The sequence below is a fragment of the Urtica dioica genome, chromosome 3 (assembly GCF_054948205.1).
Source record: "Urtica dioica subsp. dioica isolate 48M chromosome 3, U.dioica_male_clone48M_v1_H2, whole genome shotgun sequence".
NCBI lineage: Eukaryota > Viridiplantae > Streptophyta > Magnoliopsida > Rosales > Urticaceae > Urtica > Urtica dioica.
The window spans coordinates 47,868,685-47,940,206 of record NC_142758.1 but is presented as its reverse complement, the minus strand read 5'-3'; the positions used below and the strand labels follow the sequence as shown (position 1 = coordinate 47,940,206).

The 71,522-nt window shown below is 34.2% G+C and overlaps 6 protein-coding genes across 7 annotated transcripts; 3 read left to right on the top strand and 3 right to left on the bottom strand.

Moving 5' to 3' along the window:
• Positions 1–22,309: 22,309 nt before the first annotated feature.
• On the top strand, positions 22,310–30,997 carry KNAT6 (homeobox protein knotted-1-like 6). 2 transcript variants are annotated; one of them, XM_089609084.1, is made up of 5 exons: positions 22,310–22,918; positions 22,998–23,144; positions 23,283–23,394; positions 30,259–30,503; positions 30,572–30,997. In XM_089609084.1, the coding sequence occupies exons 1-5, from the start codon at positions 22,565–22,567 to the stop codon at positions 30,728–30,730; spliced, it is 1,017 nt and encodes a 338-aa protein (XP_089465210.1). In that variant the 5' UTR covers positions 22,310–22,564; the 3' UTR covers positions 30,731–30,997. The 2 variants fall into 2 exon arrangements, with proteins under 2 accessions (XP_089465210.1, XP_089465209.1); XM_089609083.1 differs by having other exon boundaries at positions 23,283–23,418.
• A 6,791-nt stretch (positions 30,998–37,788) lies between these two features.
• On the top strand, positions 37,789–39,864 carry MENG (S-adenosyl-L-methionine-dependent methyltransferases superfamily protein). Its single transcript, XM_089609390.1, has 8 exons — positions 37,789–37,975; positions 38,087–38,151; positions 38,241–38,331; positions 38,430–38,518; positions 38,625–38,758; positions 38,846–38,910; positions 39,054–39,153; positions 39,454–39,864. Exons 1-8 carry the CDS (start codon positions 37,850–37,852, stop codon positions 39,552–39,554), a joined length of 771 nt encoding a protein of 256 aa, XP_089465516.1. The 5' UTR covers positions 37,789–37,849; the 3' UTR covers positions 39,555–39,864.
• Positions 39,865–41,538: 1,674 nt separating this feature from the next.
• Positions 41,539–49,031, bottom strand: CRK2 (cysteine-rich RLK (RECEPTOR-like protein kinase) 2). Its single transcript, XM_089609015.1, has 9 exons — positions 48,694–49,031; positions 47,330–47,656; positions 45,299–45,746; positions 44,337–44,450; positions 43,844–43,983; positions 43,548–43,758; positions 42,716–42,950; positions 42,473–42,623; positions 41,539–42,222 (listed from the first exon to the last, which is right to left on the bottom strand). Exons 2-9 carry the CDS (start codon positions 47,642–47,644, stop codon positions 41,872–41,874), a joined length of 1,965 nt encoding a protein of 654 aa, XP_089465141.1. The 5' UTR covers positions 47,645–47,656; positions 48,694–49,031; the 3' UTR covers positions 41,539–41,871.
• Positions 49,032–55,928: 6,897 nt separating this feature from the next.
• LOC149403302 (proline-rich receptor-like protein kinase PERK8) lies at positions 55,929–57,251 on the bottom strand. The gene is made up of 4 exons (XM_089608673.1): positions 57,230–57,251; positions 56,727–57,131; positions 56,615–56,633; positions 55,929–56,109 (listed from the first exon to the last, which is right to left on the bottom strand). Exons 1-4 carry the CDS (start codon positions 57,249–57,251, stop codon positions 55,929–55,931), a joined length of 627 nt encoding a protein of 208 aa, XP_089464799.1.
• Positions 57,252–59,432: 2,181 nt separating this feature from the next.
• Positions 59,433–64,571, top strand: LOC149403301 (glycerophosphodiester phosphodiesterase GDPDL7-like). The gene is made up of 9 exons (XM_089608672.1): positions 59,433–59,532; positions 59,627–59,923; positions 60,466–60,575; positions 60,999–61,500; positions 61,591–61,629; positions 62,286–62,567; positions 62,720–62,859; positions 63,081–63,555; positions 64,270–64,571. Exons 1-9 carry the CDS (start codon positions 59,433–59,435, stop codon positions 64,569–64,571), a joined length of 2,247 nt encoding a protein of 748 aa, XP_089464798.1.
• A 3,570-nt stretch (positions 64,572–68,141) lies between these two features.
• On the bottom strand, positions 68,142–71,304 carry LOC149403300 (cysteine-rich RLK (RECEPTOR-like protein kinase) 3). Its single transcript, XM_089609792.1, has 7 exons — positions 70,427–71,304; positions 70,209–70,322; positions 69,991–70,130; positions 69,690–69,903; positions 68,985–69,219; positions 68,745–68,889; positions 68,142–68,657 (listed from the first exon to the last, which is right to left on the bottom strand). Exons 1-7 carry the CDS (start codon positions 71,208–71,210, stop codon positions 68,337–68,339), a joined length of 1,953 nt encoding a protein of 650 aa, XP_089465918.1. The 5' UTR covers positions 71,211–71,304; the 3' UTR covers positions 68,142–68,336.
• Between the last annotated feature and the right edge of the window lie 218 nt (positions 71,305–71,522).

Genomic DNA, 71,522 nt, shown 5'->3' with positions numbered 1-71,522 from the left:
TGTGAAAATGGTGAATGAGGCCACTGCAAATATTCCTGACTGGGACGCAGAGAAATGAGGATTTCCATTAGTCATTTTAACTTATTATACTCTTACTCGAATTCAATAGCTCTCTTGGTAGCGATGGAGGACGTACATGCGGAGGATGAAATGATGGAGAAACCGAACCTCTTGTTTCTTCACAATCATAATACAACAGAGAAAGAAAAGGGAGAAAAAAATACAATTCTTTTATACACTAATTCTTTTTTTGGTATTTTTCTCGTTTTTTTTTCTTTTGGTAGTGGGCATCCAAATTGGACAGGCGCGGCAAGGAAGAAGAAGAGAAGATGCAAGGAGGGAGAGATAATTGATTTTGGAAATAAGATTTACTGTCGTATTTACTGTTAGATTTACTAATAAGTAAATCGTATTTACTGTCGTATTTACTGTATTTACTGTTAGATTAACTAATAAGTAAATCGTATTTACCGTTAGATTAACTAATTCTCAACTATGATACTTTTCCTGTTATGGTAAATAAGATTTACTGTCGTTCTTCTTATGGTAAATAAGATTTACTTTTGTTCTTGTTACGGTAAAAAAGATTTACTTTTGTTCTTGTTATGGTAAATAATATTTACTATTGTTCTTGTTACGGTTAATCGTATTTACTATTGTTCTTGTTATGGTAAATAAGATTTATTATTGTTCTTGTTACGGTAAATAAGATTTACTATTGTTCTTGTTACGGTAAATAAGATTTACAGTTATTCTTGTTACAACAAATAAGATTTACTGTAGTGTTTGTTATTGTTAATTAGATTTACTAGTTTTTTTTGCTATGGATGATATTATTTACTATGATAGTTAATAATATTAACCTAAGGGTATAATTGAAATATTGAAATGTTGTCATGATAAATTGGCTATTTTCTTAAATATGTTAATAGTTGGGCTATAATTTTAAAGTAGGGGTGTCATTTTGGCTAGGTCTTTAGCCGACCCAGGGGAATTACAAAAATAACGATTTTTTAGTATAATATATATAGTTATTTCATAACCTTAAAAAAAAAAAAATCGTTGAATAGTTATTTTTCTTAAAAATAATATTATAAACAGTAAATGAAGTTAAATAAAGCCCAAACCAATAAACAAATTTCTAAAAAAAAAGTTTGTAAACATAATAAGAAATCAAGAAAAATAATTGTTTACACCTTATAAAAAGCTATTCGTGTAGTAAAAATAATAAACATACTACTTTTGCGAAAAAGTGCAAAAAAAGGCTACTAGAAGAAATTTCACAATATTTTTGCACGACATCTTAGGCATTTTATCAACATAAAACAATATACATAAATTACCTGATATGCCAAAAATTTTAAATTTATTCCCCAAATATCAACCAATATTTTTATATATCTTACTTTCGTTGATGTTAATGTTTTTTTTTAATAATTACGATGTATATTGAATAGGAGTTGTTTATAGTTTCAATTTAAAATATAAGAAAATTTGAAAGTTGTGGATGTTGGATTTCGTCCTCCATTAATTCTTATTGATTGAGTCCAAATATATATAATTTGGTCCGGATCCATAAGAGCAATCTCAAAGCTCAGATTGTAGGCCCGCAAAAGGTACCGAACCAGACCTCTAATCGGGCCCAGTTCGGTAACACAAATCACTATCTGATCGAGCTCGCTATTGAATCAATACGTATCTCGCGAGCTCACCTTTGTGAAGGTTAGCTCGCTCATCAACAAGTTATCTCAAGCGTTTCCCCGAAGACACGGACAACCCTGACTGATCACAACACAAATTCCTCAACCGTGGCGCCCAGATGAACAGTGAGATCCGATGAGACGTGGCGCCAAAATGAACAGCGAGATAAGATTCCAACGCAAATGGCCCTGAAGAATCGGAGCTCGCCCAGCCTCGCCTACAACTATAAGTACAAGACTCGTGATCATATTTCCGCACGTTACATCCTGTTATCGATTATTATAATTACTTTGCTACCGACCTTGCCAATTTTAGTTCTCACTCTGCTAATTTTATTGTTCGATCGTCATTTCAACTCAATAAAAATCCTCGAGCCATCTTTCGATCATTTTAATTTGTGCTATTTAAATTATTGTCTTATCAATCATTATTTTGGATCAAATTTAATGTCGTTAAATTCTTAGGCCCATCTCTAAAAATTCAAATCGACCAGTTTTCATCGCAAATTTTCGAAATTATTTTAACAGTCGTATTCGTATTCTTAGAATGAGCATAAAAATCTTGATATATGAGGAAATTCCCCTAAAAATATACTCAACATAGTTTTCAATAAATTTTGGTCATTTAATAATTACACATCGAATGGTTGATTAATTTTAAGATCATAAAAAGAATTGTGTTCAAAAGTGTATCATTTTAAGTCCATATTATAGAAATTGAGTTCAAGTGTGTATAACTCTTAGTATGTGACCAAATTGGAACTGTTGTCAGTCGTTTTCATAAATATTAAATTATGTTCGACTTGCAAAGAATTTCATGTCAAAGTTCAAGTGAGACCCACAAGAAAGTCCGATCCTGACCCACAAAAGCAAGAAAGTCAAAAGAAAAGAGGAACGCGTGAGCACACGGCAGCAGCGCGCGGGTTGCAGGCACGCACCACGCAGGCTGGTGCGCGCAACGCGGAAGATCTTGCGCAATGCGCGGACCAGCGTGGCGTGCGCCTTGCTTTCGCCCATTCCAATTTTTTGGGCTCTTTTCAATTCTCTCTTCACTATGAATAGACCCCTCACCCATGGGAAAAAAGTAATCAATTATAAATCCTCTCTTCTCGATTCTAGAGTCTTGAAACGATGTCGAGTACCATTCGCATTTTATTTCACTCTGATCGAGCATGAATCTCAAATATTCTCAAAGAATAACGGCATCCACCTCACTCAGAGCAATCAAACTAATGCTGAGCTTCGAGCGCGTGCCAGAGGCATCGCCTCACTGGCCTTCTAGCTTATTTTTTTCTTCTTCTTATTCTCAGATCTCCGCGACGAACGAAAAATGTTTTAAAGCTAAATGAGCGACACTCGAAACTTTCGAGTTTCGCAAACCCGGCTCCGGCGCGACTACTTGGTCCGGCCTTGGATCGACCCGCTGTTCACATAGTTTGTAGGAATTTTTTAGATAAGTATCTAATTCATGAGCTTATTCCTCTTTTCAAATGAGCATGGAATAGGATTTATATACGACTTTGGCCTTCTTTTTTCTTAAAAAAATAAAGCTTATTAATTTATAAGAAATTACATCTACTACCGACTTTCATACTTTAATTGTCAAGATACTGTCTTAAGCAAATTAAATAAATAAAATCACTTTTACATTGTTCATTTACTTTTAGCCTATGGTATGAGTTATACATATTAATTTCATCTAAAATTAACTACTACAAGATTCAGCACTAAAAGCTTTTCTGGCGGTATACAAATTTTTTCAGAGCTCAATGTCAGCTGTTTCTAAATCGAAAAACTATCAAGAACAAATTAGTTAAAATTTTAATTAAAACCAATAGTTTTACGATTTCGAGAGTAAACCAATATATTTTGAATTTTTATCTTTAAAATTGGTCATTTGGTAATTTTCCCTTATTTATATGGCATGATAAATTACATGAGAGACACATTACGATTAGCTTTTTGATATTATTATATATAAACCTTTTGCTTACTCACGGAAAACTCTTGACGTATTTCAAATTCGCTTACCAGCTTAACTTACTATCATGACCAACAACAACAACAACAACAACAACAACAAAATTAATTTTTTTCTCAATTACTCAAGGAATAATTATTACATATAAATATCCAGATGAATTATGAAATATCGCTATGCATGCGCTTAAGCTTAGGCCTAATTGAATGTCGTAAGAAGTACATTTTTTTTTTCTAGGAATATTGCAACAATGGTGTTTCTAAAGTACAATATTTTCAAAAAGTGTAACAAATTTTTAATAACATCAAGATGAATGATGAAATATTGCTATGCACGGGCTTAAGCTTAGGCCTAATTGAATGTCGCAAAAGGTACATCTTTTTTCTAGGAATATTACAACAATGGTGTTTTTATAGTACAATATTTTCAAAAAGTGTAACAAACTTTTTATTTACAAAAATTCCTTAAACATAATTTTTTTATTAAATATAACTTAAAAATATTATTTTCGTGATAAAACTTTGAACATGCTATTTCTTGGATAAGTTTTAAAAACACAATACATATTTCTAAATACAAAGCATGGGCTGACTCTGGAAAGGATTATGACTATGGGCCTTCTTCATTTTATCTTTTTTAGCCCATATCCTTTAAAATTGTGGGCTCATCTTTCAATGTGGATAAATCCGTAAAAAGCCAACTCTAAAATATATTCCCCACAAAATACTAAAAGTATATCTTTGACAAGGAAGAGCGTGGTAGGTCAAAAAGATAGTCCGAAATTTTGTTCCTTCCATTTGTGATTAATATAACAATACATACAAATCTCCTAGTTGATTGCTACTCCATTTTTGTCCCCCAAAATGCTTTGTAGAAAATATTTTTTTAGCCCAAAATGTTCAATAGAATCTTGACTCCTTTTGACCACACAAACCACTTAGTTGTACTTGTGATGATAGTGATAAAAGGACGCTAGTTCTACTACATACACCTCAAAAGCAGTTTTAGTAATTTGATTTATGAAAGTGCGAGAAATTTAATTTTCTAGATTTTATAATTATTAAATATTTTTGGTATAGATATGATACTTACAAATTTACAAAAATAGACTTTTGTTACGTTTTTATATATAAAAAAATACCCCTGCAAACCTAATAAACCATTACAAATCTAATTCTCATCTCATACATCACTCCTCCCTCTTTAACTCTCTTAATCATCTCGGCAAAATTTGACCTTTGACATGTTTTTGGAAGAATATACAATTTTCTTAAAAAGAATCATTTTTTTTTTCTTCATTTTGAACTCTATTATGGAGGAACACATTGAATTTAATCGAAATTTATTGGATGGTATTTAATTGCAACAACAACTTCATTCAGAGCCACTCTTGACCCTTTAATTTTAATTATTAAAAGATTATATTCGATGAGTTATGATGAAATCCGATGAATTGTGATGAGTTTCGATGTACTCCGGTGAAATTCACCCTGTTAAGAATAAAGATAGGAGTTTTTTTTTTTATATCCAAAATCTATTGGCAATCCATGACTTTTTTATACATTGTCTGTACTCATTCCCTTTGAGACATATGCATGAGTTAAGTTATATCTTTATATTTGAATAATTAAGTTATAATTCTAAATGAGAGTAGTCATTCAACAATTTGATATAATTTCGTCTAAAGATTTCCTAAGCTAGTTGGGATGAGTCGTTCATATTTTATAAAATTAAAATTTATGTGAACAACTAGTATTTACAAAACAAAAAAATTAAACTCGGGATGAGGTTAGGCGGAAAAAAAAAATCATGATTCACAATCTTATTTCAACACTCTTTTTATCATTATTATTATTGATATTACATTCATTTTGAATTCTTATTTGACTTGTTGGTGACTTTAAATTAAAAGTTAAAGTAAGCACAAAAATAAAACATGCACACGCGAAGCTAGCTAGCATTTTAGTTCCATAAAAATACATGCCTTTATCTGGACGAATAATCTTAAAAGCACAGAAAAGCTATTTATTCAAAGATCAAAAGTTTGCACTCAACCGAAATCATGACCTCCGATTAATTCAAGCATATGGTCGTGTCTGGAATTTGAATAATATACCCAAATTCAATCCTACCTATATATTTTATACATATTATAAAATAGTATATAAGTTTTTTCTTTTTTCAAAGACCATTATAGACGTTGATTAAATTATGGAGCCATGCCTTTGAGATATTTAAGTGGCCACAACTATCCAATTATTAACTAACGTGTATATTAATATTTCATTTTGATTTATATAAAATGAAAAGTGCGAACTTTGGTCGGCTTATTCGGACTTGGATAAATAGCTTCGTTAATCTTGATAAGATATGTCCAAATTTGAATCCCCTTTTGGGATTAGAACTTTTTTTTTTTTTTTACGTGGCTATCATTCCCTTGTGTATCAATGTGAACATTATAGCAAGTCAATTATTATTAAACTCCCAAGATATTGAGAGAATTTATTTTATCTTTCTTCATATAGGGTTGATGACAAATGACTTGTGTGGTCTATCTTGGAAAATCCGATTTGTTCTTTTTCATTTTTGACTTTGACAACAAGTAAATATATGGAGCTATTTGAGTGTGGTTTTTAATAATTTATCTATAATAGCTATGCTTTTATTTGTCAACGAATAAACTATTAACAATATTATCACTCTGAAGTCTGAACTACTCTGGACATCACTTTTCGGCTATACGGACAAATGGTGATTAAGATCTTCTTTCACTAATTATGGTTATTCTTAATACACGTGTTAATGTTGTTAATTTACTATATTACCTAAGTTGACTCCCATATATAATTTTTAATTTTATCTCTATGTTCGTGACGCCCTAGAAGATGCACCATGAAGATCTTCTTTGTTATTATTCTCCTTTCTACTTAATATAAGATCTTGCTTTAATTTATGAAGCGGTTTTTGTCTTCTTGCTAAATTATTTTTATTGGCATGAAAAATGTTGTATATGAAATAGTTATGAACTTATTTTTCAGATTATAAGAAATAAATGTCGATGAAAATCGATATATATTTTTTATGCAAAACGACGACATTGGAGAAGCATGCATGGACCACAATTGCATTCCTAGTTTGTTTACTCTTTATTTATCCCTTTACGTACGTGCATGTAAACAAAAATGAAAGTGTCATTTATAATATCAGTACTTCCATTAGAGTATCCGAATATTATACGACAATTTATATATAAATATTTATATATATATAAGTATTTCTACAAAACTTTGGACCGTAGATTTAGTAATTTCAATAGGGCTAATAGTTTATGCATGTTTAACGTAAAAGGAGAAAGAAACTTCATGGACCACAATTGCACACCCATCTCAATTATGACAAATCTTTTTCTCAAATAGAAGCGAAGATGACATAATAAATAATTCATAGGATTTGCCTGAACTGTGTCACACGTGCACAATTGTTTGTTAGAGCCGAAATTGTAATATTTTCCTTTCCTTAGGTACGGCACATTCGTTTGTATTATTTTACTATGCTCATGTTTTTTGTTTAAACTTTAAACTATTTCAGTGGAATAGTTTAAACTTTAAACTGTTTTGTTAAATTCTTTGTTGAGTGGAATGTTTGGAAATAAACTTAGACTTTAGCGCTTTAAGTAAAGCGTTTCTTTGATAACTTGAGTGTTGTCTGTTAGTTTATAAACATATCAATTACATATATTTTATTTTTTTCAAAATTTTGACTATCCTATTGATTTATTAATTATTTTAAAATTATGTCATAACTAGTCATCATGATATTTGTGTCAAATTATAATTATCATAATAGCTAATAATTGTCTTTTGATAAACGGATCAAATATATAAATTACCATTTTTATATATTCTTATTAATGACTTACTGCGATTATAGTTTCTTAATAATACAAATATCAGTTAACCAAGACAAAGCCGACCTTACGTTACTGATATGAAAAATTACAAACAAAATGAATTTTCAAAATTAGACAATTTAAACTGGCCAAAACCTCCAAGAACCATTTTACCAATCTAACACCTATTTGCGACAATATTTTCATTAACGCGTATGAAACCCACTGAAAAGTTCCCTAAAAAAAACCCACTGAAAAGTAGCAAATAATAAGGTCTAAAACGTTCAAATACTCATGATAATATTTAATTGATTTAAAATTTCTTTCGGACAACTTGCTGATAATATACGGATTCTCTTTAGAGTAATACTGCTTAGAAAAAGAACAATAATAGTGAAAATGGATTCTCCTTCATGATAAGTTAATTAATATCAGCGCGTATTATCCACCGAGCTATTCTTATCTCGAATGGTTAAGCATTGACTTCAATGTATACATAAATAATTAATGTCCACTGCTTTATAAATTTCATCGAACATGTGTATGTGCAGTGAGCTTAACACTATAAATAAGTAATAAGAGTTTCGAGCAAAGAGAATAAAGAATAAATAATAAGTAATAGAGTTACTCCTAGATATAAACCTTCATTTTTTTACCTTCCGAAAAAAAATTCCTCTCCAAGTTTACTGATTATGAAAATACTGTTTATTTTAACAAGAACAATTAGCACCCAATACACCAAACCTACTACAAAATGGTAAGTGAGTCATCTTCTTCTTCTTCTTCTTTCTAACCACAAATCTCTCTCTCTCTCTCTCTCTCTATATATATATATATATATTTGAATTTGCAATATTTTATTAATTAATTACACTAAGTTGGTCATCAAACTTGGGTTTAATTACGTTTTTAGCTTCTTCTTTTTTCATCAAGGCTAACTTGGCTACGTAATAAATTTATTATTGTTTCCAGATTTTTTTTTTCTATAATTCGAGAATCGAATCGTGCACTAACTGGAGTTTCCGCATTCTTTTGAGCTGGCCTGAAATTCAATAGCAAGCCACAATTTCATGAAGGTACACAATGTTATTGTTTTATTGTACACAATGTTATTGATTTATTAATTATTGTACACAAATGTTATTGTTTTATTGTACTTTCACTATCCGAGTTGACTTTAAAACCTCAGCTCGTTATATTGGTGCTAATAAGAAAAGTCAAGCTAATGGCTCGATGACTGTTAAATTATACAAAACACATTAAACTCACAAGGTAAGTAAAAAAACTAGCGACAGAATTGAGAATGTTGATGTCATAAAAAAAAAAAAAAAAAAGAATTGAGAATGTTGAAGAAATCAATAGTTATATAAGGGAAGACTAGCAGTCAAACGCATACGGAAACGTGAATCCTGGTCACAAAATTCATAAAAAATTGTCTTGACTATAAAATCTACGATTATCATTTAAAAATAGCACGAAGTGACAAACTCGATTATTGTTAGCAAATAATCAATAAATCGTACGTCTAGTCTACTCTTAAATAAGAAAAATAAATTATCTAAAAGATAATATATATATATATATATATACATGCACGAAGCCAATATCAGTGTGAGCTATAGCCTCTCCTCAAATTATTATTTTTTTTGTATTTTTTACCTATTTTTTATTTTATTTTAATATTTTTTTATCCTCAAAATTTACAAATTAATCTATCTGATTTTTTTTTTTACAAATTAGCCCCTAACCTAAATTATTAGCTTCGTCCCTGTATATAACACACTCTCTCACGAGCACAATATTCCCTACATAATTTTATCGCACTCTCTCAACAGTACATGCACACTTGACAATTATTGTAACAATATTTTTATTTTCATAAACTATAGAAACAAAAAATTGCACTTATATATGTTTTCATCATTGGTGGGATCTGCCACGTCACCTGCTTATACCCGGTGAATTCATTTTTGCTTTATAATCAGAACTCAGAAAGAAGCCCCAACGGACGGTTCGATTGTTGTAAAAAAAAACAAAAAGCTTACGTTTTTTGTTTCGCGAATAATCCAACGGTGCGTGGTAAGATTGTATTCTATTTCACTTAAAACACGTAGATCGATAGTTTTTTTTAACTTTTAACTCATCAAATTGGAAGTACACCGGTCAGTGGACACAACTTTGTGTCAGTTATATTTTTTTCTCTTTGTGGAGGTCAATCAATCAATCAATCAAACTTACTCAATAGTTTACCCATTTTATAAAAAAAATCCAAGATCACGCCAGGAAGCTTTTTTTTTTTTTTTTTTTTTCCCTTGTTTTGTTGAAAAAAAATAAAAACAACTAGTCAACGCGTGTCTATCTAATTTTGATTGACGATCTAAAACATTTTAGTTTAGTCAAATTTGAAAATATTAATTTTTTTTTTTTTTAGTTAAATGTTGATGTTGAACTTCGGTATCCACTAATAATGCATTGAGCTCTGCTCAAATTAAGCATAGCATGGCCCAAGCCGTAAAATTGACCCAACTATATCAAATCAAGCGATTTGGCACGAAGACCCACATTCGCGAGCTGATCCTCATCGCGAGGTAACTCCGTTCACCCAACCAAAGATGATGAAGTGTCTCTCGAAGACTAGGACATCACATGTCTACCAGAGTACGCATCTCATAACCGCTTCAGGAAGATCATATCACACTAGTACAAAAAATAGCATTGGGTGCGACTTTTTTGGCACCTAAAAGTCAAAAGTCGCACCCAATGATACCTTTAGATGCGACTTTAGGTGCGACTTTTCCGCACCTAAAGGTCTTGGGTGCGACAAGTCGCACCCAATGATCATGACTTTTAGCTGCGACATTTCGCACCCACTATCGCACCCATAAGTCAGAAAAGTGATGTTGAAAAAGTCCCAAATTATGGCGGGAAGGTCATTGGGTGCGACTTTTCGCACCCAAAGGTTTGGCGGGAAGGGCTTTGGGTGCGACTTTTCGTACCCAACGGTTTGGCGGGTAGGCCTTTGGGTGCGAAAAGTCGCACCTGAATCCCTTCCCGCCAAACCATTGGGTGCCACTTTTCGCACCCAATGGTCTTCCCGCCATAATTTGAGGAGGGGGGGGGGGGGGGGGGGGGGGGGGGGGAATATCGACCTTTGGGTGCGAACAGTCGCACCCAATGGTCTACAAGCCTCATTTTAGGGTGCGGATAGTCGCACCCGATAGTATTTTTTATGCTTATATATTCTATGATTGTAATCAAATAATATGTACTTTAGTTTATTAATTAGAAAATTCATTAATTAATATTCATAATTATAATAAAAATTATACGTTTGTTCTTCGATTACAATAATAATTATAATGTACGACAAATAATTAAAAAAAATGTTCAATCTGTTTCTTTTTCTTTTTCTTTTCCCTTTCCATTTCCTCGGTTTGTAAACCACTCCTTGAATGTTTTACTTCCTCTTCCGTCAAATCTTCCTCCGGAACTGCTGTTATCTCCTCGTGCATTGTCGCTCGTACGCTCTCGCTGGAACTCTGCTGAAGCTGGCGGCGTCATCTGAGCATCTGCCATTGAAACTGATGGCGGCGTTGTCTGATGCATAGGGTGCATCTGAGGCGATGGGTGCATCTAAGGTGACGACGTCGTCTGAGACATCTGTGGCATCATGTCAGGCGACATCTGAGGCATCTGTGGCATCGTGCCGGGCGGCATCTGAGGCAAGGGCGAAAACTGCTGCGTGAACGCGAACATTTGTCGCTACATCTCCTCCATCTGGTGTTGCGAGGCTCGCCTCATCTCCTCCATAACGACTTGTTGTGCCGCCAACTGAGCCTGGAGCTCGCCAACCACTGGATCTCGAACGCGCTGCGATGACGAACCTAACGACGAGCTTTCGTCCTGAGCCTGAGCAACGGCCCAAGATGATCTCGGGACCGTTGAACCTATTCCAACATACCAATCCTGACGGTTCCCGAGAATGTCTATCATCGCATACTCCTCTGCGTCGTCCTGGTTAAACACTACGCCTTACTCTTCTGCCTGTCGCCGAAGATCTGCCACTAGAGTAACTCTCCGCGCCTTTACACGTAAAAAAATTTATCAAAAATTAATAATTACGTAAGTAACGTACTCGTAATTATGACATATGACTTACATGTGCTTGTCTCGCCCAATCTGTCGTCCATTCACCTTTTCTATTATGGTGCTTTTGCTCTCACGTCTCTAACGCGGAGCCCAAAGTCTCAGCGTCCTTACTCTGCAATTTTTATGAAAATATAAGTATTGAATTTATTGCAAATTAAGTATTTCAAAATTAGAATAACTTACGTTCAAATGACGATGAGCCAAGAAAGAAAGAGATCCTTGAGTCGACCTCGTCTTCTTCTTCTTCGAATTCTCCTTGTTGCGATTAAACTTTTTCTGCAAATAATTAATTGTGTCATTATTCAATCTGATAAAGATATTGTGATTTATTACAATCATACATTACGTACCTTCCAATCATCAGTTGCGAACTCGTCTACCACCGCCTCTCAATCCTCTTTCTTATATCCCGGAGGTGTTTCCGCCTTAGCATTTTCTTTGCTCCCGCAAAACTCCAACATGAACTTCTCTGATAGCTTGGACTTCTGGTTGCGTCGCCTGATCTTGGCATTCCGAATGATAGCCTGATCAATCGTACTCTTAAAGCAATCTGCAGACAGATCATCGCCGGTATCAGGATTCGTGTACTCGAATTTAAACTCAGAATGAAGTGCGCTTAAAATAACAGCCAACGTCTGGGGCGTCACTTCACTCCAATCACAAGTCGTAGGCGGTATATATGCTTTCACCAAAGCACCGAGGCGGTTGTTAAATAGTCCAATCTTTTTATTTTCTTTCCTTATCTCTTGATAGAAGGTTTGGTTTATTGGGTCGCACTTGACCACCTTCGCACCAAGTACACCATGTGTTGCTCGCGCCGACGTCGAGCCGGTTGTTGGTCCCCTTGATTTCTTAGGACCTTGGGAATCAGGTTCCTGTGGCGGACCTTGAGAACCCGGTCTCTGTGGCGAATCTCCACCAGAACTTGTAGCGGTCGACATCCTATAAAATGAAAACAACATTTGTTAAAAGACCACGGATTTTTTATACAAAAGGGAACAACATCATACAAAAACGTGGGTGACACCACATATTTTTTTATTAAAAGACCTCACATATGGCGGAGGAAAACCGTGGTTACATAGATAGTACTCAGTCATCGTCATCACAGCTTATATCAACATCAACATCAACATCTTCTCCCTCAAAAACGATGCGTTCCTCATGATCATCATCGTCTTCCTCACCATCGCCAACGATATTTACTAGCTCAGCATCTTCGATTTCGTGCCGATGATTCTGACGATCGATGTTTGACAATTCTATTGTCAACGGGATCGAGGCTGAGGTGGTGGAGTCAACTTCAGGAACGTCCCAAATCCCTCGATGATTGCATTCCTGAACGATTTCCCAGTTACCACTTAAAACAAGATCTTTGATGTAAAAGACTTGTTTCACCTGAATCGCGAGTATGTACGGCTCCTCTGTAAACCACTGTTTCGCGGTAAAAACACTCGTTTCTCCAGTAGTCTTATCGTTGTGCACTAGTCGCCGAGAATCGTGCTTGTCACCGTACCATATACATTTGAATAATACAACACGACAATTATACCTATAATTCAGCACGATGACGTCTTCTATCCGACCGTAGTAAGTGAAATCATCCACAGGCACACATACACCGCTATTTTGAGTGACTCGTTGATTATCGCGACGACGAGTAATGAACTTCACACTGTTAACAAAGCAGCTGAGATATTGATAAGCGACTTGAAGGGAACCGATAGAAAGGAAAAATTAACAGTTATTAAGAGTTATTGCTAAGGGATGAAGACGACTGAAATCGATTACTTATGTTGGCGCTGATGCCCAATAGTGCGGCTTAAGAGTTATTGCTAAGGGACGAAGAACTATGAAGGTGAAATTATGAATTTTATGTTATCTGAAGTCGAATTGAAAAAATTAGGGTTTTGAGAATAATTGGTTGGAAACTCTACCGAAATTTCGGCAGAATTTCCCCTATAATTCTAACAAACCAAAAACCAGCAAAATCATTTAAAAAACATATACAAATCATCCAAAAATATCATCATAATCAACTAAACCCTAAACCGAACATCTGTGGCTCGATTACAACAAAAATTCAATAATATCAACTCATTTATCAAAAATATGTAAACTAAAACTAAATTATACAATAACTTAACTAAATTAAATTTCATGATTAACAATTGAACAAATAACTTAAATTATATCATATTAACTTAAAAAATTACTAACTAAATTAATTTCAACTACATAAACAATTTTACCAAAAAGAGGGGGAAAGTTGGCTGCTAAAATGTTTTCAGACTATGGGTGCGACTAAGTCGCACCTAATAGTTTTGATAAAGTATTGGGTGCGACTAAGTCGCACCCAAAATTTTTGACGGACTTTTTGGTGCGAAAAGTCGCACCCAAAGTTAAAAAAATCAGCGAAAATTTTCTAACTCTTGTTTGAGTTTTGGGAGCGAAAAGTTGCACATGAAAGCTTCATTTGGTGCAAATTTTGGGTTCGAAAAGTCGCACCCGAATATCTTCCGCACCGGAAAACAGTATTTGTAGTAGTGTCAATGCCCACAAGTCTCACGCTGAAGGACGGCGAGATTCGGATTCGACGCACAACGTGGTCCCCGAAGACCTGAGCTCTCTATCTGCTCCCTCCAACTAGAAATATTCAGTCGATAGGCTTGATTACGCACGTGACATCATTCTATTATTCTCTTGCCTGATAATTGCTTTCATATGATCTTTCGATCAATATTATCAATACAAAATCTCTGAGTTGTTCTTAATTACTCTCTTCTAAATTTGCGTTTCCCAGTTCATTGCTTCGGAATTAGATTTTATCTCATTACGAAAATCAGAGGTCCATCACAAATTCAGATCGACCCAATTTCGTTACAGAATTATCGAGATAGTTTTGGTGTAATTCTTCACGTCAACAGTAAAATATATAGAAGTGTAGCTTGTAGATTTTATGAAACAAAAATATATATCTTTATAAATTTTTTAAACTCAAAAGAATAAAAAATTTATGTTTCTAAACAAATTATAAAGAACGAATCATTTAGAGAAGTTTATTCTATGGTGAGTTAAAAGGAGGATAACAAATAAACTTCTCTTAGTTAAATGATATGTTTTGATATTTTTTGAAGCCTTACAGTTATTTATCTAGAGTTTGTAGTAAATTTGGGCGTCAAAATAGGAAGAGGCTAGAATTTTCAATTCTGACATTCCATAAAACGCCCACACGCGCGTACTTCCATTTTGATGGGATTCAAAAACCGGTACTTTTGATTCGGTAAAATAATTAGAAGTACGCAGTACAATTCGAAAGCCATTGGCCCATCGTTTACTGCCGCACTCTTCGATAAATCTTCATCATATTTGATGCGGAAAACCTGTTAGGAATATTGCCCATAGAAGATAATAAAATAAACATGAATGATTATTGAATTTGATAAGAAGTTTACTTTATTAGCATTTATGATCAGTGGGTTGTTTTCTAAAGAGAATCAATAACAACTATCATCCATATCATCTGTATTAAACTGAATTTCATGTTGGGCATCTAGTTCGGACGGTGAGCTAAAACGTGGTCGATGATTGATACATGCTGTATCTAAAATCATAAATGTGGAACACAAGTGAATGTTGATCACTTGGTGGGCGCATTCTACGCTTTTGGTAAGTGTACGGCCTGCACAGACTTTGGTTATTGATGTGTCGTTTAAGCACTGTTATGATACATTGTAAAATTCAAAATTTCCAGTCCCAGTACCAGTTGTTGGGCGACTACTTTAGGGTTTAAATACCAAATATTTTATTTTTAATTAGTTTCTAGATATGTGGAAAGAAATCAGGTAACTAAATAAATAAGAGATAGAATAATAATGGTTGATATAATTCTCTCTCCATTAAATAAAGAAATAAGATATTCCCATTTATTCTATCTAATGAATATATTCGTAATATCTAGGAGAATAATAATGATAGAAACATTCTCTCTATTAAATAAGTAAATAAGATATTGTCCTCATTATTCTCAAATATCTAGATTCTTTAAATATATGAGAAAAATAACAAAATACAATATCATAGATTATGATCTAATGGATGAGAGAAAAAGTAGGATTAGTAGTCAAGATCCAATGGTTCATGCTTAACTACAAAATATGAAAGAATATAATAGAATAAATATCTCTAGAAGCTTCATAAGAATATCTTAATTCTACCACTATAAATAGGGGTCAATGAGAACACAAAAAATATAAGAAAAGAAGTCAAAAATATTCGTCCATCATCACTGGGGGTGGCCGAATTTTTCTTCTCTCTCCCTCTCCCTCGGAATTCATGATTCCAATCTCATAAACATGACACGACCTGAATCTCTAAATCAGAGTCGTTGTGATATAACGAGTATGCCTACACTTTTTTCTTATTTCATCCGGAGATTACATTTCAAAAGATTACAATATCATCTCTGAAGATCCAAATGACGAGAGTCCTATCGTCGTTCCCGAAGATAAAAAAACTTGAAGATCGAGTTATTGGAGCTCAGAACGGGATCTTGAAGAACTCGATTGAATGAGTCAGTAGCAGATTGCCAAACATGTAAGTAATCTGAAAAATCTGTCTTTTAATCGGTTGCTTGAATCGCTCTCTAGTTTATTCTATTCAAATATGCAAATCTAGATCTTGTTTTTTATAATTGTATAAATAATTAACCTGTTAGCGTAGTTATTTATTTTCCTTTGAATATAAAAAAAAAGTGGATCCGCAGGATCCCGAATGAATTGGCTTATTCGAGAAAAAAACTTTGTTCTTTAGAATATATATCTCGTGTCTAGTACTGCATGGTTCCACCCTGCAAGAACTCCAAATCATTCTCTTGAAGCCCATCTTCTCTTCATTATAAATAATCCGCTTGCTCCGAAATGACCTGGCCCAATAGAGAAATCCCAATTCATTGGGGTTTTCTATTTGATTGTATCGAAAGCCCCAAGGGCGCCATATTATAGGAGCCCAAACTATGTGATTGAATAAATCATCCTCTATCTGTTGCGGGCCGTGGACTCCTTCCTCAAGCTCCAATTTGTATTGTTCATAGAGAAATCTCTAATCAACGATATAGCAAGATCCATTTTGCACAATATGTAAGGGATTCCTAGCTTCGGGGCGAAGAAGCAATGTCACTCGATCATTATCAAATTGACTGCAATCTTATTATGTTTGTGAGGATCCCACCAGAGGACCTTCTACTTCTAATAGGCCTTGAGCTAGATCATAATCATTCTTAACGAGTCCATAAGAAGTGATCCCGATTTTTTTCATCGAGTTTCGGTAGAGACCAAAGGTAATGATCGACCGATCTGGCCTTATAACTCAAAATATAAAGAAGTATTGTTAATTTTTTTCATGCTCGTTCTAAGTTCGAGGTACCATTTGTACAAATAAGAATTCCCTTCGTTACATGATTTCTTCTTCATATAGATAGATATAAGGTATATGGAGTACATTTTGTGCAACAACCCTTCCTATCTGATATAATAGGATCACATGATCCTTAACCAATCTTACTTGAGATCAATTGAATATGGACAATTCTAACAAGATTTCATTCTTGAACAAAAATAAATTTTTTGATTTATTTAATCTATTTCGTGATCAGAACAAGAGGGATACACGCCATAATTCTGAATCAAAAGTCCCAAAGAGTTTAGCATAAGCTTTACATTCCTTTGTAATTAATTTAATTTTCCTCTTTGGGCAAACTATTATTGACGTCAATTCAACTTATTGCTTGACGTCAAATCTAAGACTTTTTAATTTTAAACTTAAACTTAAACAAATTGCATGGTAACATAAAATAATATGGTCATGAAACTTCTTTGTATATTGTGCTTTTTCTTCTTATTTATTTACTAGTTTCTTTAGGACATTTTTATTTGCTAGTTGTAAACAGGCATAGTGAGTATGATTTTGTGAAATAATTTTTCTTATTTAATTAGTAGTTTTAAATATTACTTTAAGTCTTTGGTGTTTTAGTCTCTAAAACATTTTTATTTTATTTTATGAGATTCAATCTATTGATTTTGAAGCATTTTTTTGTTTTATATTTTTTCAAATTTAGCCCATAGACAATTTGAAACATGTTTGAAAAAATAAAGTAAATTGTTTTATAATTCTATAAAATATTCTTGCATTAAAATATTTATCCAAAGCCGTTAATTTTATGAAGTTTTTTGTTGCGGAAGACGGGTCTCGTGGCTTTCGTAATATGCTTTACGTAGTTGGACTAGGTCCTGCATTAATTTTGTATGGTTTGGAACTAAAGACCGAGGCTCATCTTTTGTGGCCTTTCCTGAAGGCTCACTCGAGTGCGGATATGCTCATATTCTTCCTTGACATATCGCCGATCTTGTCACGGAGAAAGAAAAGAAGAAGATCTAATCATGTTTATTTGATTAGTTATTTGGATCGAGTCTAGTCTACTCGGAATAAGACGATGCTCACTCATTTCCGACTTGTCCAACATGGGATTGAGCCTTTGGCGATTGATGGTGTTTCTTTCTATGTCACATATGCATAAGGTAGTTAAAGATTGGTGATGAACTTGCCCTCAAGCAAACACAATCTAGCTCAACAAAAACATTGCTAACAACAAAGTCCGGTTCAAATAGATGTGATTCTATAACTCTTTAATGGTTCGAAATCGTTGCGTCTACTACTTTTTTTAGTCGATTCTTCACATATCGTCGACGTTTGCCATGTCACTTTTATTTCGGTCCAAAGACTTGAAAAAAAAAACGGTGGCGGGCTCTTAAGAAAGATGTCTCGGATTAGACTTGAACCGTTAATTAATCTTCCGTCCCCTGTAATTTATTTGATGCTTTTCTGAAGCTCTATGGTTTTGATTGAAAAGAAACCCCTTAAATTTCAAGCCATGCGAGAATATAATGTCCTAATCACGTGGGTTGTTTAGGTTTTTTTTTTTTTTTTTTTTGCCTATTTGCACTATAAATTTTGTGTGCCTCTATTTTATTTAGCTTTATTTTTAACCTTCCGACAAGAATTATATTCTTCTAACTGAAAAAGAAGAAGCGAAAGTAATTTATTAGATGAAATAAAAGAAGAACGAATATACGTCATTCTTTGCATTATTAGAAAAAAACATTTCTGTTTTAGAACTCAAAAATACGATATAATATATAAGGAAAGAGAACGTAATAGAGATCTCAATGATTCGTTATTCATCTTACAGAAATACTTACTAACTTGGTATTTTTAATTATACTAAATAAATATTCGAAAACCAGTGATTGTTTTCTGACAAATAATTCAGCTTCCGCATAATTCTCCGAATGAAAATACAAAATACTCCATGAATGTGATAGAAATTACACTTCCTTCATATCTGTACGCATAATTTGTGTCATTCAACGAATGTCTGGATCTAATAAACATTTTTCTAAGCAAATAGTTTTATTTTTCATTATTTATTTTTACATGGGAGTCAAAATATGGCGAGAATGGCACATTGACGAATCCATCCATATTAATGAGTCCGACATAGACGATAGACCCACAATAAGTCAGAATTAGATTCAAGTTTATATTAAATAGGCCAATGAGTTACTCTATCTCTCTCTACTACAATAGTGGAACTCTCTTAGTTCATGAACTAGAGAAAATATATATTTAATGCACCTTCTAAATTAAGGCTTTGCTTCATAAAGATTAACATTACTCCTTCCAATTTACTTATTTATTTTTATTTCTATATTTTGTATCTTTTTATTAAGCATTATACAAATACAGGGCTTTTTTCTTCTTCTTCTTTTTAATAATATGTTACCAGTAAATTCTTAAAAATTAAAAATTCCCCGTCTCAAATGGGTCCGATTGAATTCATTGAATTTATAAAGTGCCATTTAATCATTTGCAGCTAGCTATTGAAGCTAGCTAAGACAAACATAATTGCGAATGAATATATATATATATATATATATATATATATATATATATATATATATATACACACGTATAATTAATTAAAAAAGTAAATATTTATTGTTTTCGTGATATCTCTTATGATGTTATAACAAGTTAAGCAACACGAAGTACTTTATCAGATTAGTAAAACTGAATAAAATGTAAATAAAGAGACACGCAATGGTAACCAAGTTCGACCAATCGTGTTTACTTCTGAAGAGATGATACTTTCGATCGAAAAATAACTTCACTACATGGTAGAGTGAGTACAACAACGGACAACTAAAGATGATGGCCTTCCTGGTTTTATACACATCAAAACTACCTAAGTGAATTCTAACCTAGACTCCCCATCTATTTGAGCTCCTATCACTTTCCACTCAATATACTCACCAAGTGTGTGAATAACGCTTATAACAATGTGTATTTTATGAAATACACAAACCAGCTCTCTAAACATGCACAAAAAATGGCAGTCAAGAACAATAGAGTAACATCAAACAAATGACAACATTTTTTGGCGATGACAACTCTCTCAAAATCCTGGGTGTGTAACCTTACCAAAGAGGGAAAACATTCATTTTATATAACACATTATCAGTTGTGTGTCATTTACTAGAGTTTTCCAATGCACTTAGAAAAATCTCAGTAAGCGATATAAAAAAAAACGCGGAAGCATATCAAACAAAAATAAATTACAAAAATTTTACGTCACAAATCTTGACATAGAATAAGACACTAGATATAGCACAAATATTCCCAGCAACATATAAAGCAATAATTTTGCCAATAACAAAAACAGCCAATAACATTAATTAACAAGTGATTCTACTATAGGCAACTTGGCTTTATTTACCTTATATATAATGAATAATAAAAGAGAAATACAACAGAAAATATCTATATATGTATATATAGTTAGCCAAGTAATTCTTAAGGTTATTGGAATTTATTAGCCTTAAAATTATAATTAATGAAAAATAAATAACAACAGATGCGTCTTAAAATTTGGATAGAGAAAGTTTTAATAGTCTTTTTTCCGTTCTGTGATAAACTTACTAGAACTCTAAATGATTTTATTAGTTTAAGACATATTGAGTAATTGGTATTATTGGCACAATATTGAACTTTCCACATCAATAATGAGATTCAAATGTCATCATTTTGTGTAGTGTGCACGTAGATCATATTATTGTCACAATATTAAACTTAAGCAAATCAACCTACTAACTATATGTACTCTACAGTCTAAAACATATGTACCAAATGAATGAATAACGAACCATTAATTCATTTTTCTGTACAAACACTGTTATATATATATATATATATATATAATATATTCAGCCCCATCTCCATAAACCATGGTCACAGTCGAAGAGACTCTTCTTTTGTTCTTATACTGACCATATACTTTTTCAATTCCTCTGGGTTTTGTGTTGACGATGATACATTGTTTTATACATTTATTTATCTTACCACGAATGTTTATTATTTGTGACATGGCATGTGCTAGACCTAAATTACCAGCAACTATTCCTTTTTTCTCTGAAGTTTTAAGTTAATAGTACATTTCATCAGGGCCGCCCCAAACTCACCGGGGCTCTAGGCGATTCAATATTTTGGGGCCTTATAATATTAATAAAAATTAAAAAAATGTAAATTTTCTAAAAAATGGGCAAAAAGTGTAAATTTTTAGGGTAAAAATTTTAATTTTCTAAAAAATAAGCAAAAAATGTACAATATTTTGTTTTGGACCCAACCCAATTGGGGGCCCAAGACACAAGCTTTGTCCGCCTTAGGTCAGGGGCCGCTGCATTTCATTAACTATTGTTATTACTAATATATTATGTTTTCGATGAGATTTTTGGTGTTTCTTTATATAGTACTAATCTCTATATAAAAAAAAGTACAAGCTAAAGAGATTCGGTCGAGTCATAGAATATGTAATTGTTAATTATTAAAAGTTAAAACGAATCAGCAAAGGATTACACTAAGCTAATACAAACAAATCTAAGCTTAACAAAATCTTTCCATATAAAACGTTAATATTGGCAAATAAAAAAGGATTTCTATATAGTCTGTCAGTTGTTTGAGGTCAATACATGAAACATGATTTATCTCCACACAGACATGTGGGGTTTTGTATTTCCCTTGTAGGACTATGGAGTAGCTAGGTAGGGCTAAACCGCCTCAAATCAATAAAAAAAAGATTAAACTAATAATTTGAAGTTATATAGTGAAAAAAGCGGGGTTTCATTATCATATTTAAATAAAATGATAATTACAAAATACAAAGCAAAATGGAAAAAAAGACTTTTTTATTTTTTGAAAAGTAATTATATTGATCAAAATTATAAGATATATTAACAGTGTAAAGTATAAAAAATATAATTGATCGAAATTATATAATTTAAGATAAATCTTAAAAGAGTTCATGGGTTCAAATTCAAGACAATTTCATTCGATGTATGCGTAAGATTATCACTAAACAAAACTTGTTTTTTTTTTTTCACTTTCTTATTAAGCATCTCTTTTAAACATTATTTCGATTAATTAATTAATTATTTTATTTTATATATCATATTCCCATAAATCAATAATAACAAGGACACACAATCCAAGAACTACCACCACTACTACTAAATAATAACCCACTCCTAGTCCCTATTATTATTTCCTCTGCAGTCTCTCAAGTCTCAATAATTTCTGCAGAAATATGTAATCCAATCTAAGTCTCTCTCTTCAAGCTTTAAATTCCAAAACTCCGTCATAAATAACCTCTCTTTCTCTGCTTTTATTTTTATTGTAATATACATTTATTAAAAAAGAGATCGAGTAAGAAAAGCGAAATAGGAGAGCGATTCGATGGAGGAAATGTACGGACTCCAAGCAGCGACGACGACGACGACGGCATCAGCGGCGGCGGCGGCGGAGAATCTGTACTCCGACAAGGCGTTGATGTCGCCGGAGAATCTGATGCTTCCGACGGAGTATTACCAGGCGTTCCTCTCCTCCTTCAGATCAGACAACCACGGCCACGGCCAGGTTCAGCAGAGGTCTCTCCCGGCGTTCGGATCGGAGGAGTTTTTCTCCGCCGCGACGGCGATCTCGGAGTCCATGATCGCACAGGAAGAAGAGCTCTCTCGCCTAATCAAGGCCAAAATCGCCTCTCATCCTTCCTATCCTCGCCTCCTCCAAGCGTACATCGATTGCCAAAAGGTATATATATGTATACATATATACAATTATACATGTGTGTATATGAACTGTTTGATGTATTGCGTGTGTGTATATATAGGTTGGAGCGCCTCCGGAGATAGAGAGTTTGTTGGAGGAAATCAGAAGGAAAAACGACGTCGCTTGCAATAGAAGAGGCGGCGGAGGAGGCGATTCCATGATATCCACGTGCTGTTTTGGAGCCGATCCCGAGCTTGACGACTTCATGGTCCCCTCAAATATTTGTTTTTTTTTTTTTTTTAATGTCTGGAAGATTACTGCTGATTGATTAATTAATTAATGAGTAAGTTAATTAATAAATGATTTTAATTTTGGTAGTATTTTTTTTTTGGGGGTATGTATTTAGGAGACGTACTGTGAGATGTTGGTGAAGTATAAATCAGATCTGGAGAGGCCTTTTGACGAAGCCACCACTTTTCTCAACAAGATCGAGACTCAGCTCAGTAATCTCTGCACTGGTAATAATACCAGAGCCTTTTCTGGTTTGTCTCTCTCTCTCTCTCTCTATTATATATATATATATATCTATATTTATATCTATATCTATATACTACATGTATATATTCATCTCTTTGGTGGTGTTTGTTCATGAGCTTTCGGTACGAGTTTCATCTAGTGAGTATACATGATGTATATATCTGTATGTGTTTCCTTTTTAGTTTTTGTAGATATTATTAGTAACGAGTTTCTAATTTGAAAAGCAAAAAACCCTAGATATGAAACTCGACCTTTATATATATATGTGTGGAATATATTAGATTTCTTTTTTGTAATCGCATGGATCTTCCTCTCGGCTTTTAGCATAAATTCATCGAGGTGAAATGAAATTTGATAACAGTGTCCAAAATTTTCATTTTTCCTTTTGGGAATCGTTTGTTTTTGCAAACCCTTCTCTTCTTGTTTCTTGTGCTTTGTATCTTTTCTTTTCCCTCCTCAACTTTGTTTTTTTCTTCTTCTATCTTCTTTTTTTATATTTTTTTTTTCATCTTCTGAAACCTGTCGATCTCTTTTCCACATTGGAGATTCTGATTTTGACGTTTCAGAGATATCTGTGATGACAACTAAATAGTAATCCGAGTGTTTGTGAACACTGTGACGGTTTAATATTTTCGCTTTTCTTTTTGCTCCATCAAAATCCTAGTCATAGCAGCTTTAATACATGGGCACTCTTCTACAACAACTGACTTAGTTTTTTTTATTATTAGTTTATTTCTATTTTATGTTCCTAATCCTATATCTTCTAAAGCTATAGTTTATTATTATTTATTAATTGATTTTTTTTTTGCTTCTCCATCTGCGATTCATCATCTGTTTGATTTAAAATATATAAAGTAAAGTTCTTAATCAATTTGGAATGATATTCGGGGTTTTCAGTTTGCATGATAAAATGATATGCGTATTGTTAAGTTACAAATAATGGCTTAACATAGTTTCATTAAAGTTATAGTTGAATCAGTTAAAAGGTAATGGCTGGGATAATTTGCTCAGCTTGTGTATATAAATCATTTACAATGATTATTCATTAATGAAGTCAATACAACTCTAATACAAACAAGTCAATCTCTATCTCTTCTTTCTTTTCCTCTCTAGTTTGAACTTATTTTCAAGTTTTTTGAGAATCTTGTTATAGTATTAGAGTCCAACAGGCTAAAGCCGATCAAAACATTGTGGTGGATTCGAACCCGAGATGTATGAACGTAAAGAACTATCATCTTTAAAGTTTGAACATCTTGTTAAGGATTCCACAATCGAACTCGATAAAATGAACGACTTAACTAAGTTTAGAAGGTTTATAAGAATAGATATATGTATGTAGGGTATGTTAACAATCTATTGAAGAGTCTTATAAGGTTAGTGGTTTCTTTCCAAACAATAAAGCTAGCAAAGCAAAGTAAATTATTATTTAAAAAAATAAATAATTGAAGTCATTAATGAGAAAGTTTGTTAATTGTTATGTAAAAAATGTTTGAAATAGTCCAAATGACTTTTCTTTAATCAAATCAAAGTACTATTCAAGTATAAAAAATATAGCCCAAATTACATACTCTTATATTTGTTTGAGCTCTTTTCTTAATTATTAGATAATTATGATAGATTTTTAATGTAAGGGTTTAAATGGACTACATGCCTATCTCCCGGTGTTAATTAAGTGACCTTGAATCCCCGATTACCATATAGCTAGCTTATATGTATAATATATACTCTTTATTGAGGCTCTATTAATCTTTATTCATTATGAACTAATAGTTGCAGCAAAATTAATTTACTTACGTATTTATTTATCTTTATAATAATGAGATTTTTATTTAATACAAAAGCTACCTAATTTAAACATTTTAATTTTAAACTTGTGCTAAAATACATGAAAACACGTATTTTAACTAAAGACATGTACTTTAACTAAAGACATTTGTCAGCTATGATATAGGTGATCACCAATGTTAGATTGAGTGATATCACACACACACGTATTATTTGATAAGATGAGCTGGATTGGTCTTAAATGCATTTCACTTTTGCAATTGTTATTCTTGAACATCATCAATAAACCCAGCTAGAAAAAAACATGGCTATTGAGAGAATCTCGTAACTGATCACGTGAGGGTTTATCAAGGAATAAATTAGCTTTACAAATTTAATCACGCTGGCAGTTTCCTTAATAAGTATATATATCTAGTTATAGTTGGTTCGATTTACTTTTTCTTCTTCTTCATGGTCATCGATATTCAATATGCGATCTTGATTTCCAGAGTCTTTATTGTTACCTTTGTATCCAGTTCTTTGTAGAATGATTACTAATTGTATTTGTTTAACTACAAGTACAATTTGCTTTTTCTTAATTTAATAGTTTAAAAATACTTCTATGTTACCGTAAAAAGCTGTAGTCTTACTTAAACTTTGTTAGCAGCTTTGGAAGATCAAAGCATTAGTCTAACATATAAGATCGAGAGTATTTTGCAGAAGGGTTAAAAAAAGATATGCTTTAATCCATTTGGTTAATTACGGTTGGCACATAACTGCAGTTTTTTAATTCGTGGAAGTACAAAATACCTTTTCAAAGATATGTGATTTACATTTCTTTTCCAGCTTTGGCTTGTACGTGTTGAACTAGTAACATTCTTCTTTGGTTAAACTAAGATTCGGTCATTATAATATTGGAGTTAAAAGCTATACATTTAGCTGAGATCAATGGAAATATCCATATGGACGTTAGATTGGCATATCTTCACGTGGCTTTGTTGCTGTTCACGCTTGTCTACAATTTTCTGATCTGCTTGTTTTTTTTTTATGTCGAGATCTTGATGTGCTTGCCATAGATGTTTAAGAGAGTTAGCATATTCTATAATTCCATTTAGAAAATAATCAATCCAAAATTTTAAGTGTCAATCCATATCATACGGTTCCTTGTACTTTCTTTATTCTAATGCCTTAAATTAGCTCTCCATTTCCACATAATGTTTTTTTTTTTTTTTTAAATATTCTCATTACAAAAGCAAATATTATATTCCTACGTAATCTTGCACTCTTTGAATGCCGATTCGTCCGTATCTGGGTTTACGTTTTTCTTGTTTTATATAACAGCGCCTCCTATTATATATGGAGAGCTGAAGTGTATCTTCATGGTATATAGAATATAGTAAAGTCATGTAGTCAAGGGCTCAAGGCTTCTTCGTGATTCTTTGAAAGAATTATTTTATTTTTATTCTTGTTATTGTTGATGGTATTGCTCGATTCAAAACAAAAACAAATGAAGGTTTGTCTACTTTTGTTTTGGAATAATGAAAGCCGTATCTCAGTTCGTACTGTTTTTCACGATATTGAATAAAGCTAAATTACGAATTGTTATCTTGCTTATATACATATTTAATTGTCACTAGTAGACAACTTGTGCTATCATCCCCTCTAGTTATGTACAAGCTTCAACAATCTTGTTGTTTTTATTATTTGATTTGATTCTGTTTTATTATTTTTAATTTTTCGCATTGCTTCGTTTGATAGATTATCAATGTAGGATTTGGTATGAAGTAGAACAAGAAAACTTTACCTTTGACGTAAGTCACAGATTATAGAATAATTCTAACTAAATGTTAAACAAGTTGGCTAAAAATCCGAATGATCAGTACTATTGGGTTCTTTTCTATATTCATTGTATCAGTGTAGAATTTGTCTGCGTATTGGTATTTCCATATTCTTTTTCATTTATGTTATTTTTATATTATTATTTTTATTATTATTATGAATAAATCAATAAGTAAATCACGAATAGGGTATTGGATAAGGTAGAGAGAAAGAAGGTGCGACGTAGACGGACCAGAAGCTAAGAGAGGTCATTATAGGAAAAGCGATTTATTGGTTTTATTATTAATAATATTTTATCTATAGGAAAACATTAAAAGTTTTTTTTTTTTTTTTTGAGTAGTAGAAAGAAAAGAACTTCATATATATTAAATATATTAAAAAAAAAACCCGGATAGAACGGGTGATATAAGTGTTCATCAACATGCACAGCGCTTTCACATGGACTCCCGCAGATTTCGCTGTGAATCGCCAGCTTTTCAATGAATCAGATATCTTTTGTTTCTATCTTCTATATATAATCACACATAAAATATATTATATCTTCTTTCAGTTGCCCTATTTATTTATATGTAAATAAATATGGGTAATGGGGGTTTTAGTGGTTGTCATTTCCATGGACGCAATCACTTGCATCATTGTGCGCACGTGTCTGTCACCCAGCTCCCAGTTTCTCTTCGGTCCCACCCAAATACATTATATATTTTTACAGATATTTCATTAAATGATTTTTTTCCCCCTAATGATTTCGGTGTCGTATTATAGACATAGTGTAATGTTTTATTTGAAAAAAAATATAGGGGTAGGTGATCTATAAATCCTAGTCACCCGTGCTTCACCAGTGTCGTTTTTGTTTTCCCTTGTTTGATTTTTATTAATTGTAGTTTTCTTGGATTCCCTTTGGACATTAACCATGTATGTGATGAACATTCAAAAGTGGAAAAAACCAAGCGGATACAAAGAGGGACGTTCAATGGCTTATCCTAAAAACGTGAAAGAAAATAAGAGAGAATTAATTGTTTGAGAAAGGAAAAAAAAAAAAAAAAAACAAGACCCGGATATATCGGGGTAGAGGGACAAATAATGGAGGAGAAGTGGGATTCATAAAACATGTAGAGATGGGTAAATTCATATTATTGTTGCATGGATTGCTTGGACTTGGTGGGTCTTTATAATTATTATATGTATATATATATTTTATAGGGATATTCCTTTAATAGAAATTAAATCTTTCTGTGCATGCAGTGCCGGTCCATGCTTAAAATTATTAGGTGTATTTAATGCAGGAGTTGCTAGATATTACCTGGTCATACATAGCTTTTTAGTATTTTGTGGTCTTTTTCTTTTCCAAACATGACTTCACAATTCACATGGCTTTTTCCCGACTAATGGAGAAGTGGGATTCATAAAACATGTAGAGATGGGTAAATTCGTATTATTGTTGCATGGATTATTAAGAAGAGTCATTATATTATGCACAATTGCACACGCTTGCACAATCCTTTTAATTTTCAAGTATATTAACTGAGAGAACTGAATTACCATCGTAAAATAAATGTTTGTTTTTAGTTGATTAAATTGAATGCCCAGATTTAATTCTTTGCGTGTATAGGTGCGTTTAACTGCCCCTTTTTTTTTTACTATAAATATAAGTTGGATTTAAAAGTTTAAAATAATTTATGTATAAACAAGTACAACACAAAAAAAAGAAAAAAAAGAAGAAAAAAAAGACAAGACCTGTCTTATAATGTTTTAATATTAATTTAATATTTCAATTGGCCAGTTCATTGTACTTATTTCTTATTTTATTTTAGATCAAACACGAGGGCAGTCACTACTGTTTAACTTGTTTAGAATAGAAATATCAAATAATCATTAAGATATGGGATTAGGTTTACTATTTCATTTAAGAGTTCTGAAAATATGAATATTTATGAGCTGAAACTCATTAATTAAGTGTTTCAATGTGAATATGTGGTACTAGTATGTAATATTTTTTTCCCGAAAAACAAAAACCTTCCCTGCAAAGTGATATTGTACATTGGAGTCATTGGACTAAAGGAGAGATATATATATATATATATTTATAAGTATTTCAATTATGTATACTTATTTGTTTAAGGGAAAGAAAGTGAAGACTTATTATTTGATTTGATAGCCATGCCGTGCTGTCGAGTCGTTTCTGACTAAAGTGTGTCTCTTTCACAATTCTCACACTTACTGTGACTTGACAAACGATACGACCAATCACTGATCTCTCTCTCTCTCTCTCTCAAACCCAATGAGATCAACCCCTCCGAGTCTCTCTCTCTCTCTCTCTCTCTCTCTCTCTCTATTGACACAGACACAGTGGCCTAACCTAATTAGCTCATTGTTCTTGAATTTTGAATACACTTTATCTGAAACTTTCGATGACTCTAATTTTTGAATGTTGTAACTGTTACTCTTTTTATTTATTTAACTGTTTACCAGAAAATTTGATAGTGATAAACCTGATAGGTCTCATGTTTATATTTTAACCGGGAAATATTTATACTTTTGATTTTGTCACTATTTTTTTTAATAATACTTAATAGTTATTCTCATGTAAACCCTCCCAGTTTAGTGGCACATGTGTTATTACTTATTATATATATCACGTGGTAAACTGGTAATTATCGTGACCTTATTAGTGATACGATTAGTGGCCATCATAAACACCTGAGCTCCACATCAAAGTACCAACACCAACAGTTAGCATTATTTTATGTGCATGATATTATTATAATTGTCGTGTGTTTCGTTTGTGTATGTTATATATATATATATATATTAATATATATATATTTCTGTGTGTGTGTGTATTTATGCATTGCTTTATTGCTTTCTTTTCTTTACAGCTACTTCCACGGAATCTCCAAGTCTTTTTGTTTAATAAAATATCCACCATTATTTTTAAGTATTTGTATCTTCTGGAAAGTGAACATTGAAAATCTAATTAGACGTGCATTTGAAATTGAATCGGTCTCAGCTTTGCATTGGTGCGTGTAACGGTCAGATATTATTCTCTGAAAAATTGTCTCAAATTCAGTACTTTTTTTTTTTGTGTTGCTTTGCCCTTATACTGAATTCCTGATTATTCATCAATTTGCTGTGAAAATTGTAAATCAAACCCAGCGAGTGATGAGCTATTTTGGCTTTGAAATTAATAATAATTCTAAATTTTGTTATTATTATTTATACATGTTTAAATAATTTCGACACAGATGAAGGAGGCGGTTCTTCGGAAGAGGAGCTCAGCGGAGGAGAAGTGGAAGGGCAAGAATGTCAATTGAGATCAGGCACCGAAGATCGAGACCTCAAAGATCGGCTTCTTCGCCGATTTGGGGGTCACATTAGTACGTTGAAGTTTGAGTTTTCGAAAAAAAAGAAGAAAGGAAAGCTTCCTAGAGAGGCGAGGCAAACGCTTCTTGATTGGTGGACTGTTCACTATAAATGGCCTTATCCAACGGTACAACCCTAATATCTTAGCTATGTTAATATAATCAGGACATTGTGACATCTTAATTAATTAATTAGGAGGCGGATAAGTTTTCATTGGCCGAGACAACCGGCCTCGATCAGAAGCAGATCAACAATTGGTTTATAAACCAAAGGAAGCGCCATTGGAAGCCGTCAGAGAATATGCAATTCGCGGTAATGGAAAACATTTCGGGGCAGTTTTACCGGGACGATTAATGAAGAAATGTGATTCGCATTGTACATTCTCAAAAAAAGAAAGAAAAAAAATAATCTATGTTTATTTGACTTGGGATGATTAAGATATGCTTAATTAGCAATGTCTTGTATATGTTTAAAAAAATGCGCACTTAATTTTACTTCTAATATCTTAAATGGGTTAATTTCTTCCCGGAAGAGTTAGAGTGAAGGGGAAGGATATAATTGTAATGCTCTTAGATGTATATTTTTGGAATTTGGCCAATTAATTAATATTTATAATTGAAATGCTTACTTACATGATCGGCCATTAGAGATAGATGCGTTATGTAGTTGATTTGGCCAAATCAAGATCGGTTGATTGAAGAACAAAGTAAATCTATAGCTCATAAAATCCAAGCGATCTCATATTCTTAATCTCTATCAATTGGCATATAACAATGCTACAAGTATATTTAGGATTTAACACACAAATCCAACTTAAAATCATTTTATGAAGTTTGCAAACAACAAAATAAAATACACAGATTTATAGTGGTTCACTTACAATGCGTAAGGTACGTTCATTTTACCACTGCAGATTCTCACTATAACCCAAATCGAGAAAAAAAGTGTTTATAAATCTCTTGAGCTTGACAAACAACATCGGTACATTTGGTATTTATAGGAAAAACATTAGGCTAACAGACAGACCTGAAATTCCAAAAATACTTTCAACTAAGAATCGTAACATTGTAATTTTCGCCTAGGGAGATCTGCTCCCTACGACCATCGAGAAAGGGGTTTACCACCCCCTTTCCAAACTCCACGTCGACCTGAGCTCGATCCGCAAATCATCGTCGTTAGGTCTTTAGTCATCAACTCGTCACCTCGGCAACGATTATACTCCACACCTCTAACAATCTCTCACTTGGAGATTAATCTCATCACATGTCTTCATCTTCAGCAGCGATTCCGATCCTCAAGCAAGGAGTCCAACTGAAGTCAAACACAACTTCAGTTTGTCATATGGCACTGACTTCGTCATCATGTCAGCTGGATTCTGGCTTCCTGCGATTTTCTCAAGCACTAGCACTTCATTTTACAATACCGATATGATGAAGTGGTATCGCAGGTATATATGCTTCGTCCGAGCATGATACATCAGGTTCTTTACCAACTGAATGACATTCTGGCTATCACTGTACATCACACTCCTGTCATGATTTGATCTAGCCCAGCTCGTGCAGAAACGTCTGCATGTATATCATCTCCTTCGTGGCTACGGTGATGATCACGTACTCTGCCTCGCGGCTTGACAATGCAACAATTTTTTGCAACCTTGACACTCAGTAGATTGTCGTATGGTCTTTAGTTGTTAGCTCGTCACCTCGGCGCCAATTAAGCTCCACACTTCTAACAACATGTTTTTTAATTACATTCGTTCATTCATTTATATTATAAAGTGTGTAAAATTCAAAAGTTGGAAGTCATCACCTTTATCCAAATAACTTATATAAACAATTTCAAGCGGTTTTTAAGGAAATATACGACCTTATTGCGAGTGTGATTGTTATGGTCATTAAGGCATTCATTTAAGATTCGTGTAACATATATTTAATAGTCCACAAGCTCAAACTTGATAAGTTCTTGGCCACTGCGTGTGTGTTTTCTAAACTGTTTTTATGATCACTTTCACAAAACAGTTTAGTTTTATTTTACCAATTTGTTTAAGAGAATAACGTAAAATAAAATGTTAAATGTTCCCACGTTTTTTTTCATACGAAGTAAAATCACAAAAACTACTCCAACAAGTGATAATATCCTTCCGGTTGAGTTGAGGCTTAAATAATTACTCGAATAGGTGAGAATAATTTAGAAAACAAAACATCAATTTTTTTTTTGTTATTACGTACTACGTAGTAGATAAATGGCGTTAGAATAGACATTAGACACTAACCGAAAGAAAATTAGAATGAATTTTTGCATCTCTCTCAAAACTTATAAATGTGTATGTTTACAACTCCATAAATAAACTTCATGAATTTATGGAAACTAGGTAATTAAATAAACAAAAGATTGAAAGCTAGTTTATAATGGGTAGAATCGAAAGTGGTCGCTTGTGCGTTTTAAAAAAAGAGTACCTAAATCGATGTTGAAATGAGCGTTGAACCTCTTTTTTCCAACTTCATAAACGCCTAAATCCCCAAAGTGATAACGTTGTGGTGATATATAATCTTTGCCTCGGACAAAGTAAATGCAATCTGGTATTGACAACCATGAAAATCAATAGAGATATTGTCTCCCAAAAATATAGCCATTTCACCGAGACTTCTCACCTTCATCCAAGTACGATCACACCCACACCCAATCTCGAAACAAACAATTTTCTCCGTGTAACGATTTTTTCCATTGTGATCAATATGTGATCACGGCTCGTATAAAAGATCTCCTTTCGGAGTTTTCACAAGATACGCTTTAACTACGCACTTTGTATGCAACTTGGGCTTAAACACTTTGTAAAAAGCAATTATTGTGATACACAACTTCATCAAATAGTTCGTAGCCTTCTACTTTTTGTGTCCAACTCAACCGGTCAACCCTTCATGTGTCCGTGGCAATCCTAATGAAAGTCAACTTCGATTCGGATGCGAATATTGATTCAATACTGGATCAGCTGTCACAAGAATTTTTTTGAGGTGATGTATTCATGTGTGTCAAGTACATACGGTCTACGCTCGGTAGGGTTAAGATCATCTGAGTGATTAGATTACGACCGACAACACCGGCCTCGAAATAGGGTTTGTGAAGCGTGACCGTGAAGTCCTTGTTAAGAGCCGCTAAAAGATCTGTTGTAAGGGAATTTGAGTCTGAGCTTTCCCAAAAACTTGTTTTGAATAGGATTTTTAGACTTTCCAAGCATTATTATTATTATTATTCTCCTTCTCGCATGTAACCAGCAACATAGGAACTTGATGTTCTTTTGAAACTCTTATCTTGCAATCCTGAATAACATTTATTTATTTATTGAAGCTTGGAAATTTTTTCACGTACATTAATTTTTTGGTCGGTGAAGTGTTTTTTTCTTTTAAGAGGGTGAACTAGAGTATACAAACATAGCGTTTAGCCCTGACACTCTAATTCACCCTCTTTGAGTCTAATACTTTCAAAGTTGGGGAAGTTACAAACATATCGTTTCTGAGTGGTACATTTACAAGAATAGCGACTATTTTAAATCCTTTCTAAAATAGTGTGTTTTTTTAAATGATATGTAGTTATTTTGTTTATAAATAAAATTGTAAACTGTAAATAAAGCTCAAATCAGTATGCAATTAAAACTGAGTCTGAGACTACCCGAAGCAATTAAAACGTTATTCAAAATCCAGCTTTTATCCTGCTCTATCAATATTCTGTATTTTTTGTTGCTCAAATACGGTATCAGACTTTAGCACGTCTGCTTTCAAGGTTACTCTAGATTATTAGCCAACTTAATTTTAGCCAAACAAACTAAATAATAAATTATCAAATTTATATTAAGAAACAATTGACATAGAAAAAAAAATACATTTGAAGATATATGTTATGAGGGTTTTTTCCTCGTCCGAAAAATATTAAGGCCCAGCCCGAAAATGAAGAAGACTTGATCGAAGGGCATGGAACGACTTGCTTCTTTCTCAAAAAGTGGGGCTCGCCAGAACCCTTTGTTTCAATCTCAAACATGGGGCTTCGTCAGAACCCTTCGTTTCAATATCAGACAGGGGGCCTCGTCCGAACCTCTTCGTTAGTTGTATGAATTAATAGATAAAATTTAATTTATACGAAAGAGAGAGAGATGGGTATTTCATAACAAAAAGTTATGAAAATAGTGTTTTTATTGTGCAATATTCTTAAAAATAGTGGGTTATTTAATTGTTTTTAAAAACAGTAATTTTCAAACCATAAATAGTTCTTGGATAAGTTAAATAGAGCCCAAAACATAATTTTTTATTTTATTTTATAGTTTACGACTTAAATAGATACTAATTTTGTAATAAAATTTAGATATGTTGTTATCGGGATAACTTTGTATTGACACATATGCAATTTCTACATGTTATAATGGAGAAATGGCTACAAGTGGTAGCACCTCTGATATATATATATATATATATATATATATATATATATATATATATATATATATTTTATCAAAATAAACCAAAAAATGTTTTTGGACACTTGTACTATAAACTGTAAACATGAAAGTATACAGTTGTCATAAACCGTAGATTTATAAGTCTACAAATAACAAAAATTGTATTTATATAAATCTACTAGTTACTAGTAGAATTGTCCAAAAACATAGTTTGACTTATTTTGGTTAAAGTATCAAAGTTGCTACTAATTGAGCCTATTTCCTTTTAAAAGTTAAACATGTATTTTAATGGAGGAAGCTATTTAGCATATGCCAATTTTTTAATACTAATTCCACAAATACTAATTAAAAGGTTTTAATCACATAAATACAATAATTAGAGTAACAAAGTGATACGTGGGAGTATTTTGGTCTACCAATAATCAGTTGGAGAGATGGGCTTAGTCAAAAGTCCAAACGCCAAACTAAGGCCTTTTTATTGCATATCTATTTCAGTTATAATAAGTGAGAAATGCATATCAGTAGAGAAGAGCATGAATTGAAGAGTATTTTGGGCCATTGGACTTCCGTACCGACTTGAAGGGTACAATTTACTTAACACCAAGTTTCTTAGGAATTTTGACGATCATTGTAGTAACGTTTACATAATTTTGTGCGGACATCTCTTGAACATGTCGTATTTCCATATTTTTACAAAAGTGTACTAAAGAGACCTATTTACCGTTTCTCCAATTTGACACTAGGGTTTGAAAGAAAAAAAAAACATAGAGTGTCGCTTGCTCATATTTTTCCATTTGAGGTCATTGTCAATAGTAGTTTCCATCGCTTACAGTCTTGCCTTAAATTATGGAGTATGATAAATAAGTATAGGTTTCAACATAGCATGTATGTTAGGTTTCGTGGAAGTGGCCATATTAGCACTAGTGGTGTTAATCCTCTCGTCTTTGGTGTCGCCGACAATGTCAAAATCAATGTTTTGGAGTTGGTCAAGAATTAGCGTTGGAGAAGCTATCGGGGCATCAAATTTCTCGTGGATGGCAAGTTTTAGCCTTCTACTCCCTTTGTATGACATATTCTCGTCGTCGATTTCATATTTCATTTGTGCTTTTTCGAATTTTTATTTTTCTGTTTATCAACACATTACTCTCTAGTTCAATGAATAAAGTACCAATATCGGTACGAATTCCAAGTTTATATTTTACTGGTATATCGATTACCAACTGTTACTGGATAGCCATAATAGTTTTAATGCCGTTACATAATTCTACTGATCTAAGTTTACTGATATATTAGATACATATATCGACATATTAGATACCTACACTATATAATATTCTATTCAAATCATAAATCACAATGTCACACAATATTCAAATACAATAACCAAGTTTTTAAAATTCATAAGAACATATAAGCTCACATAAGTTTTCAGAAACAACTTATCATGCAACTTATATTTACGGTGTTGATTAAATTAATATGTAATACTTTTTTTTTTATTATTTACATTTATATACTAGTATTACTTTGCACGAGCAGAAGTTAGATAATCACAAACACTCCAAACGAACTTAAAGGCAAAAGATTTAAAACACTCGAACTATGAGAATTAAGAAAATAGACATTTGATCAATACACAATCGTTATTTGAACAAATGGACACTGGAGCTACTATTCACAAAAACTAGTAGCTTACGTGTACAATCATGACCATATAATAATATTCAATACATAAATTTAACAAAAAATTGGCTACATAAGCCACCTAAACTATAGGAATTGTAAATTAGCCAACCTTTGGTAAATACTTTGTAAATAGCCAACTTGCATATGTGACAGCCTATTAACTACCTAAAATATATGTTTGACTGTGTTAAATAAGTCTTTTATTAATCTGTTAATAAATTTACTTGACTATTTACAAGAAATTAACTAAATGTGGGCTATATCTCAATCCACTATATCCGTGTGGCTATATAGCTTAATAACCCTAAATTTAATACTTTCAAAATCGGTATACCAAGGTATGATGTCAATTCTTCTTTTCAAAATCGATATAACGTCTGTTTTTTTCCTTCAAAATATCGATCTAAGACCAACTCCACCCGATAACACCATTTTCTACTCTATTTTACAGTACATGTCACATCAAACACTATCTCATCTCCAACCGAACTCTATTTTTTACACCAAATTGAAATATTAATTTTATATTCAACTTTCTCTTATTTATTTCTATACCCTTATATTTATTTAATATCTTTCTATTATACCACTTATTTATTATTTAATAATGAAGTATTACTCCATAAAATTATTCAAAATACAAATTAACACAAAGTAAACTTAATATTTATTAAAAACAAAATACAATACAAAACAAATAACATAAAATAAAATAAAGTACAATTACACATAGAATATCTTCCCGATTACTAGTTTATGTATTGTAAATTTATTTTTAATTTTATTTTGTTGCATTTTGTTTTTTTTCTTTATTTTAATGTTTTTTTTTTACATTTCGATGTCGTTGTAATGTTATTTTATTTCTCTTTTAAAATTAATGTCGTTTTAGTTTTTCCCAAACTCCAAATGTTAATGTTGTATTTGAAAATAAATTTAATGAATAATTTAAGGATAAATATGATATAGTTTTATAAATCAATACAAATATATAAATTATAAACTTTATAGGGACTAAAAAAATATTTTGGTGTAGAGAATAGTGTCACACCATATTTGGCGTGACGCTAAACCTATTTAATAGGTTCGATTGGAGCAGTGAACGACGCTATCCCCACCCTTTAGCGTACGGGTGGAGATGCTCTAACTACACACCTTATTTTATTTTTTATTTTATTTTATTTTATTTTATTTTTTTTTATCGAGCGGTTGATACGTAATGGCCCTGTGTTAAAAAAAGTCAAGAACTTTATTAAATGATAGTTGAAAAATGCCATTTTTTGGGGAAATAATTAGCCCGAAGGTCATTTGTTGGCAAACCCAAAAACCGAGCATTTGAGGAAATGTTGTGCAGCGGTGTGGTCTCTCTTCCACTCTCCTCCGCTCCGAATCGCCGCTTCACTCCGGTCCGATCCCAAGCTTCCGACCGCCAAGCTCTCTTCAACCGCATTGCTCCAGATTACGATAAAGTAACCACATTTCTCACCTCTTTAAATAATAAAATCGAATATATATACATATAGCTTGGCTTTTAAGCTTATTCGTGCTTGACCTTCTTTTTGTTCAACATCGGAGCGAAGTTTAATGACTTGCTGAGCTTGGGCCAGCACCGGATTTGGAAAAGAATGGCGGTTTCATGGAGTGGGTAATTTTTTATTTTTATTTTTTTTATATATATAAAAAAAATTGGAATTTTATAGTGATGGTAAATGAGACTAGTAATTGTCGGTGTAGAGCGAAATTGGGAGATAATGCTTTGGATTTGTGTTGTGGGAGTGGAGACTTGAGCTTTCTCTTGTCTGAGAAAGTTGGAACCAGTGGTAAGGTTCGTAATTATTCAACCCCTGAAACTTCACCATTTTATTTATTTATTTATTATATAGTGCTGGTTTTTAAAACATTGTTCCAATCTTTGAAATTCAGGTGACTGGTCTCGATTTCTCGGTGGAACAGTTAACCATCGCTGCTTCCCGGCAAAAATCGCGGTCCAAGCCTTGCTTCAAGAATATCGAGTGAGTCTTGGTTGATAGATAGTTAAATAAAAAAAAAAAAAAAAAAAAAAAAACTCCTTATCAATGGCATTTTAACAAACACATTGAGTGCTGTATATTTGTTAAGGTGGATCGAAGGTGATGCGCTTGATTTGCCATTTTCCAATGGTTACTTCGATGCCGTCACAATCGGGTACGGTCTGCGAAATGTGGTCGATAAACGTAAAGCTATGCAGGAGATTTATAGAGTCCTAAAACCTGGTAAAACATTGAACAAGTTAATCTTGGTATTTTTTTTTTATTTTATTTTTTTAAATTGTTTTAAGTCCTTGTTGTTTGAATTTTCAGGTTCTAGAGTATCGGTTCTCGATTTCAATAAAAGTACCGGGGAGTCAATTGCTTCGTTAATTCAGGTTTGGATAGACTTCAATGCTTTTAAGATTCACAAGAAGCTAGAATAAAAACATTGTTACCCTCTTGAGTTTTGAGTACAAAATTCGCTATATTATTGTCATTTTTTTTTTTGGAAATTGGATTTTAAAATACGTGTTTACAGGAGTGGATGATCGACAATGTTGTCGTCCCAGTTGTAACCACACAAGGTCTCGAAGAGGAGTATAAATACTTAAAGAGCTCAATCAAGGAATTTTTAACAGGTATTTTGGTAGGACTCTAGATATTGGAGATTATATATTACTTAGTAGATAAGTTAGGGGTCAATATAGAATACTTGGCAGTTATTCGTCTATGATTTCAGAATTCGCGATTGAAGTACAAGCTTGTACCATTTCACTAGAATTTTACAAACTATTCTTGGCTTCCAATTTTTTAGTTCCCAGTTCCCACCATATTCACAAAGAATATGTCCAAAAATGGTTTTTTTTTTTTTTTTTTTTTTTTAAGCATAGTAATTTTTGAGTTGCTGAGCTGAATTTATTTGTCCTTGTTTTAATTAGGCAAGGAGTTGGAAAATCTCGCGTATGAAGTTAGTTTCTCTAAAGCTATTCATTACGAGATTAGTGGAGGTCTCATGGGAAACTTAGTAGCCACGCGCTAAAACATTTTTATTTCTTGTATCTCAACTCACATGACTAATTTATCCACTGTAAAATAAAATTCAAGCCACACCAGTTTTTGTTTTGTTTTGTTTTGTTTTTTTTCTTCTTTTCATTAATAAGCCCTCAGCACATATCTCGTATACATATAGAAGCATATATACAAATCTATTGTAATCTCCATTGAATATAAACTAGAAGTTGAAGCAGAACTAGTCAAATCAGTCACGATGGTGGAAAGATTTTTGAGTGAGATTTGCGTTTCGACTCGAACTTCTTCGAGTGAGACGATCTGCCGCTTCACTTGCTCTCTCTGTTGAAAACGCTTCCACGTCTGCGACGTTTTAGGACACAGCGATGAAGCGAAAAACATCCCTAAAGAGCTTAATGCATGTTTACAGACTTCAAGTAAACAGTTAATTTCATAAAGAAACTAATTTAAATGTTATTATGCCCTATAAAAACTAAATACAAGTTGAAACAATTATATTTAATTTATTTTAGACAAGGGGGTTTTTTTTATGAACCCATAATTATTTATTGATAACCATAAAATTTAGATTATTAAAACTATAAATAAGATATTAGAATAACTACAAACAAGCATTTCTAAGTTTAAATATGTTTTGGGTGAAACAACATTTTGGATTTTACATCAATTTTAATTTTTTTATGATAAAAATGATTAATATAGTACAAAATCAAGACCGTTTTGCTACAAAATAATTGATGAAAGCTCTGTTTTTTTTTTATTTTTTTTTTATTTTTTTTATTTTTTATTTTTATTTTTATTTTTATGAAAGCTTACTAGTGTGACGAGTCTATCTGAACACTTCATGGTCTTGCTCCTATTGTTCACTCATCCGGTGACGATCTCCAACAAGAGTACGCCAAAGCCACACACGTCGACTTTCTCGGTCAACTGGCCAAAAATCGGACGGGCTAACACAAAATCGGGCGAATCCACATTGTGGTTAAAGTTGATTCTTTTTCTGGATCAAAATCTGGAGTGAAAAAGAGAGGTACCAATGCGATGAGATTCACACGAGAGGGCATGTAGATAACATCAGTATCATTCTTGAGGATTATTAGGACATGACGATGATCTAGAAGTCCCACAGTAGGAGATTCAGATAAATTTCAATTCTGTAAAATACGTTAAATTTGGCGATTAAGGTATTGGCTAAATTGATGATCTGCAACACGTAGTTCTCTTTGTGTTAACAAAATCGTAGGGACACCATTCTTCGAACCATATGACTTGTTAGCAAGGGATTCGAATGCTTGGGAAAAGAGGGGTATCAGATTTCTTTGAGATCGATGCAAAACTGTTCTTAGCAATTGTCTAATGAGATTACAAAGGTCTTTGATGAGCTACTGAACTTGAGTTTGAAGCCAAGTCAACTTATTAGTCTTCCTATTGTTGATGATTTTGGAGCTAATAAGTCAACATCCAAAACCGTTCATAGGAATCTGCACTTGGGTAATATTGGTCAATATGATAAGGAGTTAAACAACATTCATTCTTCATTTTCCTCTCTCGAGGAAATCAGCTTGCAAAGGAAGAAAACTGCGAATCGATTAAAAAATTCCATAAAAACTCGGGTTCGTGTGTGTGATTGTTTGTCTGTGTGACATTTGCGAGTTCTGGTTCATCTTTGCAAGAGTTTTTCCGCATCAGAACAAGATTATTTGTTCACATATACATACATGGATACACTCAAAATTCATTACTGTGATGAGAAAGAGCATACAAATATGTACACTAGATAAGTTTAATCTTTAAGCAATATAATTCAACAACATTTTCGTTAGTCTGAGTAGGAACCTAAAGAGCACAAGTGGAGTCATATAAAGTTCACCAATTTATTATTATATTTTTTTCATTATAAAGTATAGATCTTTAAAAAAATTGAGTCAATTTTGAAATCATCAAGAGTCCCTTTATTACTTTTAGAACAAGTCACACAACCAATTAATCCACTGTTAAATAAAATTCAAACCCCATCTGTTTTTCCTTCCTCTTTAAATAAGTTCTCTCAACATAAATGTCATATACATTCAGAAGCGTATTTACAACTAGTCATCGATGGTGGAAAAAGATTTGTGAGTGAGATTAGCGTTTCGCCTCAACCTTCATCGTGTCCCTTTAATTACTTGTAGAGCAAGTTACAAGTGTATTTAACTAACACACCTCGTATACGGTCTTGAAGCATGGAAACCCGTGCTGCTATAAGCATATATCTACACATCTAGCTATCGTAATGGGACACGAAAGCGATGCCGGTCAACGGAGAGAGTTGACTTCTCGCTCTCGAGTCACCTGGGGTGGAACGAGCTGTGAGTGAGATTGGCGATGGAACCATCGTCGTCCCTGTTGAGAGGGAGAGTCGGGTCCTCGAAGGTGTCGTTGAGCTCCATTGTTTTCTCGTCGACGAACGGAGGGCTCGTCGGAGCCGGGAGAGGCTCTTCCTTGTCGGTCAGCATTTTCAGGGCTTTTGACATCATCGGTCTCAGAGACGCGGCCTCTTGAGTGCACAGAAGCCCTATGTGGACCGCTCTCAGGATCTGCCGCTTCACTTGCTCTCTCTGTTGCTCTCTGTAGTTGTGCAACATCAGGTTCGGGTCGTATATTTCCTCGATCGATCCCAGTTGAAACCGCTTCCACGTCTGCGATGTTTCAAGGCACGGTGATGAATTGGAACGAGATAATAGTTATAAAGAAACTAATGCAATTACATTAATTATGACCCTACAAACACTAGATACAAGTTGAAACAAATCTATTTAATGATCTATTCTTTAAAACTACTCGCAAGATTTTTGAATTTGTGCATATGATTTTGGTGAAACAATGATTAAAATGCTACAAAATCAGGACTAATTTGGTAAAAAAGAAAAGTGTTTGATGAAAGCTTACTAGTGTGACAAGGCTATCTGAATATTCCATGGTCTTGCTCCGATTGTTCATTCGTCCAGTGACGATCTCCAATAAGAGTACGCCGAAGCTGTACACGTCGACTTTCTCGGTCAACTGGCCGTGAGCTAGGTACTCGGGAGCCATGTAACCTCTGCGAAAACACATAAATAGAGATCAGACAACCCAACAAGGCCTAGAAAAAAAAATGAAACAAAGTGATTGATTGTTTTTATTTTTACTAACAATGTGCCTGCAATGGCGGTGCTGATGTGGCTCTTGTCTTCTTGGAAGGAACGGGCTAACCCGAAATCAGCGATTTTGGCGCGGAGCCTTGAGTCCAACAAGATGTTACTGGCTTTGATGTCTCTGTGGATGATCCGAACGGTCGAGTTCTCGTGAAGGTAAGCCAAACCCTCCGCGGTCCCGATGATTATATCGTGCCTCTTTTCCCAGCTCAGCCCTTTCCCTCTCGTTTGATCTGCCACACGGCACCGAAATCAACACAAAACTTTGATGAGAAAACCATGTTCACATGTTGAAAAGGACTAACCGAAAAAATTTGGAATCATTTTGAAGAGATGAGTTTGAGTCAGTCACATGAATGTTTCTTTTAAATAAATAAAACTACCCGCATTTTTCTTCTTTTGAAGAAATCATCAAGGGTCCATTAGGAAAATAGCCAATTTTAATGTTTGACATTGCTAAATAGCCAACGTTTATTAAATTTTAGGTAAATACCCACTTTCAGACGTAAATCTTAGGTAAATAGTCACTTTCATATACCAAACGTTAACTATTTACCAAAGATTTACATCTGAAAGTGGTTATTTACCTAAGATTTACCAAACGTTGACTATTTAGCAATGTCAAACGTTTAAGTTGGCTATTTTTCTAATTAAAAGTTAATAAAATTCACACAAACATAACCTAATTCTCTTTGCTACGGATGTGCACATATTGCTTGAATGACACACAGTGTTCCTTGTTATTTCATTTTTTAAAAAAGCTAAAAACCCCATCTAACCAATGTGCAAGTAATCAATATCAAGAAAGACGAATTCAAGATTGGTGGTACCGAAAATGAAATTGTCGAGGCTCTTGTTGGGAAGGAACTCGTAGACGAGGAGGCTCTCGGGGCCGGAGCAGCTACAACCGAGCAAGCGGACCAAGTTCTTGTGCTCCACCGTACTTATCATGTTCACCTCGTTGTAGAAATCACCCGCTCTATGCTTGTTGTTGAAGAACAGCCTCTTCACCGCGATCTCTCTCCCGTCTTGTAGAGTTCCCTAAGAAAATACGACTGAGGTTAATTTTTTTTATTTATGTAACATGATTTTCTGGTCCATGATAAATTATAAAAAAATATTAAACCTTGTAGACAGATCCAAAACCTCCTTGGCCGAGCTTGTTTGATTCGTCGAAGGACCCGGTGGCTTTCTCTAGAGTAGAGTACTTGAAATTCAAGCTGCTATCGTTTAGTGTTCTCACCAACTTATTTGCGTCGTTTGACTCTACATTACAAAACAGCAAATTGCAAAGGAAAAATTATAACAAAATAGTCATTTAATACTAATTAACTAGCAAAATAACTAAAGTCCTTAGTTGTTAGAACATAGCCAAAATTACATCGTCAATAATATTTTTTGACACCGTCCTTAAAATTTTTGACGTTGTTATATAAACATTTTTATCACTTAAAAAATAAATAAACACATGGTCAAAAAAATTATTAAAACCAATTACTTTTCAATTTTTTGTAAAATTTATCTATTTCACTAATACCATTTACATTGCTTGCATTCCAAGAAAATATGATTAATTCAAACGACATGTCGTTTTCTGTTTGGTTCTTTGTTAGTGTTACCTCTTCGTTTCCTCTGTATATATCTGTTCTTCCACATGTGTTGCCCAATGGCCAACCCAACCACCAAAACCACAAGCGAACTAACAACAGATACTATAATTACCACTCTTGTCCCTGAAGAAAAAATAATCAATTTATGAGTATAGCACTTATTGGGAGATATTCGGAAATAATTTACTACCAAAATATAGTGTTTACAATTATAAAGCTCATATTGTTATATAAAATTGTTTTATATTCATATCGTAATAAAAATAATACCTTAGTAAAACCTGAGTAACCACACCAAGCCCTTTTGTTGTGTACAATAATATTTCATTTAGTATAAATTAAATTCAGTTTGAACTTCAAATATGAGACGCGTCCCACATTGATAGAAGAACTAAAAACGGAAAGATAAATGCTTATAAAAACCCAAACAATATTTTCTTTTCAGTTGAATTCCCGTGGAAAATTCCGTGAAAACTTGAAATTTTTTTGAAAAATCATTGTGAAAAATGAAAAATTGGTGGTACTATATATATTCGTCGGCAATCTTATTCTCAATATATTATGTTATTGAATCAATATCCAATCATCACTGACCAAAAATTTCATCAACATCCAACTTTTTAGAATTTGATGATCTATCACTAAAATACCGAATTGCTCAATACAATCTCGTCTAGTTTTCAAAACAATCTCAAACAGTCCAATGACTAAACCAATTTTAAAATTTGGATATCATTTGTTTTTAGTTTAAAGTTTGTGTTGAACACATTAATTACGAGTTAAAATTGTTAGCAGGTTTATCTCAAGATTTAAGATATTTTTTTCGCCAATTATATCTAATAAAATTTGCAAAATAAAAAATATATTTTAAAACATGAGAGCCCGGAGTCCGACTAGACTAATTCTCGAGATCAGTTTGAGACCAGACCAAACCATGCACACCCTTAAAGATACAAACTCAAACGACATACCTGAGAATCGTCGGGCTCGAGGAAGCTTGTTGAGAAAATCTTGATTGGAGTACCGCATAAAACATCCGGTGTTGAGAGCCCTCCCTTGTGTCCGAGGCAGACACTTGCTAGAGAGCGACTGAAGCCCTTTCTCGAAGCACTTCCGACACGAGCTCTCGTTCAAATTCCTCCAACAATCCACCAACACGTACGCCTTCGTAGTCCCGTTCCCGGCCACGACGGCCCGTCCGTGGTATCGCCTCGTGGTGGAGACCAGGGCCGTTGCAACGGCTTGACTCAGGCCGCGCCTCACAGCATCTGCAAAGGAGGGATTGGTGGTGGTGCCGTTGCAGATAGCGGTGTCTTCTGCGCCGGAAAACTCACCGTAGAAGCTGTAATTCTCAGCGCGCATGAAGCAACCGTCCAAGAATATCCTCCCGCTATTGAACGGGAAGCATTGAGGAAGTACCTGCCGAGCCATACGAATGAGACTAGAAGCTTCGTTTGATAGTTTTTTTTTTTTGGAAGGGCATTTGCTGCCAGTGAAGATTGAACCCACTGTATCGATGTTGGAGTTGGTGTAAAATTACCATTAGACCAAGTTACGTACTACTTGATACGCTTTTTTATTTCTAATTTTATGTCTCTAATTAAATTATAATGCGTCTTAATTTTTAGAGCACATTTTTAAACATAAGAATTTAATTAATTACTAATAAAGAATTATGATGTAATTAGAGACAAAATTACGAGATACAAAAAAGGTAACATTGGATTCGGTGCGGATACGTACTTCAACTTGCAACCAAGCACAGAAAAATCTAGTTCGGTACACGTACCTCAAAATTCAACTTTATGTATGTTCGGCTAGCTTAGTATTGCATTAGTTCTTAAAAAAAGTACTTTAGTATTGCATTATTTCTTAAAAAAAAAAATACTTTAGATTTAAGAAGAATAAATATGATCATAAATGTCATTAAAACAGTTTTTCATTTGTTACATGTCATTAAATGTATAGATTTTTTAACTTTAATAACAAGACAATTTTACAGGTTGATGTTTATTAAAAAAAAAAAACAACCTACACGGCCGCATGTAAACATCAAAAGAATTGAAAGTGTAGTTTTTTTTTTTTTTTTTTTTTTTTTTTTTTTTTTCTGAAACAAATGTAATGTAACACGTTAGTGTGTATATATATATATATATATATATATATATATATATATATATATATATATATATATATATATATATTAGTATGCATATCCTATGTAAAATAATTTTAGTACAATTTCTTAGAATTTTTTATATAACAAATCGATACTTTTTCTATAAAACAATTAAAATACTGATCTAACGGTCTAACCTGTATACTTAATATAATTTTGGAAAAAAATATTTCACCCCCTCTAATAAAATAACCCTGGTTTTGTTCCTGTATGTAACTAACAATAATCTCAGTTCATATCAATACGTAGAAATATATACTAATGAAAAGGTTGCCGCTAAACTGCTGCTCAATTCGTGTCTAAGACATGGTTTAAAATATACATATATATATATATATATATATATACACACATATATGTATACATATATAAATATTTTTACAAATTGGTTTGAAAAACTGGATATTAATTTCAATAAACTGGATCACTGAATATTTGGATAATCGAGTTTTGATTTTTCACTAAATTTTTCACTAAATGGGATGGGTGAAAATGGTCAAAACAAGTTTCATCCCTAATAAAACTCATATCAATGCATAGGCTAATGAGTGTACAAACATCATAAAATGCATAAATGTATCATGTATAGTTAATCAGTCATATATAAAGATAAATTAGCAACTTTGATACTTTGAACTAAAAATTATGTTTTTGAACACTTTAACTTGTCTACAATTTATGACAACTGTATACTTTCATGTCTACAGTTATCAATAAAAGTGTACAAAAACTTAGTTGCCACTATTTTGATCCAAATTATCAAAATTGCTTATGATAAAAGCGTATAAATTAATGAGCTTTATGATTGGTGTGCGTAGCGTACCGTGCGGGCCTCGGCGTAGCAAAGAACGCAATCGAGGAGAGAGAGATCTCCGTAGCATTGGGCCAGCCCGTAGTTTCGATCTGGGCCCAAGCCCACTTGCGAAAGCCCAAACCCGCCGGTCCTCATTTGCTCGCTGATGTTTTGCATCACCGCCACGAAGTTCGGCACGAACGCCGTACTGTTGTTCTCCAACACCGTCCCGCACGTGATCCGAACCGTCTTCGCCCTCGGCTCCGCACGTGCCAAAATCATCACGCACGCCCACACGCTCAACGCGATCACAGCCGTCCGTTTGGGGCTACCCCTCATCATCATGGGCTCGTGCCACTGAGGAGGGACAAGGTGGATAATATATTATGGATGGGAATGTAAACGACAAGAGAAACAACACGACAATGGAATAATAACTCATAATTATTACGTGGCACTTTAAAGTTGTTTTTTTGTTTTTTTTTTTTTTTTTTCATTTTGTAATCAAGTTTTCCATGTCATGACAAAACCCAACGCGATCTAAAATCTCCCCAACTATTTATTTATTTATTTATTTTTTGCTACCTTGGTCATCAAAATATGATAAAAAATTTCGTTAATTTTAAAAATAATGATAAAGTATTCCCAAAAAAATTGAATAGCCACCCCTTCGAATCTATTTAACAAATTCACATCTAAAATTTAATATGTCAAAGCATAGTTTGCTAGTGGGACCCATGAGGCCTTAAATTCTAAATATGCAAAACTAATTGTAAAGATTGAATTAATTTTTTTAAAAAATATGTATATAGTTTCTTCCTATCCTACTAAACGCAATACCTCTTTTGCCTTTCTCACCGCCTACAATTGCGTTTGACTGGAAAACATAGAAACGTCACTCGTGATTTTCATCGTTTTAGTTTTCATTTCACACCCCTTTCCTCTATATTCCAACATTTGAAATATATATAAAAAAAAAAAGAGACAAAAAAATGATTATCAAAAGCTGCCATAGTCTTTTAACAACCTCAGATTACGGAATTCATTGATATTGGTTCCCAATGAAATATCACTCTACAAATGCGCGGAAATAAGAGTATTGTAAAACCAAGACATAAAACGCACTTTAGATTCTAAATCCACAAAAAGTTTTTGAGTTCATAATACTATTTAAGTTTAGAACAATATTTAAGATCCAATTAGCTATAGCTGGCTTTAGTAAAGCTTGGCTGAGAGAAACATCATAACCATAACCATAACTTTATAAGTTAAAAAGATGAAGAAGAAGAAGATGAAATTCATACTTAGATCAATCTTTAATAATCTATTTGTGGGTTTTCGAATCAATAAAAGAAAAGAAATAGAAAAAGCTTTGGGTATAAAATATTACGTACCTGGGCTTTGCCTGAGATTGGGATATCCAGAGGGGGAGAGAGAGAGAGAGAGAGAGAGAGATTGAAGAGGTAAATATGAGATCTATGATAGATAATTGATATATGTGCACTTTATTTTTCTTTTGTTGAAAGGAAAAAAAGTGGTGGTTGATTTTTCAGAACCTTCTGAACATAATCAAAATGAAGCTCCTCTTTGACTCTGAACGCGGTTTTTGACTCAAAAGTCAACGTTGAGAACAGTTGTGGAACACTATTGAAACCTAACAGACAGATCTCGCTTTCAATTCTCTCGGTCACCTCTTATCTTTTTTTCTTTTTTTTAAATGTTTCATTTTTGGCACAAAAAAAATAAAGGAAGGAAGAAGAAAAAGGAGATCCATACAGTGTGATTCAGATTTCACAATTTAAGGTATAGGTTTTGTGTCGTAGTGCAAAATCTATTTATTAATCATGTCACTTTCAGATTGACCTGTATTTTATCTTTCTATTATTAATTACTTTCGACATTATTCAATTATAATCCAAGAGGAGATTTAGGTAAAGCTGTGTATTGCTTACTCTGGATCTCCGATACAAATTATTATCTGTAACATGTTCCTTTTTGTGAACAGAATGTTTGGTCTATCACTTGACTATAATTAATTAATATTTTGAGAGGAGAAAATACCGAGAAAAGAAAAATTATAGTGGGAAACTAGTCCATGTAAGAAGCAAAATTGGAGTATTATAATCTTCTTGATAATAAGTTACAAAATTGGAGACAATTTGACGTAGCAAACTGCTATTATAGTATCTCATGTGCGATTGTGGTAATTTAATCAACATTGGGGCTAAATTGTATTCTTTTTTTGGATAAAAATTTGGAGTCCAGTGAAAGAGGCGAAAAAGAGAGGTATCAATGCAATGAGATTCACATAAGAGCGATTGTGGTAATTTAATCAACATTGGGGCTAAATTGTATTCTTTTTTTGGATAAAAATTTGGAGTCCAGTGAAAGAGGCGAAAAAGAGAGGTATCAATGCAATGAGATTCACATAAGAGGGCACGGATAACATCAATATCATTCTTGAGGATTATTTGGACATGACAATGATCTAGAAGTCCCATAGTAGGAGATTCAGATAAATTTCAATTCTGTAAATAAGGTAAATTTGGCGATTAAGGTATTGGCTAAATTGATGATCTGCAACACCTAGTTCTGTTTGTGTGAACAAAATTGTAGGGACACCATTCTTGGAACCATATGACTTGTTAGCAGGGGATTCGAATGCTTGGGAAAAGAGGGGTATCAGATTTCTTTGAGATCGATGCAAAACTGTTCTTAGCAATTGTCTAATGAGATGACAGTTAATGCTGTTTTTTTGGATCAACATTCAAGAGCGCACGTGGCGATGCAAGGAGCAGACCCGAGATGCCACGTGCACTAAAGGGGTCGTTTTTGCAATTTCTTTAGCTTGACGCGAATTGATTACAAAGTAATGAAGAAGATGATTTTGAATGACTAACTGAACTAATTAAAATAAAGAAAGCAATAAACACGAGTTTAAATCAGAGAGAAAAGCGGGACTATGACACCACAAACCGACTACGTTGACTATCCTTATTTTGTCTATTGTTGCCTCGTTCCTATGTTACCAATCTCACTCTTTCTAATATAGCACTGGTGTTCTAGCAGACCTATGCAATTGGCGGATTGTTATCCTCTCGGCCTCTAATCCTATGAAAGCAACCACACACATTAAGTACAAGAATTCAAACAATTGCACTCTCGCCTACATTTTCTACTAACCTAGGTCGATATGAAGACTATAGCAAAAGCATGATAAATTTACGAGCACTGCTATTTGTCACGACTCACGAATTTGGACGATCCACCCAGTGTTTGACAAGTGGACAATTTTAAATAGTTCTTAGTGTTTATCACTTTGGGTGGGGGAAAATCGTGAGTCGAATTCGTGTCAAAATTAATTTTCGTAAATTTACTCTCTCTCGAGTAGCAACAATACTGCCTAATAATCAAGAAAACACTATTGGAATGAGCAATAGACAAAATCAGAGCATCATCAACGCTTTGAGTATCGGTTTGGGCTACATCGCAGACCTATAAAAATCTAGCCGCTAAACGAATATATAATCAAAGCTAAGAACGATCAAATTCATATCAACATCAATAAAATTAACATTGAAACTAAAAACGAATTCATATTAAGTCAAAAGCAAGATTCAACAATAGTCTAAAGCAATAAAATAAATAAAAGAAAGGAAGAAAGAAGAACGATTGGATTTGAGTTCAGGAGACTCGTCGGAGGCGTCGATTCCAACGAAGAACACTTTTTCTCTCTTCAAAAGCTCTCCAAAGTAGCCAAACACAATATGAAAAATAATAATAATAAAATAATGGAAATATGTGTTTATAGGTTACAAAGACCCTTTAAATAAGTTTAGGGGTGGTTTTCACTTTTCAGAGCAATATGAGCCTTTGGATTAGATTCAAAGGCTCAAAGACGTCAAAAATCGGGTAACAAAAATTTCTGATTTTGGCACTGGCGCGACGCGCTTCTTTATAGCGCGGCGCACTTTGTATTTTTTTTTACAAAGCGTAGTGTGCCACTTAAATGGCGCGGCGCAAAATATTTGGAAATTTGCTCTTCGCGGCGCGAAATATTTGGAAATTTGCTCTTCGCGGCGCGATGCTGGCGTGATTTGAGCGCGGTCTGTTTCTGGACTTCAGCGCTGCGCGCCACAAGAGTTGACCACCTCCAAGAAGAGTTGACTTTGAATAAAACTTGTCGTTAAGCTCCGATTTTACTTTTGTTTTCTTCTAAATGACTCCCACGATGTCCCGATGCTCAAATATGCCCCTAAAACCTGAAATTCACTATAAAAAAAAAACAAAATAACCTCAAATACCTTGAGAACTTGTTATATTCATGCTCGAAAACGATAGATTAGTACGTATAAAATGTACTTATCATGATGTTGTAATATTTTTTATCCGTCGGGCTAGAGAGGACCGTTACTACAAAAGGGTAGACCCGATATGCCACGACCTCTAAAGAGCCTTAGGATAGACAATAAGAATAAGGACAATGGTTGTCGTTCTTGATCTTCTTTTCACTGGAAAGTCAGTTTTTCAATCTTGATCATCTCTTTACTAGAAAGTCGATTTTCCGGTCTTGATCTTCTCTCTTCCATTGACTAGTCGGATTCTGGGTCTTTGTTTCTGAGTTGAAAATCTGATTTCCTTCCTAGTTTGTGTGATTGAGCTATTTATAGGATATTGATCTTGAAAGCATAGCGTTTGACGCATGGCACATGGCGCATGACGCGTGAAGCAGGGCACATGAAGCAGTGCCGCATGCCGTCATCAAATGACTTGCAAGCATTTACAAGGCCTCGGTTTTGGTCAAGTATATTTTTCGACCCGTTTATCTGAGTTATCCTTTTGTATTGTGACGTTGTTTTACAATTGGAACGTCGTTTTAGTAATTAAGGCATCGTTATATTCATAAAAAAAAATGACGATATAACACTAAAAGTGTTTTTAGAGTAATGAAATAATTTTAGATGATTTGAAGACTTTACGGACTAGAGCAAATCAAGAAACACAATTTATTTATGGCCACTCCTAAAATATTTGCGGCCAAACCAGGGCCAAACTCACAGTCCTATGCTGTCATCATATGATTATATCTCATTACTAGCACCAAGCTGGTCACTCGGAAAATAAAAAATAATAGTACGTAACACATTGAGCTAGCCTTGAAAGAAATAATAAGAATAAAATAAATAAACAGAGCAAGTTGGTGTGATTTAAAAATCGTATTTGTCATTCAGTGTAAATTACAGATCGTACGATTCATTTGATCATATAATCAAGTATAATCCAAGATCAGGCAATAAAATAAGGAATGTATTGCTCCCAAATAAGAATCGGTCTTATGCTATTTTTTTATTTGATCCTTAGAAACCAAACCATGATACCTTAGCTTGGATAAGCATCAAAGACTCGTAAATCAAATCAACGATATAGTATAAAATAGTACTTGTGCTTTGTGATGTAACTATATGATGGAAATAGTAGCCATATCAACTTTGTGTAATTATTTCATGGGTTATATCGTTGACTTAGGGTCTTTTATTTGGCTCTTAAATGTAACTTGTTGTCTTTTACTCTTTTTTTTCCTTCTTTTTTTCTTCATCAATTGTTGTCTTTTAATCGAGTGCATACGAATCGAAGTCTTGCTAATGTGTCTAAAACGTAAATTGCGCACGAAAAATTTCATGCGTTTTTCATGTTTCAGAATAAAATATAAAACCAGTGGAAGAACATCCAGAAAGGATTCGTAAGCTTTTTTAATATTCTCAAGAGCTTCGATCGTGTTTCCAGATTTTGATACAGTAATTGTAGCTAACTTTGAATAATGAGAAAGAAAATTTGAGAGATAGAACCAAAGAAAGAGTTATATCATTTAGATTGATAACAAAGAAAAATAAAAGTGATTTAGTTAAATAGTCAATTTAAAGTAATGAATTCACAAAATAGTCAAAGTTTATCTCAAATCCGTGAAATAACTAAAATGTGCGATAATCAGATTACGAAAACTTTTTGATATGATTAATTTATTTGAAAGTGAAAAATTGGTTATTTAATCTTTGTGTCAAAAATAATTTGACAACATAATTTTGACTATTTTGTTGAAAATTTGAAACTTTGACTAACTTGCTAACTAATTAATTTAAAATAGCTATTTTATATAATTTTTCCAAAAACTAATAGACTTAAACAATAAAGGGCTTAAATTTACCCATGCGTAATATATATAGCGGATAATAGTCCCTATGGTTCTTCTTTTGGGCTCTTTTAGATTTTAGAATTTTTTTTTTAATTTCATGAGACAAATTGTTGAACACCATGGCCAAATAGAAGATCACAAAGAAATAGGACAAGGTCATCCAAAGCTCCAAAGAGGTGATGAAATTTGAGAGAGAGAGAGAGAGAGAGAGAGAGAGAGAGAGAGAGAGAGAGAGAGAGAGAGAGAGAGAGAGAGAGAGTACCTTATTTCACTACTATTATATCAAAACTAAATGGTGGGTGGAGCCTAAGGTCCGCACCTCAGACTTGGCTCGGCATGGCAACGGGTACGGGTTTTAGCGGGTACACCATTACCATACCCGTATCCGCCAAAAAAATACCCGTTAGTCCATACCCGTTAACCCGTCTATTTAAACGGGGCGGGTAACGGGTATACCCGCCGGGTGACGGGTGCCAAAAATATGCACCCGTTAACCCTCTTTTTTTTAATAAAAAAAAAAATTGACTCATATTATAAGAAAAAAATTGTCACTACTACATAGGTTATATAGTAGTATAAAAGCTGAAATTATACGTGTGAGAGTACGTATAAGTTATATCAAAATTCTAGGGTTTTTTTTTAATGTTTACGGGTCGGGTTAACGGGTTAACGGATCGGGTATGTTATTTCCGCCACCCGACCCGTACCCGTTAAAAATGATAACGGGTATTACCCGTTAACCCATTTGAGCGGGTATCACCCGGCCCGTTTAACTCGGATACCCGACGGGTTAACGGGTTTCGGATTAAACTACCATTCCTGGCGGCCTCTAGTGAAATAGGTCAAGTAGGCTCAAGCCTCCTTTGGTCTTATAAAAAGGATTTAGCCACTCCGATCCGGATCCAAATAATGTACAAAATGATGGATAAAGTGGTAAAAAGAATGCAGGATCGCATAGGTCCAATCCTTCAGGAAAGCAATCTGCCACCACTTCTGGAAAAGATCTCCACCACCCAACCACAATTTTTGGAGACGTGCCTTTGTCGTTGCTCTTTGACTCGTCCGCACAAAAGCGTAGACTGTTGACCGAGGAGACGATAAACAACCAACTCAACAAAAGCAAGTCAACCAGTTCTCAGCGCAAGTACAAGGGCACAAAAGGAAAATGCAAAGACCTTAAGGCTGGACACGGCCTCGTTGAAGGCATGTCTTCGATTCACCGGGTTTAGACATCCCCAAAAGAATTGTTTTTTTTTAGCGTCTGCCAAAAAAACTAGTTCTCTTCTACGGAGTGCGAGGGAGAAATTCTGTCGGATGCATTTCGACATCTCTATTACTGAGTACCTCTAAGGAGTTTTAACTGTCTTCATAGATTACTTCGTGCACTTTCATTGAATAGTTTCAGCATTTTGTAGGATTTTATTTCCGATGCGAACTTCATCATCATCATCAATAATATAATTTTCGTTCTAAAAAAAAACTCTTTCGGCGATATGGGCCTTTAAAAACTAAATATAGCCTTACATTTTAATCTATTGATGCTCAAAGTTGTTAAAGACTACATGTTTAAAATGGTCTATTTGAGAAACAATATCACATTTTTATTTAATTAATCAATTTTTTTTTATAAACTCAATTTATCAGAGAAAAAAAAATGTTGGGCAACATGAGATAGACAGTAATTTAGTTAGATTATAATCAATCCTTTTTTCAATAATAAATATACTAAATAAATTAATTGAAAAAATGTTGGACAACATGGAATAAAGTGTATATACTATATTTCTTTTAATTCATGTACAAAAACTCTATCTTTTAATTTATGTACAAAAACTATGTTTTTGTTCGTGATAAATTAAATATTATTAATTAAATAATGATGTTCAAAAATAATATATAATATTAAATATCATTTCATTTTAATTATTTATTTTTATAAGATACTATTTTCATTATACAGTATTTCATAAACTAAACTGTTTATCTGGTGTTTGGCAAAACTGTTTTTACAAAAAATTTCAAAAGCGATTTTAGATTTTGTACAGGAGTTGGAAAAACTAAGATTCCTAGCTTTTGGAAAAAGTGTTTTTAAGTTTGCTATACAAATTACTGTAATGACCTCGTACATGAAACATAAGAGAGTTTTTTTTTAAGAACATGTTTATTTTAGTATTTTTAATATAATATATTCATTTTACCAAACGTTAAATCAGCTTTTGTTACCAGCAACAACTGTTTTATAAACAGTTTACCAATTGTTAAATCAGCTTTTGTTACCAGCAACAACTGTTTTATAAACAGTTTACCAAACACCTGTCAATTAAAAAAAAAACTAAAAGCACTTTTTTTTAAAACAAAGTTATTCCAAACGATGTCATATCAGAATATATCACAAGCGGTTCGCGAGTAAAATCATAATTGCGAAGCTGTAGCTTGGGTTCATGTGTGTATACAAGTTTTGGCTTTCCGGGGATTCCGGTTGGATTCCGCCGAACCAGAGCTCACCGGGACAGAACGTGAAGAAACCGCTGTCGTGTCGTGAACCCGATAGGAATCCGGCAATTTTCCGAGAATTTTGTCAACTAGACTGCACATCACGGCGGATTCCGTTTTCTTTTGCCTTCGTTTGTCAAAAAACCGAGGTTTCCGAGAGGTATGAGTCTAGGATTTCGGAGATTTGGAGTTTTTTTCAATTTAAAAAAAAATTGTGTCTTAATCCTAGAATATAATGATGAATTGATTAATTTGATGATAAATTCATGATTATTTTCATGATTATGTTGAATTAAAATTAATTTCGTGATGATTGTGGTGTTGATCATGTTTATGTTGAATTAAACTTAGAATAAATGACATATTTGCCCCCTATATTATGGCAGATATTTCAAGTTAGTCCCCAAATTCTGAAAACGATCTTATTCATATTTGAACTTTGTTTTTGGACCCATTTAGTCCTTCCGTCGATATTTTCATAACTCTGTCAGTCAAATAGGCATATTTTAATCACGTGACAATGAAACAAGGGGCAATATAGTAATGAGCAAATTAACATGTTTCGGTAAATCCACAAACCCAGAAAAGGAATATAATCAAATTCAAAACAACCGAGTAATGAGCAGACAAACAAAACTGGCATTCCTTCTCCTGCAAGGGAATAAAAAACCAGAGATGGTATCACGAAATCGTTACCCAAAAAGCCAAGCAAAGCCGAGGCGTGGCGGTGGTTCTTTTTTTTACCATGAAGATGGTAATAGAGGTTGTTGTTAGGGACGTAATTGTAAACGAGCAGCCTCCGGGCATCAGCAATGCAATACCCGACGAGGGAGAGCAAGTGGCGGTGATGAACGCGGCTGATGATCTCGACCTCGGCCTTGAACTCGCGCTCGCCTTGCCCCCCGCCGATCCTCAGCTGCTTCACGGCGATCTCGAGCCCGTCCGGGAGAACCCCTTTGTACACCATTCCGAACCCTCCTTCCCCGAGAAGGTTCTCCTCCGAGAACCCGTCCGTCGCTCGGACCAGCTCTTCAAACGCAAAGAACGGCCTCGAGTTGCCTCTCGGAGAGCTTGCCGCTCCGCTTCCCGAGACGCTCCCTATCAGAGGCACCGTCGAAGTCGAATTCGCCTTCAAGAACGCTGCCGAATCTGGATCGCAAAAAATAAAAAATAAAAAAATAAATATGTTAAGAGTTTCAAGAAAAAAAAATCGATCTTTCTTTCGTCTTTGAAAGAAAGAAAGGTACCGGAATTCGAGGAGGCTCCCATCGGAGAAGGCGTGACGTGGCCACGGAGCCCCGAGACGTTTCTTCTCCGCTTCCCCAGAAACCAGACGCCCAAGCCGAGGAGACTCAGCACCAAGACGGCGGCCACGGCGCCGATCGCCCCCACTCCCCAGCTCCGCCCTCGAGCTCGGCGTCGGCGGCAACGGCTTCGGAGCGAGATTGGGTTAGAGATGGAGAGAGAGTGGGAATGTGACGAAGAAGAAGAAGAAGAGATTTTTTTTTGTTTTTATTATTTTTAACAATTTATGTTTATTTTTAATTCATTCTTTATAAATATTAATTGCTTTTTTTATATGATTACAAATTTACCCTCATTTAACAGAATTTTTGACGGAAATTTTGACGGAAGGACTAAAACAGTTAAAAAACAAAATTAGAGCATTAAAAAAATCGTTTTGAGAGTTCGAAGATTAACTTGAAAAATGTGGCAAACTACAGGGGGCAAAAGTGATATTTATTCTTAAACTTAATTTATGATGAATTGATGATTGTGATCATGTTGAATTAAACTTAATTTGATGATGAATTGATGATTGTGATCATGTTTATGTTGAATTAAAATTAATTTGATGATGAATTATGGCGTTCGGTTCTTCATTCACGAGTGACGAGCGACACTTCACGTATAATTAATTACTAAGTAGTGTGTTTTATATTTTTTCGTACGTGTTGTAATCAAGGTTTGACTTTACGGTATTTTATGTTGAATTTTATCTTGGTTTGAACTTTGTGTTTTATATTTTGTCGTACGTGTTTGTAACCTAAGTAATTTAGTTTTGCAAAGTATGAAAAAAAATGTTTATTATTGTAAAATATTTGTCTTAATACCATTCGATTTCCTATAATTTTTGTCGGTTTCTTCAACGGGAATCGATTTTCTACCGATATCGGGTTTTTTTTTTTTTTTTTTTTTTTTTTCTGAATTCCCCTCGATTTTCACTTTGGTAAGCGGTTTGAAGTCCCGGTACGATAACGGTAACGGTAAGGCGATCTGTGTATACTCTATTTATAACACGCATAAGGACATTTTAAAGTTTGATTTGCTCAAACAAAAATTGTTAACTTGACAGCCATGCAATCCGCTAAAATATCCAACGGTCGAAGCTCTCTTTTATCCACTGATATCTGACATTCTGACATTTAAACAATTCTATGTGACGATATCAGATCAACTACAACAATAACTATTCTTTGTCTATGAGCTCAAGCATGAATGAGCTAAAAAGTGATATCTCTAGAATTAAAAACGAAAAAGAAAAAAAAAATGTTTTTTTTTTTTCTCTCTATGAGCTCAATTTATAATTAATTACGATATTTAATTTACAAAAGCTCCCCCCTATAATCCTGTAACAGCTGGTTGACCGAGTTTTAAAGATGAGAATACTTTAATATCACATAAAATAAGTACTTACGTATTACGTCTATAAATTGTAAATTAATTAATTCACCCACATATATACATTATATTATTGTTCGTGAAAAATAAAAGTAAACAAACGTTTCATTTTAATGCAACGTTACACCTATTTCCCGTTAAGCAAGAAACACAAAAAGCGTTAAATAGGAACAAAAATAGTAAATCAAACGAAACATAGCCACCCAAAAAATAGGTGTAATAAGCAATTATGACATTTAGTAAAAATTAGTTATTAACTTTTTTAAAAATAGAATTCTTATTCACAGACGTTCTTCTCCACCTCTGTTTCCACCGCTTGGGCTTCCCTTCTCAATCTCTCGGAGCGATTTTTGAGCAAAAACGCGATTGCGAATTCTTAACCAGGTTTAAGCAATTTCTTTTATTTCTTTATTTATTATTGTTATTTCTTGTTTTTTCGGACATTCCTATTAATCAGAAAATGTGAAGAAATTAATCTTCTTCTTCTTCTTGTATTATTTTGATTCGTTATCTTTAGCTCTTTCTCGATTTCCACTGCTTCGGTAAATTTTATTTAATTCCATATCTTTAATTTTCGATGTTTCTGTTCTTGCATGTAAAAATACCGAACGTTATACTTGAATTTAATATAGTGGGTATAAAACTATAGGATTTAATAATTGTTTGATTGCTTCGAAAGAATTGAAATTGATATTCATTTGATGTTGAAATTCTTGTTGTGAATTTTGTGACAGGTCAAAGGAAATACATATACATTAAGAAAAAAAAATGATAAGGTGTTTGATTTTCCTATCCTTGTTAATACACACATCAATTCAAGCTCAGAAAACTCCTGAGACCAACTCCACAAAATGGTTGACTTTAAATGGTAAAAATAACAAACTCAAACTATTCACATTAACATGAACAATATTTTAAAATAAAATAAAAAATTAATTTTTTTTTAATTTAATTTTGGTTAGGTGAGAGGCCAATAGTTATAGCCCGAGGGGGTTTTTCGGGGCTATTTCCGGAATCGAGCGGATTTGCGAACCAAATCGCAGTCTCTACGGGTCTTTCGAACGTCGTGGTTTCGTGTAACTTGCAGCTCACGAAAGACGGGGTCGGAATTTGCGTCCCCGATATCCGGCTCGACAACTCGACCACGATATCTATGATCTTTCCCGAAAAACAAAAGACTTACAATATATATGGTCAGAATATCCAGGGTTGGTTCACTCTCGATTTCAACGAAGATCAGTTACTCAACGATGTCACATGTAAGTACTAATTTCGCTACTTAAATTGCTCGAAAATGCTATTTTTCGCATATTTGTTTTTCATAATGCTTAGAGAAAATGGATTTTTTTTTAAGAATTTGATGTTTGTTTAATTTTAAGAACTTGGTAATCAATGAAGTCAATCAATTAGGCAAACATGTTCTTGTTTAAGATTTTAGCTTGATTTGGATTGATTTTGATTCTGGATTCTATGCATTGAAGTGAAATTATATATTAATGTGTTTCTTTTTTAATTAGCTAAAGACGCCCTTAGTTCATTTTCTAATAATTTTAGTCTTCTAGGTTCAAATACATACACTTAGTTTTTTTATAATTATATAATTCAATTATTCTTCAGGATTTTAACAAGTTGATAGCTTTAGACTGAAATTGAATTAATTTAACATCATTATAAGTTTGGACTGAAATTACTTAATAGGTTCAGTTCTATACATTTTTACCGTCTAACTTGGGGACTATGTTAGTAATTAGTGAAAAATAATCTTATTTTACAAGTGAATTATACACTGTTTGTTTTACAGTGGTACAAAACATATATTCTCGGACGACTCTGTTCGACAGCCAATTGCCAATCTCAACCATCGAAGACGTGGCTGGAATTAAGCCCCCACAGCTTTGGCTTCACGTTTCGGTATTACTCTCTTTATACAAAAAATAAAGATGTCACGTCTATTTTTAACGTTTTTGTTTTGTTTTAGATACGTCCTTAACTTTTATAATTATTCATTTTAACATTTAATATTTAATATTGTCGCATTTCGATATTTTTAGGAATTTTCATTTATAAAGTTTAGCGACTAAACAATTTGAATATGCTTAATAAATAAAATATATTGTTCATTTTATCAAAGAAACTAATTAAAGTCCTAAACACACTAAATAAAAAATTAATTTTTTTTAGTTTGTTAATATATTTTAAGTTGTTTAGGTATTGAATTTCTTTGATTTTATTTTTCTTTTCGAAAAATGATCGAGATAAGAGAAAACGATTAGAAAACTAACTCATCTATACTTCTTTTTTTTAGTTTCTTACAATTTTGTTTGTTTGTAATAGTATGACTTGTTCTACAACCAACAAAAGCTAAGCCCGGCGAAGATGATCGAACAATGGTCGAAACGATTATTTATAAACTACATTTCTTCGGCGGAAATCGGGTTCTTGAAGGTAATGGGGCCGAAAGTGAACAAAGCGAGGACAAAATTGGTATTTCAGTTCCTCGGCGCAGACCAAGACGAGCCAACGACCGGCGCAAAATACGGTTCTATCCTCAAGGACCTCGGGTCAGTCAAGAAGTACGCTTCGGGGATCCTTGTCCCGAAAGAGTTTATATACCCCGTGGGCCCGGACGGGTATTTGGGCTCTCCGACTGGGCTCGTGGCCGAGGCCCACAAGCTCGGCTTGGAAGTCTACGCGTCGGGATTCGCTAACGACGCTCCGGCGAGCTATAATTACTCTTACGACCCTACTTCGGAGTATGTTCAGTTTGTGGACAATTCTCAGTTCTCCGTCGATGGTTTTCTCACTGATTTCCCTCCTACAGCCTCACAAGCCATAGGTGATATGAATAATGTTCAGATTCGTCACTTTTTCTTTTCTTTTTTTGAAATTTATTGACCTTTTTTTGGTTTTGTTTTTATTTGTGAAGCTTGTTTTGCAAACAATGGTGGAGGCAAGCCAAGAAAAGGTACAAATGTCAACCTCAGCTAGAGATAGTTTCCAATTTTGATTAGGATTAGTGGTTTAATTAAAAGAATTTTAATTCTTTTTAATAATAAAAAAATACGTTTCTTAAAAAACCCATCTCCTCAATTAGGAGCTAACCTCTCTTGTCTCTCCTTGATAGCAACTTGATTGAACTATAGTGTCGATTCTAGTTTTGATATATATTTATATTAGAACCGAATTAAATGTTATTGAAAGCGAAACAAACTTGATTTTGAATAGAAAAATCCGATCTAACTAAACCGAATTTTTTATTGCTGACGCGTGGCACCGGAACTCACTCAATTTCAATTCTATTAATCAATTTCAACCATTTTTTTTTTGCTTTTCTCTACATCTCTAATCCCAAAGTGATCAACGGTACATGTCTTTATTATTTCAAAAAATTTGAAGAATAGTCAACTTAAACGTTTGATATTGTTAAATAGCCATAAATGATGACATGACTTAATATGACAGTCGCTATTTACTTAATATTTACGTTTGTAAATATATAAAATTGACTATTTACCTAATATTTAACAAACCTAGACTATTTAGCGATTTCCAACGTTTAAGTTGACTATTTTGCTAAATTACCCTTATTTTTTAAGAATTTATTGTCTTTTTTTTTTTTAGGAAGTGCATTGATCATAAGCAACAATGGGGCTAGTGGGACGTACCCGGGTTGCACCGACCTTGCGTACGAGCAAGCGGTGGATGACGGTGCTGACATCATCGACTGCTCGGTCCAGCTGTCGAAGGACGGGGTCCCGTTCTGCCTAGCGGGCCCCGACCTCGCGGGTTCCACCACCGCCACGATGTCTTTCATGGACCGCCAAGAGCTCGTCCCCGAGATCCAGCCCCAGGACGGAGTCTTTTCTTTTGCACTCACATGGGCCGAGATTCAAACCGTCAAGCGTAAATTCTCTCTTTTTTTTTTATATATGCACTTGACTTATTTATTAAAGAGAAAATTATTATTTAAAGACGAAACAACAAAAGTCAAATGTAACAATTTTTTTTTTTTTTTTTTGTTTACAATTCTCTCCGTTTAATGTTTATTTTTTCAGCTCAAATTGCCAGCCCTTTTGCAAATAGTAGCCTTCTAAGGAACCCCGCTTACAAGAACGCCGGTAAACTATTGACTCTACCCGAGTTTCTGGATTTCGCAAAGGCAAAGGCTGTTTCGGGAATTTTGATCAACGTCGAGGTACTAAAATATTACACATTAACTTGTGGCTCCCACATAAACTCGTGAATCCCGCGCTAACCAGGCCCAATTCTAGATTTTTTTTTAGGCCCAAAGCAAATTTATATTTCATAAGCCTTTCTTTTTTTACATTTATTTAGGCTATTTAATATATTTGGGCTCTTTTGCATGATTTAGACCTAATCTAAAATAATAACACTATAATTATCTTTCGGTAATAGAACGCGGCTTACTTGGCGGCAAAGCAAGGCCTAGACATAGTTGAAACCGTGAGCGCGGCCTTATCCAACGCGACGTTCGACAAGCAATCGACGCAGCAAGTGATGGTCCAATCCGACGACACGTCGGTCCTATCCAAATTCTCGGCTTACAAGCGGGTCCTACGGATAAAAGAGCGGTTCGGGGACGCCCCGAGGCCATCGGTGGAGGAGATCGCGAAGCACGCGGTGGCCGTGACGCTCCCGAGGAGCTCCGTGGTCAGAGTCTCACAGTCGTTCACCGTCGGCCTCACCAACGTCGTCAAGGAGCTCAAGGCCGCGAACCTGAGCGTCTTCGTCCACGAGCTCAGGAACGAGTACGTAACCCTAGCTTTCGATTATTTCAGCGACCCCATCATCGAGATCGCCACCTATGCTCAGACCGTCGGAGCCGACGGCCTAATCACCGAATTTCCCGGCACCGCCAGCAAATACTTCAGTAAGTTCATCGATGCACTGAATTGGAATGAGATAGGTTTATAGATTTAATAATACAAAAGCTCTTTGAGCATATTTATTTAAGTTGCTTGTAAGACAAGTAACGAGTGAAAGAGAATAAACAACTTTTCAAACTTATTTAGAAAAATACCCTCCCATCTGTTTTTGCTTCTTTTTTTTTCAACATTTCTACTTCTTTTTGTTGTTATTTTACTCTTTTCCACTGAATTGGAATGAAAGAGGTTTAGTTTAAGTTATATACAAAAGTTGCTATTTTGAGCATGTTTTTTAATGTTACTTGTAAGACAAGTAACGAGTGAAAGAGAATAACCACATTTCAAACTAATTTAGGAAAATACCCTCCCTTTTTTTTTTTTTTTTTTTACTACATTTCTACTTTCTCTTTAATATTATTTTGCTCTTAACTAATCCAAACGCACAACTAATTTTTTTTTTTCCTACTTCCCCTTATTATTATTATTATTCTCAATTATGTTATTTATTGTTTATAATTTATACCTTGAAGGGTATTTTTATCTTTTTATTTCCTTTATTTTTCAGAATTTAAAAAATAGTGAAAATTTTTCTAAATACTCAATTTTATATTGGGTATTCTCAAGTTTTCAAAAAGAACTTATAATTACTTCATTTAATCCATTTTTTTAATGAACATATTTGCCTTATATTTCTTTATTATGTATTTTTTTTTTTAAAGGATCTCCATGCACAGACACAGACCCAAAAGCCAACGTGGCATACCCAATACTTCCGGCGGAGCCCGGTTCACTCGTGACCCTGATCCCACCGGAATTGCAGCCTCCGGCCACGGCTCCGGAGGCTCCTCTTAACGTCGAAGATGTTGTGGCTCCGCCGCTCCCTCCGCTCACAAAAGTCAACCGAACCGAACCCGCCGCGGGCCCCACACCTCGCTCATCGGCTGCTATTGCGAATGTCGCGAGTTCAAGCCTTTCTCTAATTGCGCTCCTAATTCTTGGCTTGCTCTCTTTTGGATGCTAAGTCCAAATTCATTTGGTTTTAAGTTTTAACACATTTATTTCTTCCAACAACTATGTTTTGCTAATTTGTGTCCTGTATTTTTTTTTATGTCTCTTCTGTATACAAAATTTCTTTATTTTCATATGATACCTTAGGTGAGCCAGTAAAGACTCGTAAATCGACGCGGTTGTTAGCAATATTGTATTAATATTGACGGAAAAATAAGACAAATTGCATGGAAGAAAAAACACGTAAAAAGGTTACAAATAAACCTCCTAAACCTTAAAACCGGAAAACAAAACGGGAAAAAAATAGTCGAGGCCCGTTGGACGGTCTCCTTGAAGCTTTTTATCGCTCTCCCACGGATGCTGGAACTTGAGCGAAAGCCTCCCATGATACAACGACTAGCAGAGGCAAGCTTAGCACCGATACACTTGACTCTCGGCGAACTAGGACCTGTGCGAAACTATCACCAAGACGAAGCAAAAAGAAAAGAATTTTTGGGGAAGAGAGAGCTCGGGAACAGTGGGGAAAATTAAGGAATTCGTGTGTCTTCTGAATGAGAGCTGATGCCTCTTTAAATAGGCCAAGGCTACGTCGGTTTGAAGTTCAAAAACGTCCAGCCTTAAAGGCATTAAACTCAGGCTATTACAATCATTTAACACACCGTTTTTGTATTCAAACCATGCGAACCGTCCATGTAACGTTTTCAGTTTTTCCAGCCTTAATGGCATTAATCCACAGTCATAATGCGCACTTAAAGCTCAAAAACCATTGAATAGAAGCATACAACCGTTGGCTTTCATTCTCAAACGTACACTTCGGTACTTCGTCCGGTCGAGCTCGTCTAGTCGAGCTCGTCCAGTCGAGCTGGAATGACTTCGACACTTCGCCCAGTCGAGCCTAGTCGAGCTCGTCCAGTCGACCTCAGTCGAGCTCAGTCGACCGCGCCCAGTCGAGCTGGAATGACTTAGTCACTTCGTCCAGTCGACCTCGTCACTTCGTCCAGTCGACCTCGTCACTTCGTCCAGTCGACCTCGTCACTTCGTCCAGTCGACCCCGTCACTTCGTCCAGTTCAGCTCGTCACTTTCTCATTCACCTTAGGTCCGATTTTGGCAACCAAATATTCAATTTTATAGCCCTCGTTACGAGGAATCCGTATCACTTGGAATTATTCAATTCCGATGAGTGGAACCCACTCAAATTGTTACCACAAATCAGCCATACACATGTTAATAATTAAAATTTATTAACTTTATTCCAACAGCGGTACTATAGAATAATACATATAAGCTTCGTGATATAACCAACGTACGTGAAAAATCATGAAGTGCATTAATTTATGCTTCTCATCATAGTTATGAGATTTTTTAGGCCAATTTCTCATTTATCTTAGTTTCTGCTTTGAAAAATTTATAATCGATTTTATATATCTCGTAACGAGTAAAAATCTAGCTAAACAGACGTATGAGTCCCACTTGAATGATTTTCTCAAAATAAATTATCAAATGATCATTAAGGTTTTAGTTCCAATTTTTCAACTTTCCAATAGCTAAATCAAATGTTCTCTTTGTAATATGTTCCATTGTGTGAACGGAATGTTTGGTCCATTTCTTAATTATGATTTAGCTATTGGAAAGTTGAATTATAAAAAGTATTATAAAAATCCGAACTAATGTTTTGAGTGGAGGACATAGTGAAAAATAGAGTAGAAAAAAAATAATTAGAAGTCCATTTTAGATGCCGATGGATAAAACCTACATATACACGATCATTATATATTCAGAATTATTACTTATTATATAAATTCCTTAAAACCCTACAACAATCCAGCGAACAACACTTATTAAAGGCCACTACTAAAATATATTTGCTGCAAACTCACAGTTCTGTGTTATCATCTTTATATTATTTTTATCTCATTGATTACACAAATCTGACCTTGAAAGAAAAATAATAATAATAATGAAACAATAAGTAGAAAATAGATAAATACCTAGGACAAGTGGGTCTGATTCACATGCCTTCAAGCCTCAACCTAATTATTTAATAAAGTTCAAACAATTTAGTGAAAAATTCCAAGTGTCTTTCAGTGTAACACAGATCGTAGGATTCGTATGATCATGAAATCCAAGATCATCCAATAAAATAAGAGTGTTGTGCAAACAATTGGTCTTACTCGGTGAAAGCTATTCTTAAAAACCATGATACCTTAGATAAGCATTATAAAAAAAAAACTCGTAAATCAACGCGGCACTATATAATATTATCAACTTTGTGTAAAATTTTCATGGGTCATATGATATCATTGACTTTGTAAGTCTTTTTCAAGGAAATAAGATATTGCTGTCTTTCATGCGTAGCAATAAAGTTTTTGAGTTGGAGAACCCGTGACATATTATTAACAAAACATTTAGCGTTGGCTTTTAATTAGTTGGAGTGTTAAGTGTTAATTAAACACATCAAAGCCTACAAATGTGTTCACATCCATATTTATACAGAGTACATTTTCTACGCGTTTGCCACATTTTAGAATAAAATACAGCTAAGGGCTGTAGTGTTAGGTATGAAGAACATTTAAATACTACCTTGTTTTTTTTTCAAACAACAGTTCATTATATATCGGGTGAAGAACGGGATAGTAGTGAATAACTCCACGCACACGGTGACGGTTCGATTTAAAAAATAAATATAAAAAATAAAAACCTTGGTTTAAGAGCCTTCTTTGAATTAAATCATCTGATTCGATTATTCTAACAACAAAGTGAACTACAAGTCTTGGTTTGAGGAGTAAAGTTTCATGAGAAGTAAAGGTGGGGGCATTTTCTATGGTTAAAATTAATCATCGATTAATTTACATTTTATCCGTTTAAAATTAATCGAGTGGATAATTTTAACTTTTTATTTTAGTAAATTAACTAAGTGATTACGGTTTCTTCACGTGTTATCAACCTGAACCGCTACAACTAATTTTTTATTTTTCAAACTCAAATCAATCCAATTGAAAGATAAAATCAAATCAGAGCAACCCAAAAATAATCGGGTTGGTTTGTGTTGATTTCTTCGGATTATTTTTTCTAGACACACAACTTTATAATTCACATGAAAATCATATATATATATATATATATATATATATATATATATATATATATTTAATACGCTATGTTAAATAAAATCAAAGTCTTGCTTACCTTGAGAAAGTTTACATAATAAAATAAAATTACTCGCATTCTTAATAATCATCAAATCTACATGTATTCTCAATCAATGTCTAAGGAGATAGTTTAAATTAATTAAGTCACATTACCATCAAAAACCAAACTAACCGAAAAAACTTGCGGTTTGGATTGATAACAATCCGAACTTTTTTGAATTTTGATAGAGCGGTCGTTCGGATTTTTGGTTTGGCAGTTTCTTTGAACACCCATATCCGTCGTCTCTTTGTGCAAAAATATCAACATTACATTCTATTTTAAATAAATATAAAAATTTGTTAGAAATAGGACGCTAAAATAAGGAACATAGTATGTTCTTAACTACATTGTAAAATAACACCTCTCTCTCTCTCTCTACAAGTAATTTACATATAACAAGAAGATTGAGAAAATCCTAAATCTCAATGTTTACATAAAAAACTAACCAGTGATATATTCTAACTAATGATTAATGGAAGTTACCATAACAAGTAACAAGCTCTCAAATGGCATAATACATTCCGGTGGCAATTACTGCAAATCTATTCTTATATATGCACAGAAGAAAGATGATCCTGATCATCATCATCATCTGGGTTCTATCCAGCTCTCTGTCATGGTGTTCCTCGTGGATTGGGTGCTCGAGGATTGCTGAGACTTGTTCTCTCTCAACCGCTCGATTTCAACGCTGTTGGTGTGCAGAAACGGTGGCTGTGTCGGTTTGGGAATCTCCTGATTATCTTTTATCATCTTCACTATGCTCGACATCGACGGCCTGAGCTCCGCCGAGGCTTGAACGCAGACCAGCCCGATTTGGAGCAGCCGAGAAGCCTCTTCTGCTTCGAAATTCCCCTCAAGACTCGGGTCGATCGCGTCGCTCAGATTTCCCGTTCCGTGAAGATTCCAGACCTGAGTCGAGTTTAATCTAATGTTAACTTAAACCTTAAACGAAAAAGAAAAAAAAATATGAAAGACGAGATTTTTTTTTTCAGTTACCGTCTCGAGTATGGATCGCGAATTTTGAGAGACGGTGTTGTTTTTTCTTCCGGAAACGAGTTCGATTACAAGAACTCCGAAGCTGTAAACGTCCGCTTTCTCGGAGAGCTTTCCGCGTACGATATATTCCGGAGCCATGTAGCCTCTGAAAAAATAAAATATCTCGGATCGTTAATAACGTTAAAAAGTAAAAAATAAAAAATAAATTGTTTTTAATGACATGGGAGAGAGGGAAATTACAGCGTGCCAGCGATGGCGGTGCTGATGTGGGTTTTATCCTCGGGAAACAGCCTGGCGAGCCCAAAGTCGGCGACTTTGGGCTCCATATTCTGGTCGAGAAGGACGTTGCTGAGCTTGACGTCTCTGTGGATGATTCTCAGGTTCGACTCCTCGTGCAAGTAGGCCAATCCCTCGGCCGTGCCCAGCACGATCTTGTGCCTCGTTTCCCATCTCAGTATCGGAATATTCTTTTTCGCTGTGGAAATCCGTCACCAAGATTTAATTGAACGGACGAAAAAAAAAAAAAAAAAAAAGGAAGCAAGTTTCAAACTAATTTATTAGCAAAATATCTAAAGTTATGTTTTTTTTTAAATTGTAATTGTCGTAAAAAAAAAAAGTCCATTAGATATATAGCCGATATTTACAGTTTCACATTACTATATAGTCAACGTCTTGTAAATCTTAGGTAAACAGTCATGTCGAAGTATTTACACGTGTAAATTGACATAAATAACCCACTATTTTATTTCAATGAAAGGGAAAACCAGGAATGTCACGTCATCTTTTTGGCTATTTATCTAAAATTTACGAAACGTTGGCTATATAACAATCTCAAAAGTTTTGAAACCTAGTGTTTCGCTAAATTTGAGACAGACCTCGGCAATTTTGCAAATTTAATCATTTCAAATTAATATTTACTATTTTTATATGGAAGATGAATATTACCTCCGAATAGGTTATCGTAAACGCTTTGATTAGGGACGTATTCGTAAACGAGGAGGCTTTCCGGGCCGGTGATGCTGCAGCCGAGAAGCTCGACGAGGTTCTTGTGTCGGATTCCGCTTATCAAGTTCACTTCGTTGAAGAAATGGTCGACCCACTGCCTCGTGTTGAAGAACAGCCTTTTTATGGCCACCGTTTTCCCGTCCGGAAGAACTCCCTAATCGAACACAAAACAAAAAAAATCAAAATCGAACCTAGCTTTGATACATACATATGGTCTAATAATGGTGCTCTTAATAGTTACCTTGTACACGGACCCGGACCCGCCTTGCCCGAGCTTGTTTGAGGAGTGAAAGTAGTCCGTCGCCTTCTCGAGAACTTCGTACGAGAAGCTGAGTTTGGACTTGTTCACCGTGTTTAAAAGCGCGCCAAATTGCTTCTCCTCTGCCAAGAAAAAATTTCAGGCTCACAATTCACTAGTTTCTTCTGTTTCTTATAATGACTAGAAATCGAAAAACTCACCTCGTCTCTTTCTCAACACTCTCCTCCGAAGAAAGAATCCGATCGCCGCGCAGGCGAGGATCAGAGCAAACCCCGCCGAAGCGACCGATGAAACTATAGCCAATGTTCTACTTCCTATTCAAAAACACAGTGTACGGACAATAGAATTAAGTTTTTTTTTTTTTTTTTTTTTTTTTTTGGTAATCCCTAAACAATCAATTGAACAGAGCTGAACTAACCATGGTTTCCTTGTCCAGAGGCGATAATGGTGGAATTGTCGTAGAATTTCTCATCGGAATATCTTAAATAACAACCGGCATTAAGAATCCTAGCCTCTCTTTTACCGGAGCAAGATCGAACTCTCTGAACCGAACCAGCCAAACAATTTTTACAGTCACTCCCTCTGACGAACCTCCAACACTGAGCCAGGCCGTAGACGGTGAAGTTATTCCCGGACGGTCTCACGGAGCCGGTGAAGAATCCGTCCCTGGCCGGAGCCTCGGCGACTAGTCTCCGAACCAGAGTCGCAGCCGCGGCGGAGGAAGAGGATTCTCCGGCCGCGGCGACGGAATCGGAGCAGACGACTTTGTCTCGGTCGCCGAGGGACTCGGAGAAGAAATCGTGATCGTCGTAGCGGAGGTAACAGCCGTCGAAGAAGAGTCTGCCGGAGCGAGTGGCGAGCTGGAAGGGGAGGCACCGGAGGATCTGCGTCTTGAGGTTCGCGAAGCAGAGGTCGCAATCGCCGGCGGAGAGGTCTCGGAGGCACTCTCCGAAGGCGTACACGGTGGCGTTTCCGCCGGACACGCCGCTTCGGAAGGAGGCGAATCTCTTGCGGGAGATCTGAGGCGTGACGGCGTCCATGGCGGCGAGGAAGTTGGCGATGAATTCGCGGCGGAGAGGCCGCGGAGCTGTGTTGTTCGTGTTGCAGATTAGGGCGGCCTCGGTGGCGCGTGGGTCGGAGTTGACCTGGTCGTTAGAGAGAGAGAGGAAGAGAAGAAAGAGGGAGAGGAGTGTGAACGACATGTCGTTTTGTTCGACGGTGATGAAGGAGAAGAAGGAAGAGATGAATGGGAAGAGATGAAGAAGATAGTTTGTTTTGTGTTCGTGTATTACTACAATGAGCAGACATTTTGCTGATAACGTGTTAACATATGATTAAAAGTGGGGTCCACCATGAGAAATGCCCATTTTGATTAGAAGAAAGAGACATTTAGTATGTAAGGTCATAGTCATACATGACGGTATTTTTTTTTTGTTTGTTTTTTAAAAAAATAGTTAAAGTTGGGTTAAGTTAAACTTTTAAAGGAATCTTAGCAAAAGGAATAATCTTAGTAG

Excerpts from the sequence above, each read along its gene's own strand:
- LOC149403300 (XM_089609792.1), bottom strand. The coding sequence starts at position 71,210 with ATGTCGTTCACACTCCTCTCCCTCTTTCTTCTCTTCCTCTCTCTCTCT. Across the intron at positions 70,323-70,426 it reads CTCTGGACAAGGAAACCATG|GAAGTAGAACATTGGCTATA; the intron begins GTTAGTTCAGCT and ends GTTTTTGAATAG. Across the intron at positions 68,658-68,744 it reads CGCGATCCATACTCGAGACG|GTCTGGAATCTTCACGGAAC; the intron begins GTAACTGAAAAA and ends AACTCGACTCAG.
- CRK2 (XM_089609015.1), bottom strand. The coding sequence starts at position 47,644 with ATGATGATGAGGGGTAGCCCCAAACGGACGGCTGTGATCGCGTTGAGC. Across the intron at positions 43,759-43,843 it reads GTTTTGGATCTGTCTACAAG|GGAACTCTACAAGACGGGAG; the intron begins GTTTAATATTTT and ends GTATTTTCTTAG. Across the intron at positions 42,951-43,547 it reads CCTCGACAATTTCATTTTCG|ATCAAACGAGAGGGAAAGGG; the intron begins GTACCACCAATC and ends GCCGTGTGGCAG.
- MENG (XM_089609390.1), top strand. The coding sequence starts at position 37,850 with ATGTTGTGCAGCGGTGTGGTCTCTCTTCCACTCTCCTCCGCTCCGAAT. Across the intron at positions 37,976-38,086 it reads TTGCTCCAGATTACGATAAA|TTTAATGACTTGCTGAGCTT; the intron begins GTAACCACATTT and ends ATCGGAGCGAAG. Across the intron at positions 38,911-39,053 it reads CAATTGCTTCGTTAATTCAG|GAGTGGATGATCGACAATGT; the intron begins GTTTGGATAGAC and ends ACGTGTTTACAG.
- LOC149403301 (XM_089608672.1), top strand. The coding sequence starts at position 59,433 with ATGATAAGGTGTTTGATTTTCCTATCCTTGTTAATACACACATCAATT. Across the intron at positions 60,576-60,998 it reads AGCTTTGGCTTCACGTTTCG|TATGACTTGTTCTACAACCA; the intron begins GTATTACTCTCT and ends TGTTTGTAATAG. Across the intron at positions 63,556-64,269 it reads CACCGCCAGCAAATACTTCA|GATCTCCATGCACAGACACA; the intron begins GTAAGTTCATCG and ends TTTTTTTTAAAG.
- LOC149403302 (XM_089608673.1), bottom strand. The coding sequence starts at position 57,251 with ATGGGAGCCTCCTCGAATTCCG. Across the intron at positions 57,132-57,229 it reads GGGAGCCTCCTCGAATTCCG|ATTCGGCAGCGTTCTTGAAG; the intron begins GTACCTTTCTTT and ends TTTGCGATCCAG.
- KNAT6 (XM_089609083.1), top strand. The coding sequence starts at position 22,565 with ATGGAGGAAATGTACGGACTCCAAGCAGCGACGACGACGACGACGGCA. Across the intron at positions 22,919-22,997 it reads CGTACATCGATTGCCAAAAG|GTTGGAGCGCCTCCGGAGAT; the intron begins GTATATATATGT and ends GTGTATATATAG. Across the intron at positions 23,145-23,282 it reads CCGAGCTTGACGACTTCATG|GAGACGTACTGTGAGATGTT; the intron begins GTCCCCTCAAAT and ends GTATGTATTTAG.